The sequence below is a fragment of the Symsagittifera roscoffensis genome, chromosome 4 (assembly GCF_963678635.1).
Source record: "Symsagittifera roscoffensis chromosome 4, txSymRosc1.1, whole genome shotgun sequence".
Taxonomy (NCBI): domain Eukaryota; kingdom Metazoa; phylum Xenacoelomorpha; order Acoela; family Convolutidae; genus Symsagittifera; species Symsagittifera roscoffensis.
The window spans coordinates 67,527,084-67,599,172 of record NC_087065.1 but is presented as its reverse complement, the minus strand read 5'-3'; the positions used below and the strand labels follow the sequence as shown (position 1 = coordinate 67,599,172).

At 33.9% G+C, this 72,089-nt stretch overlaps 1 protein-coding gene across 1 annotated transcript; it reads right to left on the bottom strand.

Annotated features, from left to right (window-relative positions):
- Positions 1-27,687: 27,687 nt before the first annotated feature.
- LOC134843910 (uncharacterized) lies at positions 27,688-66,241 on the bottom strand (the record flags this gene model as incomplete). The annotated part of the gene is given in 3 exon segments (XM_063860250.1): positions 27,688-29,778; positions 56,318-56,752; positions 66,199-66,241. Coding segments are annotated over 2 exon segments (2,028 nt in total). The 3' UTR covers positions 27,688-28,060.
- Between the last annotated feature and the right edge of the window lie 5,848 nt (positions 66,242-72,089).

Below are 72,089 nucleotides of genomic sequence, written 5' to 3'. Positions count from 1 at the left end.
GGTCGACCAAATTGATTTTTGGAGCTTTTCCAAAGCACTGTTTTGCCCCTATTTTGGCTAAATTTTCTGGGCCTCAGGCAAATTTTTGAAAAAAACAGTCAAAAAAGCCGTTTTTGTGCACTTTTTGAAAAATTTTGACAAAAAATTGCGTTTTTTTTTGGCACGCGCTCCCCCTCAAATTTAGTATATATTGGCGCCAAAGACGCCTTCAGAAAAATTTTAGGGTCGGTCGGCCAAAAATGGATTTCTGAAAAAGTATCAAAGGGGGGACCCTTTGGGTCGCCAGGGGGTCGAATCCCTGAGGGGAGGGTGTCCGCCCCCCTTAAAACCGCCCCTGATATAAGTAGAAGGAGTGCTTCTCTCTCAGAAAAATTACAGATGCTGACTTTCTGCAACAAATAGACGAATTACCTGTAGTTGAAAAAGGGATTAAATTGATTTTAAATTGAGTCATTTTTTTGTGGGAGGTTAAATATGTCAAATTGATTTAAACAATGGTTAAGGGAAGGTTTTATGCAATCAAAATCTCTTAAACTAATTTTTACATAATTTTAGTGCTTTTATGGACCTCCGGCTGCAAAATTGATCATCTTCCAAAAACCATATTTGGAATACAGGACAATAAAAAAGCAAAAAACGGTATTGAAGATGGTATATAAATCTACAACTGAGGGTCTATTAACAATATTTCAACAGAAAAATTTTTAGAGCTTAATTCAGCTTTCTGTCTTTTGTTTTATTTGGCCTTCTCCATACAGTAGAAACCCGGACGCAAGTCCAGAAAAAAATTATGGGCTAATCTTTGAACAAAACTAACTCCACACTTGCAAAACTAACTGCCGAAGTTCCAAGGTTAAAAATTGATTCTGAAGACAAGGTTTTCTCATTATATTTGATGGTTGGTTACTTCGAGAAAAGACCGCAAACTCGAACATATTTTCATTATAAATCTAAGTCGTTTTTCAAAATTTCAAAGAAAAGGACGTAACGTTTGTGTGGGGTGGTTTGTATCATTTTTATATCATCCGAAAGGTATTGATGTCACCTGAGTTCATTTTTCGTAAGTTTTGGGGGTTCAAAGGTAGCTAATTTCGGTAATTGGGAACGCGCGGTATACTGGGCTATTATAGCGTCAGCGGCAGATTAGTCCGTCATATAAATTTCTTCTAAATCGATACTATTTGGTCAAGGCATACTATTTGGTCAATTTGAGAATGGTCATATTCCAAATATATCAGTTTATACTTTACATTGCATGTGTGATGATGCTTTTCAAAAAAGTTCGGAAAAACAACCCTTTGATCAATTTTTCCAAACCAAACACTACTTCATAGACATTAAATGGCAGTCGAAACAGTCAGTATCGCCCGATGCCAAAAGTAGTATTTTAACTTAAAAAATCATTCAATTAAGAAATATTGAAAACGAAAAGTTAAATAAATTGTATGCAACAATAAGTTCCCGAGTAATACACAAAAAGTGCAATAATTGAAATAGGTTGAAAACTAATACCAGACAACTCTTTCTTAGGTAAAGATCATTTGTATTGTGCAGAGGTGTCAGTTTTGAGCTCGTAATATTTTAAGTCAGTAACTTGAAAACTTTGAGCTCTTCTAATGTAAAATTAACTAAGCCGTTCTTTCTGACTTTGGAATATTTATGCTTAAGATGATTTTTTATTCAGTGAAGATTTGACAATTCTACCGATTTGCTTTGACAACTTTTTTTATTAATTGAAAAAAATTTTGTCTGGATTACAAATTTGCAAAAAATAATCACTATTTTAAAAATGAGGGTTTGCAATTTTTTATTTTGACCAATATGGGCTTAATGAGTTCCAAACTGAATTGAGACAAGTCACATTTGGTCTCATTATTAGAAAGCGAGACGCTAAATGCATCTCCTTGTAGTTCAAAATGAAAAAAAAAAACAATTGTTTGTCTTGTTTTTGATTCACTTGTTAATTTCTCAATCTAATTAAAAAACTTTTGATTGGCGTTACAATGCAGTCCGAATAATAAGGGCAATGCCTTGATTTACAAGCAGCATTGTTAAAGAATTAGGAGATGTTATGCTAAAGATAAGTACTCCGTTTTTCCACTCAATCGAGTGATTTTAACATAATAATTTGTCAACGTTCAAAAGTTTTATGACAAAAAAACTTAGTGAACTTCAAGCTTAAATTTTATATAAAAGGTGATCCAATAAATGAACCAGACATTTAAACTGTCTTACTATTTTTTAATAAAAGCGCTTCTCTTCTGTACTTTGCATAATTAGGTAATTTGCGTTCTCTAACTTCGATAATTTCTCAAATCTCATCCACTCCACTCGCACGTTTGCCAACAAAACTACGCTCAAACCATAACCTTCACGTTCAAAAGTGCACCCATCTTTGAAACTAACCCATTAAAAACATCAAACTTCACCCAATTGCTTGCCTCACATCCCAATTGTTGACCGCCTTACCTCACATTTTTAGTCACGCATCCTACATCTTGAAAAAAATATGCTCAAATCAGAGGAGGGCTTTTTCAATCTTTTTCTTAGAAAACTCCACAAAGCTTGCGGGAGTCGGCACATCTTGAATAGCAACTGCTGGGTGTTGATTGTACTCACTTCTTTTGCGTCATTGTCTAGTAAAATTTGGTTGTAAGCGTCCAAGATGTCAATTTAACCGTCAAACTCGGCTCTGTACAACTTTTGGTAAATTGTCTCCTTGTCGAGAAGAGTGTAGTTTTCGTCCATTAGGACCCAAAGTTTAAAAACACCGTTATTCTTTCTGTGACTAAAGTTTAAAAACACTGTCGGCCTAAAGTTTAAAAACACTGTTTTTCTTTCTGTGCCGCAGTTCTGGAAATGATTTTGTAATTCCTCTACATTGCACTGATTCAAGCACAACCTCTCTGACTATGTCGGGTAACTATGTTTTCACTGCTTCTTTAATTGGAATTTTGCGTGCGCGCTTTGCAGAAAAATGATTGAAACCCGTGCTTAATCTTTAACAAGGGCTTCTTAACGTGACTGTCGACATCGTTCCTGGTAGGCCATGTATCACATGTTTGGTTGGCAACAGACCAAGTCCAACGAGCTCGAAATACCTGTTTGATTGTACATTTGCTACAAGTAGATAAGCGTAAACTCGACTATTTGATTTCAAATCAGAAAACCCGACTGTTTGGAGTAGATTTTGTCTTTGTCGGATGCTTCTTAGGTGTGAGCAGAGTTTTTTGTTTTTATTCTAGTTGCTGAAGTAAGATGGCATTGGAGTCTGCTAATTTTTATCCCATGACAATTTTTTTTGTTTTACTTCTTCTCCCCATCAGCGATGTTTTCAAATTTTGAAACATTACGGTATCCAGCAGCTTCCGAAGTTTTTCGAAAAAATCGTTATCAGATTCGCCTTGATTCTGAAATGTTGATCAAAGTTTAATTTGTTCTGCGAAAACCACACTCTTGCTGGGTCTGCAGTAGCTGGCTCCACTGTGTAGATGTCCATGAGTTCACCTAACTGAGAATGATTAGGGAAACAGACTCGCGTCGTCAGGGTTGCTTGAACTTCAAACTGACCGAGGAAGAAATTTGTTGTTTAAAGGTCTGCTGGATTCATTCCGTATGCAGCCTGTTCTTGATTTCTTGCCTTATCTCTCGAAAAAAGCAGTCATCCCTTCCACGGCCTCCTCAGCTTTCGAAATTGAACTGGTCTGGTTCGGAAACCACTGTTATGGATCGGTGAGAAGCAAGAGAATTATTATGATGAATTATATTGAGATCGATGAGATTGATAACTTGCCTCAAGTTTGGCCAGCATCGTTTCTCCTGTATCTTTTTCATGAAAAAAAGTTGTTCACATATTCTCGATTTTGTTATTTTTTTTGTCTAAAATGCGTTTAACATCGACTTCAAATACATACATTCGACTTCATGGGTATGATTGATTAAATCATGTTATACTGTATTGGTTGACAAATTTTGACGTTGGTTAAAATCTAACTGAAAATAGAGAGACAGCAATAAAAAAAAAATTAGGTCATACTAAGTTGAGCTTTATAGATCAGGTAAGTTCGGCTCTTTTTCCTCCCCCCCCCCCCCCCCCACATTTTATATTGCAAAGAGTGGTTTTACAAGGTTAAGTATGAAGAGGTCATACAAGGTTAAGTATGAAGACCAAATTTGTTTGCCATAGCCTAATTAGTCCGCATGTCAGTTTTTGTAGCAATCCGATAATTTGAACAAAATTTTACTAAAAAAATTTTGCTGCTGGGGGGAAAACAAAAAAGAGCCGTAAGTTCATATTTTTATGCTCGCAAAGTTTCAAATAAGAGTTGCAACTTGGACGATTTATCATCTCATCACACTGCACCTTGTAAAACCATTCCTTGTCCGAGAAACTAGATGATTGAACGAGGCTAGGTAAAAAAAAATCCGTTTTGTTAAGTACTTGGGAAATTACCGTCATTAGTTGTCGTCTAACTTGAATAGTCGCCTGGAATGAGAAGAATAGTTAGAAATAGAACCATGCCATATGTGATACCAAAAAGTGCCCCACAATGAAACGCGCTCTGACACTAAGCAAAACTAATCAGCAACATATATTTCAAAAAAATAATCAAAACCAGAGGAAAAAGCGTTTTTAGGTAGAAAATTATGTCAAAAATTGTCTCGTTCATTGTTTCAAAGCGTCAACAATTTTTTTGCTGCAAAACATGAACATTTTTCAGCACAAATAAAACAAACATTTTCATATCAAGACGATGCCCTGAATGTTCCAATGTTTACTTTTTAAGGTCAATGGAGCATTGCTCCCTTAAAAAAAACGATAAACATTTCAAAAAAATAAGTTTAAAAAATATTTTTTTCTTGCTGAAAAGAATTTCCGCCCACGCTATGAAAAGAACAATATGGTACATATCGCACAAGTATGTTTTGCGTATCGCAAAAATTTAATTACACTAAATCGCATACCTCAAATCAGTATCAAATCAGTACCATGAAAATGTTAACTGCCCTTTTGTAGTTTAGCAAAAAAATTTACAAAAATGGGAAAAATAACAGAAGAGTTATAAATTTGATAACCTCAAACTCAGTTGGTTGCAGAGTGATATTTTTCTCATATAGAAGCAGAGGCGGATCTAGGATTTTTTTAAGGTTGACCGAATTGATTTTCGAGCTCTCCCTAAGCTCGGTTTAGTCCCTGTTTTGGCCAAAGTTTCTGCGCCGCAGGCAAAATTTTGTTAAAACAGTCAACAACAATTCCGAGTTATAGAGAAAAGGAGGGAAATAAATCCTTGTGCGTGGGAAAGATTATTTATCCAAACCATTTTCCGCCCAAATCAAACCGCCAATAAATTAACAGAATGATCACAAATCATTTTTTGATTTTTACTGATTTAATTTGATTTACTCGCAATTTTTCAATAATTAAGTCGCGCTTTGATTCAGTTTTCTATTAACGCGTGGTGTAAAGCTAAATCAAAGCTAAATCAGAAATTGTGAATTAACGCAAATGGACTGTTCCAAATAATATACTTCTATTATAGAAGTATAATATTTGGAACAGTCCGTTTGCGTTAATTCGCAATTTCTGATTTAACTTGATTGGCACTTACACCAGTCGTTAATAGAAAACTGATTCAAAGCGCGAATTAACTATTGAAAAATTTTTGATTGCTCCTTACACCACGCGTTAACAGACAACTGGTTCAAAGCGCGATTTAATTTTTGAAAGAATGCCACTAAATCAAATCAAATCACTAATACTCAAAAAAATGATTTTGTGGTCATTCTGTTAATTTATTTGCGGTTTGATTTGGACGCCAAAATTGTTTGGATAAATAATCTTTCCCACACAAAAGGATTCCGTCGTTTTTTCTATAACTGAAAGTTTGTCATTTATCTTATTTTTTTTCTAATTGATCAATCCCGATAGTTTGTTGGTCCAGAATCAAAGTGACCCACATATCTCAGTCATTAGATCAGCAAGAATTATAATTGAAGATGATGACAAGTTGGGTAACGTTGAAAACGTGAATGAGATATCTCTTTTCCGCATGACTCACTTGATAAATGCTGAAACTCTTGCAAAATTTTGCACGACGCGCAAAACCAAAATGAAATCAAAAAAAATCCATTTTAATGTGATTTCCTACTTATTATAAAATCCATCATAATGGATTCCAAACTTGTTATAATGCACTTTTTTTGGCGAAAAAAAGGGATTTAAACCCATTTTAGTCCAATTTTGTTGTCTGCACGTAACATGGGAATCGATTATATTTACAACATTATAGACCACGAAAATCCATTAAAGTCGATTTGTTTTCACTTTTCTCAATGCGTGCGGGATGCGTTTGCCTTGAAATCATTTTTGAGTGTTTCATGTTTCAAGTGTTTATCCAGGCATAATATTTCAATTATATATAGGGTGAATCATTTGTTGAAAATCTTTTAGCTGATCAAACATTTTTTTTTTTCAAAAATGTGATATCACTTTCACGCGCTTGTGCTTATATCGTTTTGAATTATTTATCAAAAGAAATAATTTTGTTCGACAAACACTGATGGCGGGGACCGATCGTTTAGCAGACCAATCTTTAAGCATAAAAAGTGGAAAATGAGTCTTTTAGCAGACCAACGTGAAAAAGTGATGGATGATTTATTGACAGATTCAAAAAGGTGCTCAGTCTGGGGCCAAGTTTCCCCAATTAAGTCAATTATCTCATGAGTTGTCAACAAAACTATCAACTTCAAAAACACAACAGTCTGAATTTGCGGCAAAACAAATAGTTAGACGCACAATAACACTCGTGTTGAATTGAAACATAACGGAGCAAGCGGTCGTTAATCACCAATGCTGCGTTTGAAGTTAGCTATCACACTTTTTAATTGTTCTGAGTCTGCTAAAAAAAAACCGTTCTGCTCAAAAAACGGTCTGCTAAAATCCCTAGCACCACTGATGGCGTACGCTGATTTACTCGCTAACACCCTTCTGTCGATTTTAACCACTGCTGAGCGATGCAAAGCAAGTTTTTGCTACACCTACCGGTCAACTTCCAAAACAAATTCCATTGTACTCGACTTTTTGTGGCTGTTAAGCATTTATTTCTCATGACGCTTTTGAGTTAGGTTTGGGGTTCTAACTCTTAGAGTAATTTTGGATAGGGTACATCGTCTGCTCGTCACGCTATCTTATTTTCGGCAGGATAGATTCGTGCAACTTCTTAGTCTAAAACCGATCCTAATCTTACTCTTATATCTACTAGTCTCAGGTTGTTTAACTAGTCTCTGCTAGGCTCAATAGATCTAGAGTAGACTGGTTTATTGCGGCTGTTGAATATCTCGAGGAGAGGCAACTAATTTCAAAGTTAAATTCAAATCTCTCTTCAAATACCACGTATACAAATAAGTGGGTTGTTAGTTGGATGGATTGTGATTGGTTAATATTGAATATTTTACAGTGGTTAAATGTCTAAATTATAAATAATAAAATGTAGTTTAGATCAGGTTCCACCCATCCGAGGTTTACAGAGTTTTTGAGTTTTATCTCTTTTATTCTGCAATTGAAGGATGGATGATGAACGTTGGTATTTGGTGAACATCATTTTCTTAATCTTGTTACTTGGAGAAGAGAGGTCCAGGAAACTAGAATTATCGACAAAATTTATCTTCGAGAGAAACGTTCCAAAACGCTGGATTGATTGACAGGAAGTTATCTTCTTGTCCTTCGACAACGAATGCGATCCCCAATGAAATCGTTCAGATTCCAAAATCCAAAATGCTTTGCTATGTCAGTTTGGTTTGCATTTGTGGAGAACTGTTTGTGTTCAGCCTCGTTTGGGAATGGCGTGAAGTCCGTGTTTGGAAAGAATGCCTTGTAACTCGGATCTGTGCGTATACTTGAGCATCGAGGTGGTCATTGGTCAGGTTCAATGAAGTCCTTTTCTGCGAAGTCAAGTCGTACCTCAAATCCTTTGAGTCGCGATTGTGGGCGGCATGTCGGTTGTGTTTTAGCCATTCTTTCGTTCAAATTGTGATGGGATCGTCTAGTCTTTGGATATTCGTCTTTGTTGTGGATGATCTATGTGATGCATATTATGATTTATATTTATAATTTTTTGTTAATTTGGTTTTTAGTTATGATCTTAGTTAGTTGTTTTCACAAAAGCTTTTTATTTTAGTTCAGTTATTTTGAAGAATTACTCACCGTTGAGTACCTCTTATTAAAAATAGTACTGTGGTCACAAAGCGTGGGTGTAGCGCGGTGGGTTAGGCCGGCTATAAGCATGCTCAGGACGTCCTCTCTGGTGGGTTAGGCCAGGAAAGGGAGTATGTTTTCGTGCTGTTCCTTTGAGGGGTCCTGTTTTGTGATAACCATTTATGTTGGTTTTTTTCTGGTGTTTCTTATGTTACTTTTGGTTGTGTCCTTTTTTCAAAAATCAAATTGTTTTTGGTTTGGGTTTGTCTTTCGACTTTTTTGTGTTTTATTATTTCTTTCTTAGACTTTGTAATAGTCTTCAAAAGAATATATTATCCAGTTTTTAACTGGGTTATTCCGGTTTGCGTACCGTTGGTTTTCTTTTCTTAGTCATGCTGTTATTTTATGATTTGTGGTGTTTAGTAAAGCTGCGTTAGTTAGTTTGAATTAGTGTATAACTCCATTCTAACCGGGTTAAAGGAAAGTTGGAAACTTGTTATCGTTAGTTTGAGTTGTTGTTATTGAAAACTTGAAACATAAAATAATTATTTTAAATAATTGTTCGTGGGCGAGCTGTGCGAGTGTGCATAGAATTCTTGTGCGAATGAGTTGAAACACAGAAAAGGTTAGTACTGCTTTCTCATTTTATTGAATTTGTTGCTTGAGAATTTGAAATTTACTGCATTTGGGGAAATTTTAAGTTATAAATTTTCAGCGTATTTAATTTTACTGCTTCTTGAGGAAATAATTTATAGATTAAATTACTACATTTGCTGTTAATTTTACTACATTATTCATTGCGAAAGCTTTAGTAAGGTAAAATAGTTGTAGCAATTGAGTTTTAGCAAAAGAGATTACTAAAATTATTTTATAAATTAACAAGTTTGGATTTTTATTTTTCTTTTTCTGTATTTTGTAGGTGATGATGGTGAGAAGACTAAAAGAAAATTTTAAACATTTATATAAAAAATGATTAGTACAATTTGAATTTATTAATTGAATATATTGTAATTATACCTACCGTAGTCGTCGGGGAAAAATCCATGGGGGAAGATTTCTTGAATTAATTCGGATGTTGTTAATAAATTAGCTAGTATGCGAAAGAAATTTTTAGTTTGTAGCAGTGGCCAAAGCAATTGAAATGCGTGGTTAGTGTTTAGTTCTTCGGTGCCTACTGCGAACTCTTGAGGTGTGTTTTGGATTAGGTTGTAAAGTTTGTGATTATATTTAGTATTGTGAATAAATTCTAATATGGGGATTTCAATAGGTTTGATGAATTCATGCGGGATGATGAAGGGTCTTGATTCTTTGTCTTGGAAGATCTTTGTGATGGGACAGAATATATACATTTGTGTAATGAGATCGTAGTTACGGAGGATGCCGTGGAGGTTAGTATTTTTATGCAATATTAGAAATTGAGAAAAAATGGTGATGTGTATTTTGAGTTAATAAACTGATAGCGATGATAGGGTTTTCGTGATGGTGTGTGTAAATCAAAATGATTTTGTATAAAACGATAATAAGTGTATATATGGGTTTGTTTAGTGCGTAACATGATGTCATGTGAACAGTGCAAATCTCGTTCCTGTGGTGAAAGAAAGTGAAAGGTTAGTGAAAATAACTGAATTTTTTCATAGAAACTTTCGTATGCTTGGGTGTCATTGAGTGCTTCAGAAATTATATGATCATGCTTTTTATCAAATATGCTAAGTGTGAAAATGTATGGTGTTAGGATAAAAAAACTTTCTATTAGTTGCGGGTTTGCAAAGCGATCGTCATCTAAAATTGATCTTTGTTAGGGCGTATGATGTTGTTATCGTATTATTCGATTGTAAAATCGTAAGCTCGGGGTGCAGTGAATGTTTTTAGTAGCTTTTTAAATCCTACATACGTAAATTGTCGAGGTGTTAGTGGTGTTGTGAGTTTGTACACTAGATTTTTGCTTTTTCATTATCCATGTGTTTTGTTAAGTTGTATAGAAAGAGGGTTAGTGTAGTGATAATACGTGGTCCAAGGGAGTGTTGGCATTAAAACGTGCTCATCAAAAAAATTTCTTGTGTCATTAGTAGTGATGGTAGATGTATTTAAGGTGTATTGTGGAAATGAGGGTAAGGTGATATTACGGTAGTTCCTTGTATTCGTGTGATCTGGGTGATTTATATATTCTTTAGCTGTTCCGGTTTGACTGTAAAGGGGTGGTTTGGGATTTTTCGTTTGAAAGTGCGGTATTTTCGGTTAGCACTAGTGGATGTTTCAGGTGATGTGGATGATTGGGCTAATGATGGGGTATAATCTGATAGCGGTGTAGGCGTTGGCGGATTTGATGATGTTGCTGTGGATGACAAGTGGTGAATGTTAAGAGGGTGTGGGTATGTTAATTGTTGTTGTAGTGTAATGAAATTATGTAGCTCTTCGGAGATTTGGATAGTATCTGGGGAGTTATTATTGGATCTTTCAGAAGTGAATGGGGAATAGGTTGGGGTTACTTGGGAAGCATAAGAGGAAGGAGTTGAAAGGGATGGGAGTGGTTGACTGGTTTGGATAGGTTGAAAGGGGGTTTGTGAAAAAACTGAGGAAGAGGTCTGGGTATGGGTAGAGTTAGTTGGTTCGGAGTTGGCGAATTCGTCGGAAGTTTCGATGTCGGGGTTGTTAAACTGTGAGATAGTATGAAAAACTGAAATATCTGAGTTAGTGTTTGAATTCGTGCTTGATGGTATATTAATGACTGGGGAATCGGTTGGCGGGAAAGCGAAAAGTGGAATAACTGGGATGGGGTTTTGGAGGTTGGCTGGGTGGGAATTTGAGCGATGGAGGGCTCCAATTTGTCGGCTCATCGTGGACTAAAAAAATGATTATGTTGAGACTGAAAAGTGGTGGTATGGGGCTGTTCAATAATTTGTTCATATGTATTATTATCTTGTGAATGATTTGTCGTTATGTGTTGAATGGGGCTTTGTGTTAAATTTTGTCTGAAATTCGGGTTATTTGTGATTGCTAAGTTTCGAAAATTTCGGGGAACTAATGATAGTGGGTGATTATGTGGTAGGGTTGTTAATTGTGGTGCTGTAGGTGCTGTGCCTACATTATTATGTTCTTCGTCGTATGTATTTGGTGATGTGGCTAATATTGTGTTATATTTTTTGATTTGTGCATCTAAAAGTGTTTTACTTATTGATGATGAAAATATTCCAAGAAATCCTGCAAATAATATGCGTGCTACGCGTGCTTGGCGGTTTACTTGAGTGTGTATAGCACATGTATTATAGATTCCTTTTAGTAGTGAGAAAAGAAATCCAATAAAATTAAACATAGCGTATAAAATAGTCAATTTTTCTAAGATGTAATAGAGCCATCCTAGAAAGGCGAGAATTTCATTTTTTAGTGTTACAAAGCTAAAAATATTTATTGGTGAAATATCTTGGGGTCTGTATTTTTCACCGTTCAAGTATATGTAATCTTTAATATCCTTAAAATATCCACTGTAATCTTGTGTGTAGATGTCTGCAAATCCTGCGGCTTCGGCAAGTTTTCTTAAATTTTAGTCTATTGATTGTCGTTGTATTATGTCCATTTGTGTTAATAATTCCTGAAATTGTTGTGTTCTAATGTGATGTTGTATATCAGATTTGGAGTATATTCCAATTGATTGTAAACCAATGTTTGGGTTACGAGCGATAGCTCGAATATTTTCTGGTGAACATTTTTTCAGTGGTTGCATTAGTGTAGGGTATGGTGTGAGTAGATAGTATTTATCTTCGTCAGGGTTTAATTGTACGACATTGTAGCTATTTTCTGATCCACATGGGACTGCGGTATCCCAAAAATATGTACGTCTTGAAAGTGTATCGACAAAATGTAATTTATTTTTGTAGAATATGGGGATTCTTTTATAACAACGTTTATCTTCAAAAACATATAAAGGTGATACTTTTTTAGTACAAGTATAAAACCATAATATGTTTCCTTCGTAAAAAAGAAAATTTGATCTATTTCCTGATAATAAATATCCTGCATAGGGCATTTTTAAAACTGCTAGTGCTAGTGATTGTAAAATTTGTGTTCTTTCTAGTTCGTATAGTTGATGAAGTGTTTCTAATTCGGAGAGTGACATTTCTTGAAACATTGTAACTTGAGACATTTCTTGAAACTTTAGACATTCTACTAATGTGTAGTCTAATTTCATGTCTAAGTGAATATCGTAATGTATGTTTCCAAAATATGTATTATTCATAAGTGTTAATTCCTGTAAACGTGTGCTTTTACTATCGGATGGTTGTAGTTTTCCACCAGGTTGACCATTATACTTATAGAAGTTGACTGGGACGTAGGGTGTGCCGTCGTTTTTATGATGACCGGTTGCACACGGGTCAAACTTAACTTTTCCAGTGATCATGTCGAAACCTTGTCGTATTCGACAAGTATTTCTGAATATTGCGTTTTGTGGAGTGGGTTTGCATATTTACAAGCGAATTCTGTTTCTTGATATATTTGAAAACGTGTTAATTTATTTTCTATATCGTGTGAATTTTTGAAATTATTGCTTTATTTGTGAGATGGGTTGCTTTATTCGTATGGGATTGATTCGATGGAATATTTTTCATGAAATTTTATCATTCGAGCGTGTATTTTTGCTACTTGAAATGTTGTGCATGTATCTTCGAGAAACCAAACTATTGTTGCTTGGGTTCTAGTTTTCGGGTCACAATATCCTTGATCGTTTTTACAAGGTAATCTAATTCCTTGATAAATCATTGTGTTATCAGATAACTCTCGTGTGAGTTGTTGTTTTTCAAGTTGTATTTTCCAATCAAAAAACATTATTTCTTGATATCCTTTATTTTTTGTGTCTGCTTTGCAGTTTGAAGGATTATTTATTCCAATGTGTGGTATCCAATGTTTATCGTGTATGTCATAAGTTAAACGTCCATGTGCGCCATTATATGGGTATTTTTCGTCTAATTGAATATGTCCTTGATATCTTTCAAGTTCTGCCTGGTGTACAGAATCGGCAAAGACTTGAAAATTTATATTTTTCTGTCTGAGTGTTTGTTTTTTGTTAGGTTCAATCTGAGTAACTCGTTTTTACAATCATCGGGATTGAGATGTAAAAGTCTTTCTATATTGCTTTGGTATAATGATTCGTGATCAAGTCTCTTTTTTTTCCGTTTGAAACTTGTGAACAATGTACTTTCTTTTCGGAAAATGTTGCTGTAAATTTATATCCTGTAATTGTCGTTGCTCCGGCTTTTGAGTACAATGTACAATGTTGTTCGAGTAGGGGTAGGGGTGTTGTACAATATTATCAAGTTTTACTGTGATTTCAAACTTTAATTGAAGGCTGTTTTGTTGAAATATTTGAACGTTGTGTTCTCGGATATCTTCGTGGATATCTTGTCTATATTGGAATCTGTTAAGTGCCCAACTGTGTAGTCGGTGGCTTTTGTTATGTTGTCCAAATAAAGGAGGAGGTGCTACAAATGTGTTCCAATCTAATCTTAGAGGTATATTTGTAGATTGTTCACTGTATCGAGTATCAATATCGTTTTAAATCGTCTGATTCGGTTTAAATCTTGTTGTAATGTAGGGTACAAGTTATATGTTGGTTCACTTAGTGATGCTTGTCGCTGAACTGGCTCTAGTGGTTCAGATAAGCGGGCTAGTCGCTCAAAGGTATATGGATTGTCTTGAAATGAATTACGTGTGGATGTTTGAGGGTTTTGGGTAGTTGTAGGTGTTGTTGGGTTTTCTTGGGGAGGTGTCGGTGAAGACTGTGTTGGTGTTGGTTAGCAATTTTGTAAAGAGTTTGATGTATAGATTCTTTTTAGTGGGAAGATTTATGTTTATTGTAAAAATCTTCGATGAAAAGGATTAAAAGGATTGTTGCTAGGGCGAATGTGACTATTGCCTTTTTCATACATTTGAATGTTGTCATAATTAGGGATATTAAAAATGTGGTGAAAATTAAAAATAGTAAATAAATATCTGTTCTAATAAAAAAAATTGTTCGTATCATTTAGATAGATTTTAAATTATCGTACCTGTAGACGTGGTCAAAGATTTGGGAAAGATGGGAATATATTGCGAATAGGGTGTACAAAAATAAAAATAAATTGCAAGGAATTATTAAAATGACTATACGAGCTTCAAAAAACTCAGTAAAAAATGTTATCAAAAGTTTAAGTACCAAGAAAAGATTTAAGAAAATAGTTTAAGATTAAGTTTGTAAGAGTGGCGACTGTTGAGGAGAAAAGCATTTAAGAAATGATTCGTTCGTCGAATTTTTGTTGTTTTTCTGGGACGAAATTCAAGTGTGGACGGATTATTTATTGATTTTTTGACAAGTGGGTTGAGCTACTTGAAAAATTGTTGGGGGTTTATTTTATCGTGCTCGGGGGTCTTCTTTGCTTTAGTTTTTATTGTGGGTAATCTGGGATATTTTTGAAATATTTGTAGTTTAGGCTAAATGTTCATGGTCTTTTTCTTCTTTAGGCTAATTTGCCATTTTTGGTTGGAGGGTTTTTGAGGTCTAAGTTGGGAAAATATTGTTGATCTTTACTTAATTAGATAGGGGAGGGTTGTAATATTACCGTGATTTTTATTTTAGTTGTCAAATTTTAGAGAGTTGCCTATTTTGGACCTGGAGGTTGTAAAGTTATAGTTATAGATATGCCTGGAGATTAATATCGGTCGGCTAGTAGGTTGGTGTTAGAGATACTAAAGATGTCTGTCTTAAGCGAATTCTATTGGCTGAATTTGAACTAAATTTTTTGCGTATGTTTCAGCATGTTATTTTGAAAATGTGAAAAGTATTCTTTCGGGTAATAGGGTAATAAGTTGTTACGAGGTTGAACAATTCTTTTTTAATTGAATCTGTAAGTTTATATGTGACTTCAGTGGGTTGAGAAATTATTTGGTATGGTCCTTTTCGAAGTGGTTGTAATTTTTTAGAGATTCCTTTTTGGATTTGGAAATTTGGTGTAAACAAATGTTCCGATTTTTAAGTCTGTGGCTGGCATAAAAACGTGAATTGATTTGATTGTTAATGTTTTGACTTTGTAACAATTTCTTTGTTACTTTTTGGTAGATTTCGTTATGTTTTTTTATCTCTAATCAAAATCCATTCGGTATGTGTACCGGAGGCTAGTTTGAGAATTTGTGGGTGATGAAAATGATCTTCATCATGTGTGTGTAATGGCAAGTTATAGCATATTGAATGTTTATTTGGTTTGCAATGTCCTTGTGCATTTTTGTGTGCATTTGCTGTAAACATAATTGGTTTTCTTGGTTTTTGATTAAAAACCATTTCAGATTCTGACATTCTTAAGGTTGTCGTTATTTGCGAATTATACGATAAGAGAAATAATTTTACATCCGCTGACCATTCTGTGTATGGTGTATCATTTCCATTTTTGATACATCTAAGGTGTTCTTGTAATGAACGGTTCATCGTTCGACTAATCCATTTGTCCAAGGTGCATGAGATGTACGTGGTTTGTGCTTTATGTTGTATAAATGACATAGTGTGGCGATTTCGTTATTAATGAAATCTGTACCATTGTCTGTTACTAAAATTTCGGGTAGTACAAATTTAGCTTTCCAGTGTTCGTAAAGTGTTGTGTAAGCGTAATAAGCATTGCAGTGTGGTACTGGGTTGAGTGCTAGATAGTGCGTGAATGCATCAACAATAACCATAATGTATGAATTTCCTTCAGAGGATGGTGAAATTGGTCCTTTTGTGTCGAATGAAATTCTATGGTTGAAGTATAAACTTTGTCCTTTAAAATCTTGTTTTTGTAATATTTGTTTTTGATTTGGATAAGGTTTATTTAATTGGCATATTATACAATCATTGCATAATACTTTTATCCAAATTGGGATGTTTGGAGAATAAAAATTTGGTGTGAAGTTTGAGTATGTTTGTTCTGAACCGGAGTGTCCTTTTGTATTTTGTGTATGAGAAAAGTTGAATGCTATTAATATCATACTTAGGGGGAGACAGGGGACTTTAGAATCATCGAATTGATACTCTAAAAGTTCTGTATTTTCATTTATTCATGTATTATTAAATTTGCGAAAATATATGAGGAGTGTTTTGTTTCCTAAAATTGTTGTATCGGCTTTTACTGGTTTTGTTCTGTAATTGTGCCATGATTTTAGTTGTCTAATTGCTGGGTCAAGATTTTGGTATCGTTTTAAAAGTTCAAGTGTGTAATTTATTCTGTTGGTGGGAGAAAAATGTTGTCAATTTCTAGTTTTGATAGTGGGATTGTATCAAGAGGGTCATGGAGATTAAATACTTGACTATCGTGTATTTTGAATCATTTGTTTGTGGTCTTGATAAATTTATTTTATCGGTTAAGTTTCTTTTTCAATTAAAGGGAAAAGGTCTTTTTTATGTGGTTGTTGTTTTACTTTCTTTTGTTGGGTGTTATTTTTGATCCAATGTGAGTATGGAATTGGTTTAAACGTAGATGTACCTAATAAATCTACTTCATAGTGGTTATTTTGGCAATCGAGATAAAGTGGGAAATGTTGTAGATTATTTATTTGTGACTGATCTATATCAGTTTTTACTGCGTATTTGCATTCTAATCGGGGTGATGTTTCGTCTTTTGCGAGATAGAATTTAATATTCTTTGGTATTTCAACTGTAGTTTTTCGTGTAAGTAGTTCGGTGGTGTGTTTCTACTTAAGGTATCTGGTAATGCAAGGTTTTTTCCTGCTGTTCAAACTATTTGTAAGTTTGACAATTTCATTAAAATTAGTTGAAATCCATCAACTCTATGATTTGGGTTTGATTTTTGTGTAAAAATAAAGACAATTGGTTTATGATCTGTAAATAAAAATGTTGGGTGTTTTGATCCAAGTATCAGAAATTCATATTCTATAAGAGTGTATATTATAGCGGTACATTCTCTCATTAGGGTGGATAGTCTTAACTCAGCTTGTGTAAATAATCGTGAATTTGCTGATATAAGATTCATTTTGTTTGTTCCACTATGTGATTGTAATAATGCTGCGCCGATGCCAAAATTTGAAGCATCGCACATTGCATAGAATGGTTGATTTGGATCTGGAATGGTGTTTGAAATTTGTTCTGTTAAATGTTTTTTAATTTCGTCAAATCGTGTTTGGTGTTCAGTGGTCCATTCAAAATTTTTTTTTTGTTGTCTAAGGATGTTTTAGAAAGGTCTTAAGTATAGTTGCATTTTGTAAACATATTTACTTAAGAAGTTCAACATTCCAAGGAATTCATGGATTTTCTTTTTATTCGTTGGTGGTTGGAGTTTTTGAATTGCATCAATGCGTGATTTTAATGGAGTGATAGTATTTTGTTCAATGTTATGTCCTAAAAATTTTACGCGTGTTAAGAAAAAATGTGATTTATCTGGGGCTGCTTTTAGATTTTCGTTGTGGAGTATTTTGTGGTATTGTTCTAAAACTTTAAACATTTCGTCTTTAGTTTGTGATTGCATGAAAACGTCATCTAAGTATGTGATTGCATTTTTCTTGAGTATTAGTGTTCGAAAAATTTTACTCATGAATGCTGAAAAAGCTGCTGGTCCTATGGAAATTCCATAGAATAACCGATTGAATTCATAGTGTTGATTTCCAATTACAAATTGTGTTAATCATCTTGATTAGCCATTTAGTGGTATTTGGTTGTAAGCACTATGTTGTGAAGTATTTACCGTTTATCTTTGTTAAGATAACCTGTATTGGTTCAATGGGCCAATTAAATTTTGATTCATCAATTAGTGAATTAAGATATCTAGCGTCTAAAACTATTTTTAGTGATTCACCTTATGCTAGAACATTGACAGGGTTGATGAAGGTGTTACTTTTTGGTTGTTCTTCCTTGTTTACTGTTGATATGATTTCGTATTGTACTAAAATACTTAGTAATCTATTGACTTTATCGTGTAAGAGGATTGGTACTTTACTTGCTCTTTGTTTTTTGAAAACTGCGTCAGGTTTTAATTGAAGATTTAGGGATGAACTAACTTTTACAACGTCAAATTTGATGTTGCATAAACTGATGATTATTTTATTAATTGTTTAGCTAATTTATCAAATTCATCTTGTGTTAGTTGTGAATGTTGAAAATTAAACATTGTTAAAAACTTTTGTTGTTCATTAGTATACTTTGTTATTTTGAATGTTGGTTTGAAATATGGAGTTTTTGTGAAATAATCTGTATTTCTTTTTTTATTGCTTATTATATTATTTATGGACAATTCTTCATCAAGAATTGTTGATTGACAAATGTCTAATAACTGTAATATAGTATTCACTCTGTATGCTATTTCTTTGATAGGTGAGGTTGTGGCGTTTGTTTCACAATATCCTAAAAGTCCTAAGTGTAGTGTAATTCTATTCGGTATATTATTATACACGTGTAGTGAAATAATATCAGAATTTTTTTTTTTTTTCATATTTTATTGATGATATTGTTATTTTAAAGAATTTGTGAATTGGTCGAAATTCGAATTGTGACATAAAAAAAATTGTTGTTTGTTTTGACCTTTGTCATATTGATGAACTTGTTTTATTGAAAAGTTATATATGGTTCCTGATAGTGGTTTCAAGTGTTTTCGTTCTTGGTTATAAATAGGGTAGAATTTTGAAAAGATTGATGGTTGTTTGTTCAATCTTTGAAAAAATGTTAAGGCTGTGTTTTTCATTCTTGTACATTTGACTTTTATATGGAGTTTACTGTTTAAGATATTTATTGTGGGGATAAATATAGTGATAAATGGTATTCCAATAATATTGTGTTTAGTATCAGTAATGTGGAATGTTTGTTTGAATGTTTTATTTAAAATTTTGTTTTGTTCCATTGTTCTTGTGGGAACAAGGGATAGTTGAATTTTTCCCTAATTTACTAATGTTGATCCTTGTGCTGTTGCTAGTTTACTAGATGTTTCGAGAGGTTATAAATTTGGATGTAGTGTTCTAATTTCCTTCTATGTAGGGATGTTAATGATATTTGATTCTGCTACTGAGTCGATTAAAAAATCAATTTCAAGATCTGGTGGTTGAAATTCTTTACTTTTTGGGCTCTCTAAGAGAAATGGGATTGTCCATATTTTTTCTCTTGGTTGTTCTTTTTTTGATGTTTTGATAAATATGATTTGTATTTGAGCATTGTGTTTTATCTTTTTTATCAGGTTTAGTTACAGTGTTTATTTTGTTTACTTCATGATTGACTCGTGAATTATTATTAGTTGGTTCTTTATAATAATTATTTAAAAGTTCTATTTGATTTTCATATATATGTGAGCTGAAGGGTTGTTCATATATGATAGGTTCATAGTCATTTTTAATTGTTATCATATTTACTGATATAGTGTTGTCTGTATCACTTTCAGTATCTGTGGATTCACAATTAATGTGATTTAATTGTATTTCATTAGTTTCTGTGTTATCAATACCTGGAGGGTCTGAAAATGTTTCTTCATTTGCCTGTACTTGATTTATTTGTCTTTGATGCTTCGGTGTATTACTTCTATATCGATATTGAGAATCGGGGTAACGGTTATTATTCCTATGAGGTGAGTGGGAAAAATTTCTATATCTATTGTTATAAATAAAGTTTTGGTTTCTTGAATTCTTTCGTGATCGATTTTGGTAGTTTTCATTTGATCTCTGATAGTTTGATCTATTGTATGAAATATTTCGTGATCTATTGTTTGGATAATTCTGATTTCGATTATTTGAGTAACTTCTATTTCTATTGTCTGATTAGTTTTTATTTTGTTGTATGATGATTTTCGTGATATGTTATCGGAATAGTGTCTATTCCTTGAGTTTGATTGGGAACTTGATCGAATAGATTGTGTTGTGTTTGAATTTGATCGTGGATAGTTATTTTGACTATTCGATCGGCTTTATCTGTTTTGTGAGAAATTTCGTGAATTTCTCTGTTCAGGTGATTTACCTCTATAACTAGAGTTATATGGTGATTGATCTCTAGAATAATTTGGATTGCTTGGAAGTGGTTTTCCAGAGCTATTATTACTGTGTATATTTTTCTTTGGTAGCTTTTGATCTTTTTTCATATATTGATAGAATGACTTATATGGTTCTTTGTGCTTTTGTGGTTTATTCTGATTGTCTTGTTGTTTTTGTCTAAATGCGGAAATACTGTGTCCGTATCGTCGGCAAAAATTAAACCATTTTTTGAAAGATGGTTTACCTTTAAAATTTGGGTTACTTTCATAGATGTTTAGAATTTCAGTGATCTTTTCAAATAAGTCTATATCTGGTTAGAGTACATTATTTATATGTGCAGTATTTGTTTCAATGTGATTAACATATTGTAGTTTTAGATTTTCTGTTTCTTCAAGTTTCATTGTGATTTCTGCTTGTTCTAGTTTATCTACTAGTTTTCTCAAATCTAAATCTGGTTCTCGAAATGAGGAAAGATGAGATGCTCTTTTCTTTATTGCTATTTTTCTTAGTTGAGGTGTTAAGGTCATCATTAAACTTTCTGTCATTTTTGTGTTTTTGTAATCATATGTATTAAGTGAATATGCTTTTCGAACTAGTGTTTCGATTCTAACTGCTAATTGTTTAATTGTTTCATTTGGTAATCTGCGAATTTCATTACATAAAACTCTTTGATGTTGTTTGTTTCTTTCAGAATCAAACAGTTTTGAAAATTCTTGTGTGAATCTTTTCCAATCTGATTTTATATTTATAGGTAGTACTGAAAACCATTTTTGGGCTGCGCCATCTAGTGTTGTTTGTATTGACGCGGTGCTTCTGTGTATCCAATTTTGATGAAGTGGTGTATGAATTGGTTCAGGTCCTATATTCAAGATTAAATTAGCTGTGACTGCATTTAGATAATCTTCTACTGAGTATTCAGTGTCTGTTCCTGTGAAAACCATTAATGGCTTACTGGATGTTATTGATGATCCTCCCATAAGATATGGGTTCATCGTCATTTGTAGTGATTCTGCGGCATTTGGTATTTGTTAGAAGTTTGTAAGTTGATTTTTTGTAATTTCATGTTATTGTAAGTAACATGGTAATGGTATTTCATTTTGCATTTGATTTGGTTGGTAGGAATGCATTGTCATTGGTTTTGGTGATTGTATAGCTTGAAAAGATTGTGTGTTAATTGAGTTTGGTATATGCATTGGTTGTTGATTCTGTATATCTGCTTGATTTTGTGGATAAACTTTTTTTTTTCGGAATGGCTGAGATTGTCGTGGTCTTTGTGTGCGATATCCTTGTGTATACGGTGCAAAAATATTGGGTTGAAAATAGTCATCATCATCTGATGATAAAATATTCGAATAATAGGGTGTTTGTTGCTTATTTTTATTTTGTTGAAAAAATGGATAATTTCCATTGTGATCTTGTGGCGGGTGTGAAATATTTTGAAAATTTACCGAATTGGTTGATGTATTTGGAACATTCCAATTGCGAGAATATTCATGATTATTATTTTTTCGTAGGGGTTGATTTGTTCTTGACGGATTTACGTAATTATAATTACGTTCTGCAAAGTTGCTTCTTGTGAATGTTTTTGGTAGTTTTGGCTGTTTTGTCCTTGGTCTAAATGTTTGGTAATCCATATGTGAATACTTAGGAGCAACCGAGGGTTTAACGGTTGATTGTAGGGTTACTTGTGGTAGTGTTGTATTTGTATTTCTTGGTGTTGTAAGATTCCGATGTTTTGCTGAAATACTTTGTGGTGTAGTTGTTGCTGTTGTATTTACTATTTCTTCATTTATGAAGTGTGATGGTGTTTGAATATCTTGCGGTGTAAGATTTCTAGTTCCATTGAGGTTTTCATGATGTATGACTGTTGAGTTTAAACTGTTGTTTTGTGTGTAAGGTGAAAATGTATTATAATTTAAAGGTGTTGCATCAATTGTTAATGGTATTCTTTTTACGTAATCTGGGTGAATAGATATTGTATTTATTGCTTGACTGGAGATGTCAACTGGGATGTTTAGGAATAGTGGGTGAGACCATTCAGGGTCCCAAATGTAATCTGATTGTTCTGCAATGACAGTGTCGTCATTGGTGCTTTGAGGTCTAAAGTTTTTTCTTGCTTGTTCAATTATATCGATGTTATGTGTAAAATAATAAATTATGAACCATGCTAGTATTTTTCTGTAAATCATGTTTAGTGTTTTGTGAAACATCATTATTGGTAAAGTTTTAGCGAATTGCATTTAAATATGTTGAAAATGCGGCGATTTCGATTCTTACTTTTGTGTGTTTTGACGTTTGGGGTGGTGATGTGCTTTGAGTTTCTGTTCGTTCTAGTATAGATAAATAAGTATATATTATTGCAAAAACTTCGTTGGTGAATATCAAAATTGCTCTCTGTGAGTTATGATATTGTATACTTTTGATGTATTCTGTGAATACAATAGAAAATTCTAAATCAATATCGTCTGTTTGAATAATATATTTATTATATGGTCTTGGTGTGCTGATTTCTATGGTGTAGATTCCGTATTGTTGTGTTAGATTACATATTTCTTTTAAATAATTTTCTATAATTTGTCTTTTGATTTTTACATCTGGTAATTTTGTTTTACATGGACTGATTCCTGGTTCAAACAAATTTATAAGTAAATTTTTGCAAAATCGTGTCTGTCCTCTATCATTTAGTGAATTTATAATAAAGGAAAAAACTGTTTCTTCATCTGGACTTTCGTCACTTTGGGTTTTGCTCATTTTTTTGTTTGAATACTGTCAGTATATATTTGTTAATATGTCTGATTGGTTGATTCCAATTGTATAGATGTACTGGTTTGTGTTTATATTTCTTTTTTATTCTGTTTTTTCCTTTTTTCGATGAAATTGATGTTGTTACTGAATCGGAAAAATATACTGGATCCTGGATTGGGTAAGTTTTTTTTATTGTATCTTCTTTTTTGTATAGTTCATCTAGACTACTGACTTCTGATTCGGAGAATGCATTTCTGTGTTTTGAAAATCTTTTTCGTGTTTTATGTCTTTGTTTACTTATAATTGTTATTTTTAGTGTTTGTCTTTTTGTGTGAATATATTCAACTTTTTGTGTATGTGGGGTTATTACAAGATCGTAATTTTGGTTTTCTATTTCACAGTTCTGTATTACGATTGTCTGTTTATTTCCTAGGTATTTCAATGACATAAGGTTTAGGATGATGGGTGCAAAATTGTTTTTAGTGGTTTTTATTTCCTAGACTGTTAGTCCTTCCGATTTTTTGGTTAGCTTAACCTGGGTCTTTTTAGTCAGGGTTGCAGAGAAAAGTATATCAATTCCGAAGAATGATTTTAATTTCTCATGGCTAGTATAAGCTAAGGTGTTAACTTGCTTAATCTTACTTAGGGGTAGTGATTGTGTTCAAGGGTTGGAGAATAGTAAATCGATCCACAAGTTTCAGGTATAATTAGAACGCGAGTAGTTCGTTAGATACTATTTTAAACTTACTAAGTTTAAGATTTATCCTGGGTCGTATAAGAGGAGGGGTCAAGTGAAGAATGAATAACCGAAGTTCTTCACTGTTTAGCTTAATTTGAATGGTTAGTATTTTAAAAATTTCTATTAGTCCTGGGTCTATTGAAAAGATTGGGTAGTGAATCGACGTTTGAGGTCGTTAGACACTTGATAAGTGTGTGGGGAGAACAAAATTGTTCTTTTTGATCCAAGGATAAGCCTTGATGATCAGAATTAAAAGTATAAAATAGAAAATTAAATGAGATCTAAGGAAGGCCTTGATGACCTGATTTTAAGATTGAATAAAGTTAAGTTTAAGTGATTTAAGATTTAAGATAAACTTTTGTGAAAAATCTAAAATTAATGAAGTCTTAGTGTTGATGAAATTAATTTATTTATGATTGCTCTTATGTTTTAGGTGATGAAGCTGAAACACAGGATGATTTTATATTTACTAACAATTTATTGTCATGCTACTATTTTTTGTTTTTCTTTTCAATAAATATATTTTTTTCAAATATATTTTATAATGTACTGCAGAAGAAACGACTTGAGATGTTTTTATCAATCGTTATTGAACAATAATAAATTGATTTAGCGCCTGTAATTTTCATTGTAGGTTTTCTTCAAGGAATTTGTGTTTGCAAATGAAAATCTAAATTCATTGCTAATAAGATTCTAAATAAAAAAGTTTGTGTTGGCTTTTGCCGTACGACCATGAAACTAAATGGTAAGTTTCTATGTAGTCGTATGTCGTCTCTTGTCCGAGGTCTTTTTCCAATACCGGGAAGTTCTCGTTTTGTACGGAATAGCGGCTCTGATCTATTGAGTCGTAGAGACCATTCAATTAAATTATTGTCGTGTAACATTTTGAAAATGTGTTGTCTGTTTTGCAATCTATTTTTGGTTAATTCTAAGCTAATTTGTTTTTTAAGGTCTTGTTTCGAGGTTTATGGTCGCACCAGATGAGTTAGGTTTGGGGTTCTAACTCATAGAGTAATTTCGGATAGGGTACACCGTCTGCTCGTCACGCTATCTTATTTTCGGCCGGATAGATTCGTGCAAATTCTTTGTCTAATAACGATCCTAATCTTACTCTTATATCTACTAGTCTCAGGTTGTTTAACTAGTCTCTGCTAGGCTCAATAGATCTAGAGTATACTGGTTTTTTGCGGCTGTTGAATATCTCGAGGAGAGGCAATTAATTTCTTTGTTAAATTCAAATCTCTCTGGTGCTGAAATTACAAGTAATTTCAGCACTTACAAATAAGTGGGTTGTTAGTTGGATGGGTTGTGATTGGTTTATATAAAACATTTTACAGTGGTAAAATATCTAATTTATAAATAATAAAATGTAGTCTAGATCAGGTTCCATTTTTGACTCCTTCACAATCATAAAATTTTGCCTGGCAACGATCTCTGTAAACTTTTATGCTTCGTTGATTACTGAAAAAAAATTATTAGATTAATTTGAATTCTCTTTTTCAATTTACAAAGTCTGTCATCAAGCTAATAAAATTACTGTCAAACTCTTATAACGTACTCTGTACATATTCTGTCCCTGAAGGAACTGTGACTGACTTGCTAGCTAATATAAAAATACAGTAAGTGAATACCTCCAAAAACAAAGAGAGGCGAAATCAGATGGAAAGAATTAAGGATTATTAGTCTCTTTGAGTTGAGAGCAATTTCAAACATGTTAAAAGTACAGACCGTTTTTCTTATTTGGCCCAAATAACTCGAATCTGATTTGATAATCATATGATTAACCAACATTCAGTAATCGAATTTCTCCTTTTATTGTTATAATAACATATCTATTGTAAATTTGGACCAAAATTTTCTGGAGACACACATTCTTCCGCCGGTAGCCAAGCTAATGAAAATAAATATTTCTCGCCAGAGAGGTCAATATACTTGATGGATTTCGGCCGCAGTTGATGAGATGAGTTTGAAGTTGAAGTTGACGATTGTGCAGATGTTGTTGCTCTTAATTCTGTATTTGCTGTAGTTTGTTGTTGAGGCAGAGACACCACTGCTAATTTAATTTCTCTCAAATCACAGTTTAGAAGCAGTGTGTTCTCATTCACAAACACAAATGTCTTGAAAACTACCGGTAAAATTGATCTGATATTAAGTAGAACAGTTTGTTGTCGGATGAGACTGCGATACAAAGTCACATTGTTGATTTCCCACTCCTAGGGTTCTTCTTTTCTCCCATCATACACTACCACAGCCACAATCTCGCCGACAGAACACAAACTCCAATATACATCTTCTCCATTGAGGAGTCCTTCAGTGTCGAGTAGTTTTCTATCCTTGATCATTTCATTGTCCGTTATGTCCAGAAGTGCCACTCTGTTTATTTTGCTTTCCCTATTTGCAATCACATCATAGAGACAGTTATTGCTGTCTAGTGCAATATCCCACAAATATTCTTTATTTGATTCTTTCAACTTCATCTGCTTTCTCTTTTCAAACTTCCCATTTGGCACGCTTGGACTAAACACTGTTATTTCACAGGAAAAGTGCAAAATAATATTTTCTTTTGTAGCAGTGTTGCCCTCGTTATAAATTCAATCTTCTCATCTCCAATCGCACTCTGCGTAACTCGCACCAATTCTCTCTTTTGTCGTTTCTTCATCCACTTGATTAAATTGAACTATCCTGTCATTCGCTAACTCTATTTTTGGCGGTTTGATTTGTGCAAAAAATTGTCTGGATAAATAATTTTTCCCACGCACAAGGATTCGGTCGCTTTCTCTATAACTCGGAACAAAACTGAATGTTTGTGTCAGTTATCTTATCTTTTTTCTAATTGATCAATCCCTATAACTTGTTGGTCCAGAATCAAAGTAACTCATATATCTGAATAAATAAGAGCAGCAGGAAAATGAAGATGAAGACAAGTTGGATAACGTTGAAAAGGCGAATGAGATGCGTTTGCCTTGAAATCATTTTTGAACAATTTCAAATGTTTTATCCAGGCAGCTTATTTCAATTTTATAGGGTGAATCATTTGTTGACAATCAATTAACTGAACAACCATTTTTTCTCAAAAATGTGATATCACTTTCATGCGCTTGTGCTTATTTTGTTTTGAATTATTAATCAAAAGAAATAATTTTGTTCGATAAACACTGATGACGGGGACCGATCGTTTAGCACACCAATCTCTTAGCATAAAAAGTGGAAAATGAGTCTTTTAGCAGACCAACGTAATAAGAAGATGAATGATTGATTGACAGACTCAAAAAGACGCTCAGTCTGGAGCCAAGTTTCCCCAATTAAGTCAATTATCTCATGATTTGTCAACAAAACTATCAGCTTCAAAAACACAACAGTCCAAATTTGCGGCAAAACAAAGAGTTAGACGCACAATAACACTCGTGTTGAATTGAAACCAAACGGAGCAAGCGGTCGTTAATCGCCAATGCTGCGTTTGAAGTTAGCTATCACACTTTATAATTGTTCTGAGTCTGCTAAAAAAACTGTTCTGCTCAAAAACCGGTCTGCTAAAATCCCTACCACCACTGATGGCGCACGCGTATTTACTCGCCAAACCCCTTCTGGCAATTTTAACCACTGCTGAGCGATGCAAAGCAAGTTTTTGCTACACGTACCATTCAACTTCCAAAACAAATTCCATTGTACTCGATTTTTTGTGGCTGTTAAGCATTTATTTCTAATGACACTTTTGAGTCCTTCTCAATCATAAGAGCATTTAGAAATTCTGACCATTTCTAGAACCTTTTAAGTTCTACGCTTTTAATAGCCATAGATTCTCTCCAAAGTATAAACGCACTTAGAAATCCTTACCATTTCTAAAATCGATTTGAGCTTTTTGTTAAAGTTTAAGTTTAAAACTTGCCAAATTTTAAGCTTTTTGCCAAGCTTAATTTTACTGAACTTGGGAAAAAGCGAGTAAATAATTCATTTGAGTGTGATTAAAATGTTGCTTGGCAACGATCTCTGTAAACTTTTATGCTTCGTTGATTAGTGAAAAAAAAATGTTATTAGAATAATTTGAATTCTCTTTTTTAATTTACAAAGTCTGTCATCAAGCTAATAAAACTACAGTCAAACTCTTATAACATAATCTGTACATATTCTGTCCCTGAAGGAACTGTGACTGACTTGCTAGCTAATCTAAAAAAAAAACAGTAAATGAATAGCTCCGAAAATAAAGAGAGGCGAAATCAGATGAAAAGGATTAAGGATTAATAGTCTCTTTGATTTGAGAGCAATTTCAAACAGGTTAAAAGCACAAACATATTTTCTTATTTAGCTCAAATATCTCGAAACTGATTTGATAATCATATGATAAACCAACATTCAGTTATCGAAATTCTCCTTTGATTGTTATATAACAACATTGTTATTGTAAATTATGATCAAATAATAGAAAAAACTCAATGTGTCTTGTACTCTAAATGTAGAAGCTTTGGCTTTCCGTCTAGTTTAGTAGATGCGAATAGTGTTGAGCTATCAATGGAACACCATATTACTGTATCATAAACTTTACCTTTTTCTTCGATTGGGTCAATTCTTTTCTTCTCTCCTTCAGCCACCTCCGACATATCTTTTTCAAAATTCATTTTGTAAACAAAAGAGTGTAGGCTATTTGAAGCAAACAAGTAGCCTTCTGCAGTTTCTGGAGACACGCATTCTCCCGACGGTAGCCAAACTAATGGAATTAAACAATCCATGCCAAAGAGGTCAATATACTTGATGGATTTCGGCCGTAGTTGATGAGATGAGTTTGAAGTTGAAGTTGACGATTGTGCAGATGTTTTTGCTCTTAATTCTGTATTTGCTGTAGTTTGTTGTTGAGGCAGAGACACCACTGCTATTTTACTTTCACTCAAAGCACAGTTTAGAAGCAGTGTGTTCTCATTCACAAACACAAATGTCTTGAAAACTACCGGTAAAATTGATCTGATATTAAGTAGAACAGTTTGTTGTCGGATGAGACTGCGATACAAAGTCACATTGTTGATTTCCCACTCCTCGGGTTCTTCTTTTCTCCCATCATACACTACCACAGCCACAATCTCGCCGACAGAACACAAACTCCAATGTACACGTTGTCCATTGAGGAGTCCTTCAGTGTCGAGTAGTTCGTTTCTCTCCTTGATCATTTCATTGTCCGTTATGTCCAGAAGTGCCACTCTGCTCATTTGGCGTTTCCTATTCTTAATCACACCATAGAGACAGTTATTGCTGTCTAGTGCAATATCCCACAAATATTCTTTATTTGATTCTTTCAACTTCATCTGCTTTTTCTTTTCAAACTTCCCATTTGGCACGCTTGGACTAAACACTGTTATTTCACCGGAATGGTGAAAAATAATCACTTCTTTTGTAGCACTGTTGTACACAGCCCTCAATATATAACCAAACTTCTCATCTCCAATCGCACTCTGTGTAACTCGTACCAACTCTCTCTTTTGTCCTCTCTTCGAAGCCACTTTTTCATTCCCTTGAACTGGACTAACCTGTCCATCGCTACCTCCTCCAACTGCGCCCTCTGAACTATCCTCTGAGACTGGACTCTTGCCTCTGCTGAAGTCTCCGCCGTCAAGCGTCGAGGAACTACAAATCGATAATCTATCGATATCGTAGTCAACAGCATCCCCAAATATCCCTCTTTGTTGTCTTTCAAGTTCTTCCAACTCATTCAAAATATTTTCTTTGAACTTGCGCACATCCGTGATGTGATTTTGAACAAAACTGCGGACCTTGCTTGATTTCTGCTCAAGTTGGTTTGCAGTGGTCGCTTTCAAAACATCCTTTTGCATATTTTCGGCCTCCTGTGCTTGTCGAACTATCGCTGTCCAATCTTCTAAAATCCGAGCCAATTTTTGACAGTCTTTCCTGTTTTCAACAACTCTCGTCTGAATCTCTTTCTGCGGCTGAATATTGACTTTGATGTGCCCGACATCATGTTGTTTCCGATTGTCATCTTCGTCGTGTTCGGTCAGCCAGCACTTGTCACATAGCTCCACTTTACAGATGTGGCAATAGTAGCGAATAGTTGAAGTTGGGTGTTTTTCACAGTAAACGATTGAGGCGAATTCATAATGCGACCGGATCGAAGAAGCCACTGTTGAAGCTGTGTTCGGCCTTTCTAAAAGAGAAATAAATTCTAAGAGACTGAGATTATTCAAACTTTTGCCGACTTTCTTAAGGTCAGTCATATCAAAGTTTGTAAGCTCTTGATCGGTACTAAATTGGCGTTTATGAGAGCTTTTCTCAACTTTATGACCAAATTCCCATGTATCTGGAGTGCGCTCCTGGTTTCATCAATAGTTCAAATTCTGAAGGCATTCTTTTCGCTATAGCAATAAATGTTTGCCGAATTCTGATAATACATATGATTCATATGGGTTAGTTCTTTTTTTTGCGTTTTTTTTGCAATTGATCAAACTTTACTGCATGTTGAGATAAAAAAAAGCTAATGCAGTCTCGATTTAAAATAACACAAAACAAAAAAGAATAAAACTCAAAGTACAAACTCGTTTCTCGTACAATGGGTTAACTTTTAACAAAAAAGGAATAAGAAAAAAATGCTTTTCATGATTTATTTTAGATCGAAACTTGATTCCAAAAGTGGTTACAGGAATTGAGTTCCAGAACTAACGCAATTTTAAGAAAATCGGGCTAATTTTTTTTTTCTATGTAGATTTCTTTGAAAACTAATGATTAGTAGTGTTTAACAAATTCCAGTTTTTTTCTTTCAATTAGGATCTAATATCAGGAATTGGTCAGCTGGAATTAGCTGGCCTAGACATAGTGTTTGAGGCTCCCGCTGTCCTAGAGAATTGAAATTCAAGAAACTCATAAAAAATGTCAAAAAATTGTTCCCTTCCCATCACACTCCCCTCACACAGCACCGCCTTGGTACCAAGGGTCCCAATTTAATTGAAATTTTAATTCTCCTTTTAATTTTTTAAGCTTTAGACTATTAATCATTTCTATTCTGAACAAGCGGTTTCATTGTTGCTTTTTGTTTCGACTTTCGAATATTTGTGCTCGGGGTAGGTTTTTTTTTCTTCAGACAAATTTCGGCTTTTTAACTAGCCATTTTTGACGGAATTTTTTATACCATTCGAAAGCTATTGTTGTCGTGAGCCTAAATTGGAAAAGATATTTCACCTGTGATCATTTTTCGTAAAGTTATGAGGGTTTAAAGATTGGCATTTTGGCCATTTTGACCAATTTGGGACAATTAACGCGCGATATAATTCGCGCTATAAACGCGTAAGCGGAGAGTTAATCCGTTTTAGAAGTCGTTTTAAATTGGTTGAAAGAGGCTTATTTGACATAATTGATTTGTTACAAGGAGCAAAATCTATTCTTTTGTACTTTATATGCCGTGTGGGGGGATTGTTTTTATTTAAAAAAATTCAAATTTGAAAAAAAAATTTTTTTTTTCATTTTGTTTTATTTCATTTATTTTTTTATGCTACTACTGCTCCATAAACCTTAAAAGGCAGTCGGAACATTCAGGGCTTCGCCCAGATACGAGCAGTCTTGTATAGTTTTGAACACATACAGCAACTATACTTTGATAAGTTTTTTGTAGAGTAAGCGTAGGGTAAGTGTAATGTAATGGAATAATACCAAAAGACTGACTCTTCATTGAAACTTGGCAAACAAGTTTAAGGGGTATAAAATTTTTCTCACCAAATGATCGATAAATTATAACATGTAGAAGTTTATTGTTCCGACTTTCGATACGATAGTAACGGAATATTTGTGCTCGGGGTGGGTTTTTTTTCTTCAGACAAGTTTCAACGTTTTAACTAGCCATTTTTGACCAAATTTTTAAATATCATTCGAAAGGTATTGTTGTCTTGAGCTCAAATTTGAAAAATTATTTTACCTGTGATCATTTTTCGTAAAGTTACGGTGGTTTAAAGACTGCCATTTTGGCGAACTTGGGACAATTGACGCGCGATATATTTCCCGCAATTAACGCGTAAGCGGAGAGTTAATCCTTCTTAGAAATCGTTCCAAGTTAGTTAAAAGAAGCTTATTTGCCTCAATTGGTTTGTTACAAGGAACGAAATTTATCCTTTTGTACTTTATATGGCGTGTGGGGGATTATTTCAAAAACAATTCAAATTTTAGAAAAAAAAATTCATTTTGTTTTATTTCATTGAATTTTTTAATGTTATTACTGCTCCATAACCCTTAAAAGGCAGTCGGAACATTCAGGGCTTCGCTCTGATACGAGCAGTCTTGTTGTCGTTTTGCTCACCCTTGATGTGAAACTACTTTGGACTAGAGTGAGTTTTTTTAAAGCCAGTCAAGTAACAGAAACAAACTTCATGATTCGTTTATCTGATTTTTTTTAATTTTGATTTGGCTGCCAAAAAGACGCTTTTCAATGTCGAAAAAGTCTGGTATCAATATTAATGTTTCAGATTCTTTTTCAACGAATTTTCCGTATGTCATTCATTTAAAAGTTTTCAAAAGAAATTTTTTGCGCTATATGTAGGCCTTTTTTAACCGCCCACACTAGAGTTTCACGGATAATAAGCGATTGTCATGGATTATATCGGCAAGAAACGTAACCCATCTAATCACTTTTCATGACCAATCTAATCATTAAAATGAAGTTTTAGGGGACTATAAGGTGTTATTTGCAACATCAAAAAATTCATTATAATCCATTAAAATCGATTATTTTGCTTTCAATCGATCGCTTGTTTTTTCATAAAATCCCTGAAAATCGATAATATTTTGCAAATGGGAAGTGCTTGATCTTTTTTTTGCCGCTTTCACCGACGGTCGACATCAGGCCCCTTTATTTTCGGGCCCCTTTATTTTCAGGCCCCTCGCCGATTGGGAGTGTAAGAGTGTGCATGGGGGAAGGGTGTGGTAGCAGTTAGAAGTGTATGTGTGTGTATGTGTAGCTGTGTGAACTACTTGCACTTTCAGCACCAGGACAATTTGAATAATTCTTCGAGTACAGTTATTCTCATTCTGGAGAAAACTCGAGAACTAATACGCAAAAACCAGTAAACACTAGATCTATTGAGACTAGGAGATATAAGACTAAGATTAAGATTGGTATTAGACTAAGAAGTTGCACGAATCTATCCGGCCGAAAATAAAATAGCGTGACAAGCAGACGGTTTATCTCTTCTGAAATTACTCTATGAGTATAACCAAAATGTCATAACTCATCTGGTGCGAGCATAAGTGTTGAAAAAGACCTTAACTAACATAGAATTAGAAAATTAAAAGAAGAATTAGACAATTGCAAAATTGTACAAGTGTTAGATGGAATGGAGAATTTAACAGAGATGTCTCTAATGCTCAAAAAATCTAGCGCCAATATTCCGAACAAAATGAGAATTACCAGGTATTGCGAGAAGATCAAGAACAAGGCGCGAACAAGGAACAAGGCGCGAACAATGAACAAAACTTCACAGCGGGCCAACTTGCACCAAACAACAATTCAAAACTACTAACATAAAAACTTGATTATACTTGACAAAAAAATGAAAGTAAACTTTTTGTCTGAAGTTTTTTTATAACGTCCTCGTTTTTGAAGTGATTTCCCTAGTTGAACCAGTTTGCGGTAAATGCACACCCACCCTTCCCTTTTTTTTCGTCATAATTGATTGTTGGTTTTTTGATGCAATTTGGAGTTTTTCGACACTGCGCGATCAGAAAAGGTGTAATTTATACTACAGTTGTTCTATTTTGTTGCTAATTTAAATTTTAATTTTTAAATTGATGGTTTTTAACTCAAGAGTTGCAGAACAGTTCCATCATTTGTTTGATTGACTTTGTGAGACTTTAGAGTTTTTTTAAAAAATACACAAAACTGTTCAGCGTCAAAAGTATCTGTAGAGCTAGTGAGTATTTCTTACCAAGTGTAGTTTATGAAGGATTTTTTCCCATTTTCTGTGCTTTTTAACCATTTTTGGTAAAAGTGGTTTCTAGATAAACGAAATATAGGTTAAAATAATCTTTACAAAATATTTCTACTAACCAATCATATTCAATCTCTGACATTGACACTTATTCGTAAGTGGTGAAACTACTTGTACTTTCAGCACCAGAACAACTTGAATAAATCTTCGAGTACAGTTATTCTCATTCTGGAGAAAACTCAAGAACTAATACGCAAAAACCAGTAAACACTAGATCTATTGAGACTAGGAGATATAAGAGTAAGATTAGGATTGGTATTAGACTAAGAAGTTGCACGAATCTATCCGGCCGAAAATAAAATAGCGTGACAAACAGACGGTTTATTTCTTCTGAAATTACTCTATGAGTATAACCAAAATGTCATAACTCATCGGGTGCGACCATAAGTGTTGAAAAAGACCTTGACTAACATAGAATTAGAAAATTAAAAGAAGAATTAGACAACTGCAAAATTGTACAAGTGTTAGATGGAATGGAGAATTTAACAGAGATGTCTCTAATACTCAATAAATCTACGCCAATATTCCGAACAATATGAGAATTACCAGGTATTGCGAGAAGATCAAGAACAAGGCGCGAACAAGGAACAGACCAATTCACCATATGCTAGTAAAACGGAGACCGGCGAAGAAGTTTTTAAATTTAGAATCCTTTAGGCACTAAATTTAAATTTTCATTTATTGACATAAAAACAATCTACAGATTAAGCCTTCAACTGAAATGGTGCTAAAATATTATTTAAACAATAACGACTGAAAAAAAGAGCACAAATCGTTCCCCCGAAAATCGGCAGTAAATTAAAACTTCTGAATAAAAATACTTTTTGAATAGAAAATATAAAAATTAGTTAGTATAAAGAATTATTGCTAGTTTCCTTAGTTTGAACACATCATCTTTTCTTCATATAAGCTTCATAATCTAAAACATAACAGCATCAATTAAGAAACTAATATCATTCAAATCCTAAATTAAATCTTCTCTAAACTTGAACTTTTTAATAAATTTTACCAAGGCTTATCCTTGTTTTCTCTTAAATTACCTTTTTTTAAAAAACAGATCATCAAGGCTTTCCTTGTTTCTTTAATTTCAAATAAATCAAAATAATTTCCCTAAATTCTGATCATCAAGGCCTCCCTTGGATCAAGCAGAACAATTTTGTTCTCACAACTTTATTATTTTAAGTGTCTAAAGACCAAAAACGTCGATTCACTCTCCAATCCTTACAAACGACCCATAGAAATTCTTGAAAAAACTAACCATTTTAATTAAGATAGACAGCGAAGAACACCGATTACTCATCCTTCACTTGAACCCATCCTCCTAGATGACCCAGGCTAAAACACTTGAAACCTAATCAGTCATAAAATAGTACCTAACAACCTACTTGCGTTCTATTTCTACCTGAACCTTGTGTGGATTGATTTACATGATCTAAAAGAAAAACAGTCCTAACTTGGTTCATAATTGATTATTTTGTCCATAACATCGATTTCAAAGCACAATCAAGAAAAAGTTTCCGGCCACAAAGCTCAGACGACGAAAATGTATCAGCAGACGAAACAGACTATGTTTGGGACTCTGATTGGTCTCACCCATAATTTATTAATATAACCACAAAATATCAAGTGCAGCAAATACAATTATCTCCGTAAATAGGGAATTTGTTAAAATAACTCCACTTACTATCGATTGAACACGTTTAAACTATAATGCAATGTTCACTGATAGAACAGGGAATAATAGTCTAAACTCCACATTCATTAAAACACAACTAAATATAAATGGAACAAGAAATCTTACGCAACAATAAAGTCAAACTCCATCACATTTTGTTAATGAAGAAATAGTCGAGACAGTGCCAACAACAACACCACCAAGACCAGAAACAAAATCACGTAAAACACAACAAAAAACATTTTACGAGAAGCCCACATTATTCAGAAGATGAATATTATTTTAATCAAAACGAACAACGATTTACAACAAATCAACAAAACAATAACTGGAATATTGATCAACCAGATCCTATTTATCAACCAAATCTTTTTGAACCATATATAAGATATGAACAAACATGACATTCAAGTGAAAATTTTCATCCAAGACAAAACTCAGCATCATACAACAACAATATTTTTTTCAATCACAAAATCCAATAAATACACAAAGTTATCAACCAACACAAATGCAAAATGAAATACCATTGCCATATTTTTTACAACAACACGAAATTACAAAAACACAACTTACAATCTTTTCGCAAAGGCCAAATGCCGCAGAATCATCTCGAATGACTATGAATCCATGCCTTTTGAGTCGTTCTTCCATATCTTCCAATAAACCACTGATGATATTCACAGGAAGTAGAAGATTTTTTAAATGCAGTTACAGCTAACTTAATTTCATAATTAGGACTTGAACAGGTAAACATGCGACTTCATCAAAATTGGATACATAGACGCACAGCTCTAATTCAAACCACACTTGATGGCGCAGCACAAAAATGGTTTTCAGTTCTACCAATAGACATTAAATCAGATTGGAAAAAATTCAAACAAAAGTTTTCAAAATGTTCGACTCTGAACAAGATAAACAACATGAAAGAGTTTTATGTTATGAAATCCGTAGACTCCCTAACGAAACAATTAAACAACTTGCAGTAAGAATCGAAACATTGGTGAGAAAAGCTTGAAATCAAAATATGAAATCTACTGCAATCTTAATGATGACTTTAACACCACAACTACGAAAAATAGCAAAAAAAGAGAGCCTCACATCCAACCCCATTTCGAGAACCCGACATAGACTTCCGAAAACTAGTAGAGAAAAACTAGAACAAGCTAAATTCACAATGAAATTGGAAGAAACAAAAAACATTAAATTACAATTTGTAAACAACATCCATACAAGCACTTCACAAATATATAACATACACGATTTCGACGCTGAACTAGCTGAAAAAAATAAGCAGATTTCAAACATCTGTGAGAAAAATCCAAATTTTTGAAGGTAAACCATCATTCAAAAAATGGTATAACTATTGCCGTAGATAGGAACATAGCATTGCTGAATGTAGACAAGAACAGCAAGACAATCAGAATAGACCTTAAAAATACAGAAAACCAAATATATTTTTTATCAATACATGATAAAAAGATCAAAACCTACCAAACAAGATTTTTCACGGTAATAAGAGTTCAAGGAAACCACTCCCAGATAATTAGAATAACTATAGACGACAATCGCTTGATCGAAATAACTATCGCGGAAGATCTCCAGATTCAAGAAATTCACAAAAATTTTCATAAAACAGACACGGCAGATCAAATAGCCAAAATAGCCAGTATCGAATTAATTACTCAAGGTCAAACTCAAACAGAAGTAATTGCTTGAACTACAACAGAAATCGTTCCAATTCAAACTCTCGAAATAGATATTATTCAAACGACCGATCCAGAAATTCTGCCTTTAAACGAAACAGGAATAACTTAAAACATAGAAATAGACAATAATTAGACAATAGATCACGAAAACACGAAACTATTCAAAAAACAGATCAAACTATAACAACAATTACAATAGATCACGAGATAACCCTAGAAACTATAATTAACCAAATAGACAAAAAAAAATTTCTCAGTCACCACACAGAAAAAATACACAATCCAATACCATCTTCATCATGGATCAAAAACAATTCACCACGAAATCCAATAAAACAAAAAGTATATAAAACAAAGTTATTTCCCTTAAAACAAAGTAGAAAAGGAAAACTTAACCGATAATATAAATTTATCAAGACTTCCAGACTTAGACTCGAAATACACAATAAGTAAAGTTTTCAATCTATATGACCCTCTAGATAATATACCTCTGAGAAAAACAGAAATAAAAAACATATTTCTACCAGCCAGAGAAAGTGACCCAAGATTCATTTTAAAAATAACAAAATTTCGACCCAATTATTCGACACATTAAATCTGGGCACAAATACAAAGCAAAACCTGTAAAAGCAGATATTACAATTTTAGGAAATACAACCATAAATGAAAACACCGAAATCCTGGAATACCAAACACCCGAAGCAAAAGTACCCTGTGTTCCTTCAAGTATGATACTCAAAGCATTTCAAAATTCATAAACATACTTTAATTACAAAAAAAACATACAGGAGGAGAAAAAACATACTCAAATTTTATACCGAATTTTTATTTTCCAAATACACCAATTTGAATTAAAGTATTATGTTACGTGTGTATAACGTGTCAATTAAACAAACCATATCCACATCAGAAACAAATAGCAGAAAAAAAGACAGGAATACAGGAAAATGTTTATATTTCAACCAAAGAATATTATTTGATACAAAAGGACCTATATCATCATCGTCAGAAGGAAACTCATATACAATGGTTATAGTCGACGCATTTACACACTATGTAGCTCTCAACCATGTACCTCATTGCAATGCTTATCATGCATATACGACACTCTACGAACATCTCATGCCCCATGGACTAATGGTTTAGTCGAAGGTATGAATCGATCATTACAAGAATATCTTAGATGTATAATTAATGGAAATGATTCAAAATACACAGAATGGTCACTAGACGTAAACTTGTTTCCCTTGGCCTACAACTCACAAATAACAACAACACTAGGATTATCACCGTTTGAAATGGTTTTCAACCAAAAACCACGGAAACCAATAATGTTTACAGCAAATTCTCCAAAAAATACAAAAGGTTTTTGTCAACGTACCAAGGAATCAGTTTGTTGCAATTTACCACTAGCTAAGCATTATGGAGATATTTTTCATCATCGACAAATCATAAAACTACCCTCCGCAATACATGCCAAATGGATTTTTAACAGAAAAAAAAACATTGAAATTTACCAGAAAGTAGCTAAAAAACTATTACGAAAACAAAATGGTCAATCACAAATAAGTTCATAATTTACACCAGCCACAAAATTAAAAATTGGAACATAAGTAATAATACCAATATATAAGACACAAAAAGTAATATCTAAAAAACTGCAGCCAATCCAAAAAGGACCATTTCAAATTATTGATAAGCTCACTGAAGTAACATATAAGCTTATCAATTCAAATACTAAAGAAATATTTCAACACCGCAATAATTTTTTGCCATATTACCCAAAAAAACACGCATTTTGCAAGTTAACACATTTTTATTCCTTCACAGTACTAAAAATGTCCATGACAACTCAAATGCACAACATCATTAAAAACATGACCTAAATTTTTCAACACAATTATTAGATTTTAAAAAAATAACACACCGATTTCATCCGATAAAATCAAAAAACAAAAACTTCAAAATAAAGAATTAATAGAAATTAGAAGAAAAGTTATACCACAAGAACCAAAAAAAATCACAACGTCAATCATCACGACTCCGAAATCAACCACGAAAAGATTACAAGACTTTCATTCCACAATCTAAAATATTAAAGAAAGTTGAATTTCAAAAGCGCCTCTCCAATCAATTAAAAATTTTAGACATTTTAGAACATGAAAAGATTCTCTACTTTTCATATTTCATGCAACCACCCTTAAATGTCTAGTTCAAATTCAGCCAATGAGAAACTAGCTCAACATCACCCCATTCTGACATCACTTCCTTATCCGACACATTATTTACTTAGAACATATCTGGAACTATAACTAAGAGACCTCCAGGTCAAAACTGAGCAACATGTTCATATTTGACAACTGAAATAAACCAAATCCAAATGTTATAACCCTCCCCTATCAACCAGTACAAAAATTTCGAAAAATTGTCTCATTTTATACTCCAAATTTCCCCCAAAGAGAAATATTGAATAAGCCTTAAGCAAAAATCAGACATGACCATTTAGCCGTAAGTTCATTTAATCCCTAAGTAAACGCAATCATCTCAGAAAAAAATTAAAACTAGAAAACTCATTCCTAGACCTCCACCATTGCCTATATCAAAAATTGCTCATGCCCAGCGCACTTGTCAAAAAATTAACAAACAATCAAACCACACTCAATTTCCAACTCGAAAAATAAAAAAAAAATTGACGAACCGAATCATTTTTTAAATGCTTCTTTCTCAATCAGTTCGACTTTTAATGACAAAAATTTGAAAAAAAATTCATTCTTTTCATTCTTTTTTCAATTTAGTATATTTTTTCTGGTAGACGCCCTCGAAATGTTCCTCCTCCTCTTCATAATTGTTTGCAGCTTTTTCGTAATTTTCCATTCCCTAACCAAAGCCAGCGTCAACTTCTCAAAAATCCTTGACCACCTCCTCAGGTACGATATTTCAACAACTATCTAAACAATAGATCAATTAATTAACAAGAAAGACATACTTCTCCTTTTAGTAATACTTTTAACCTTCTTAGTCCCCTTAAGTCTCACAATATGTAAATGCATTTAAAATGGCAATACTTACCTTTGCATGAGCAACAGTTTTTTTATTCGTTTTCATAGAAAAACATTATAAACAACACACATTTTACACCTAAAAGAAAAAATACAGAGAAATTTTCAAAATTGCTAATCAACAACCATTACAACAATCCCAATCGACTAGGACATCCCAAGAACTCCCAACAGCACCAACGTCTAGTCAACTAAGTCAACCCCAGTCATCAACACGCATTTCATTTCAAGAATTCAAGAAAGTCCATACACTTTTGAAGAAAGACATGCATTATTATCAGAATTTTTGATACCCGTAGTTTGCCATGCACCTCTAAGCGAACCAGAGAAAGGTAAAATATACCCTTCTCTGCAACAAGATCTTGGTAGAACAAGATATCCTAGTCAAAACCAAAATCAGATATCTACCATAGATAGACCAAGAATTCATCCCAGACGAATTAGAAATTTCGCAACACCCAGAGTTGTTTTTATTATACCCTCATCACCATCCACAAATCCTCTAGATCTCTCAAGTAGTATAATTCAAAGTTCTCATCCACCATTAAAAACATTTTCACAATAAACACTCCATCGGATTATATAGGATCAACCCTCACATCCGAACAAGTTCGTGAAAATCCATTTAATCCTCCAACTTCAACACAACGTCTCACCCATTGGATGACACAATCTCTTGCACAAGGTGAACGAAACTTGGTAAGGGACCCCATAAATATCTTATCAGATACATCTTTGTCACTACCAGAAACCCCATCACTACTCTCAACACCTTCAACAATAAGCCAAACTCCAACCACACAAACACTCCAACCAACATTATAAATTAAGACAACAGACACAGAGAATTTTTAAATCATAAAATGCCTCCACGATTAGATTGGAACACATTCGTAGCACCCCCACCCTTATTTGGACAACATCTTGATAGCCACAGATTACACAATTGGGCACTCAACAGCTTACAATACAGAAACGAAATTCACAAAGATATACAAGAACATAACATACAAATTCTAACACAAGACAATTTGACACTCGAATATGAATTTACAGTAAAATTTAAAAAATTATTTTATCACCCTCTATCCTTAGCCTCACCAAATATAACAGCTTAATCTTTACCTCCCCCATTTATAAAAACAGAACTTATCTACAAATACGACAGATAAACAAAAAACAGTTGGATACATAACATTCTACAACCTATATTCCTGACTATCTTACACAAGTATCTTTATTTAGCTTTCTTCGGCAAAACCATCTCCCCGTGTACTTTTAAAGCCTACATCTCATCAAAATCCTTCCCCCGAACAGGACCACGAGACCTCGTTGTTACACCTCGTAGATTGCGAAGAAAATGACCAAAAAAAACTACACATGTACGCAATAAATCAAGTAACTCAATGCGAATCACAACCACAGAAAATAGAAACAACAAACATAAGGTATAAATTCAAAGCAATAATCTCAGCTAAAAAAGTACATTGTTTCCAAGTCTCAAATGGAAACAAAAACCGACTTGATTATGAATTTCTTTCCCCAAAGTTTTATTGAAAGACTCCTACATCTAAACCCTGACTATTGTGAAAATGAATTAATACGATTGAATAATACCGCAAATAAAGGCACAAATCAAACTTAAGTCAATTTTCAAGTACATCCAGTACATCAAGCCGAACTAGAAAGATATCAAGGACATATGAAATAAGACGACAAAGACCCATTCCACGGCGGACACCCATTCCACGGCGTTTACAAAAACTATCACTAATAAAAAATACTTATTTTGGCCCAATTCATTGTGACATCCATTTTAGACATGAAATTAGATTATACAATAAGCATAATTTTTCAAGAAAAGTCACTATCAAAACTAGAAACACTACATCATTTATGCGAACTAGGACGAACACAAATCCTCCAATCACTTACATTAGCAGTACCAAAAGAACCTTATGCAGGATATCTATTATCAAGAAACAGATTAAATTTTTTTGACTTTGTGGGAAATATATTATGGTACCAGACATGCACTAAAAAGTTTTACCGTTAGATGTTTTTGAAGACAAAATGTTTCAAAAGAATTCCTATATTCTACAAAAATAGTACTTTTTGTTGATAAACTTTCCAGACGCACAAACTTTTGGGACACAGCCGTACCCTGGTGATCTGAAAATAGCCACAATGTTGTACAGCTAAATCCAGATGAAGATAAATACTACCTTCTCACCCCATATCCTAGTCTTATGCCACTATTAAAACAATTTTCACCAGAACTCATCAGAGCTTTTGCCCGTAACCCAAATATAGATCTACAATCCATAGGTATATATTCAAGATCACATATACAACATCACATTCGTACACAATAATTTCAGGAACTCCTAATGAAAATGGACACAATCCAAAGACAACCAATGGATCAAAATTTAAGAAAACTTGCCGAAACCGCAGGCTTTTTGACATCCACGCACAAGGAATCTACGCACAAGATAGTCGACAAGGTATTTCCCCCATAAAAATTTTTAGTTTTGTTAACCTAAAAAACAATTTTCTCGCCTTTTCCAGGATGACCCTATTACATCTTAGAAAAATTTACTATTTTTATCCAATTTTCATTTTTTTGGGATTTCTTTTTTCCATGGCTAAAAAGAATATATAACACATGCGCTTTACACACACAAGTAAACAAACGAGCAAGCGTAGCACGCATCTTATTTGCAAGACTTTTTTCAATATTTTCAACCTCGATTAATGAAATATTTTTAGACGCTCAAATAAGTGAATATAACAAAAATTTATCAATCACATCAAATACATATGACAACTCACAAAGCGAATACAACACCCACTGCACCACAATTACAAAACCTCCAAAAAAGCCACTCACTATTTTTAGTATCACGACGAAACTATAGACATACACCGATATCAGGGCACAACTCCTCAAGTCATAGCTACCCAAGAAGCCCAGTTTCTCATATAGTAGTCCCATAACCAAACATAGACGACACATATAAACAGATCGTCGAACAGGCACATACCACTATTTTCCGTTCTCAGAACAACCATTTTTTTAGCCCACGATGAGCCGCCAAGTTGAATCCCTGAACCGCACCCTAACCTAGCCGTCAAACCTTCAACGCCAATATTCCCGTATTTCCCTTTCTGACCTCACCTCTTCCCCCTCGCCATCATTCATCATTAATTCACCACGCATGTATTCTGATGATTCCACAAACACTCTTTTTAACATCATTTCACAATTTAAAAAAAATCAAACATTGAAATCCCGGATGAATTCCAGAACTCTGAGCCCAGCCCGCCCACTTTTTCACAACTCCCCTTCCAACCTCTCCAGACTCAAACTCCCGAAGAAAACTCCCCAGCCCCTTCTCCTACACAAATGTCACTCCTATCTACTCCGCTCTGACGGAAGACCAACCCAACCCTTCTAGCCCTGTCACTGAAGAACTAGAGCACGAGCTTGATAATTTCATAAACTTACAACAGCAGCTTCTAACAAATAACACACTAACAAATCATAATTTAGCACACTCCATATCCTCTTCCGAATCCTCCAACTCAGTCTCCGCAGTAAAAGAAACCGAGCCCAGTGAGTATTTAAAAGAAAACATCCAAATCCCAAACACTTCCTCAGACCCGACCACCCCGATTGTTTGCTCTTCACCGGCAGCACACTAATACGAAAGAATTTCTCTGATATCAATTACGCTTTTTCCCACATTACACAAATACTAGCACTAACGACCACCAACTGAATTACGTAGATGAATATTGCCTGTTCCCATTGCTATCATGGACATCTCACTATCACTACACAAACCCCTTAGCACTCCCTTTGTATAATAATCCAGAAGACAATGGATTCTGTCAATCCCGATTACATCAATTAACTATTGCACGGCATGAAAAGCAATTTACCACCATTGGACTAACACAAACAATGAATAGACTTGTTGCACAAAAAGCTATTAGGTTTTCCATTAACCACTACGATCACGCAATTGCACAATACATGGAAGATACGATTGTTGAAGAAGACAAAGATACTGGCGCTCAATTGACTGAGAATTTTTTTTAAATAATCCGAATATGTATTTGTAATTAATAGCATGAATAAAAATTATGATAATATTATTTCTACAGCACTATAAGACACAAAAGCTTAAGATTCCTATTTCAATGAGTTTAATCATTTCTCACTCACTTTTCATTTCCTAACACCAACAAAAGGTGACTTGCACTTTTCACACGAGATAATGTTACGCACTAAATTAACCCACACATAAAGTTATTATAAATTTATTCAACACCACTAAATAACTAACACACCAGTACGAAACCCACAAAAAAGATTCAGTTTTTTCTAAATTCAAAATAACATCAACTTATTTTCTATATTTCACCTATTGTTTTAACAACACCAACATCCACGGCATCCTCCAAAATTACGACCCCATAAGACAAACGTATATATTCTGCCCACTAACCAAATCCTCTGAGGATGAAAATATTTGCCCACTAATCATTCCCAGTGAATATTTACAGCTCACCGAAGTCCACATTTTAGAATAATTTCACAAAACTAAGTACAATCATAAATTAGATATCCTCATACAAATCACATCATAATAATTCTCACTTTCTAAAGAAGAACTTATTATCATCCGAGCACTCGAGCTTCTATGGCCCCTCCTCCAGAATAAAAACGTCATCCGCATGCTTGCTAAACTCCACAAATCATCACACACAATTAACACTAAACTCCCAACTGGACTTTTTTGCCGACGACGATCCCTTGTGAGTATAATTAAATAGTTCAGTACCAAATTTGAAACACACTAATCATTTTATAAAAATGTTTCACCTTTATATTTTAGTTTTCAACATTCATCTATCTAAAGAAAAAACAAAATTAAAATCAAAACTTATTTGTATAAACATTTCAAATTCATGTTACCAAATTGCAGTATATATTTCAAACAGTAAATTTTTCATTTTCAAATGCAATATGTTCATAAAATTCAAATTCCACTGCAGTAAATTAATGAAAATTTTGTAAATTCATCAAAAAGCGCAAATAAATTGACAGTACTAATTTTTTTCTTGACGCTTCTTTTGTAATTTTGAATTTTTCAATTGCCCATAAATCACACACTCTCTCCAAATCGCACAACTTGCTCCGCTCAGGAAAAATTGTTTAATTGAATAAATTTCAAGTTTTAAACTTTCACTGATAACAACTCTAACTTGTTTTAACTTTCCTGTAACCCGGTTGGGAAGGAATTATAATCTAACCAACGCAGCGATCTAACGCCACAAAATCACAAGCTAACAGCATGACTGAGAAAGAAAATCCAACGGTTCCCGAACCGGAATAAAACCAGATTGAAACTGGATAAAATTTTCGTTCGAAAGCCCCTCTCAAATTTTATTGAAACCAAAGTCAGACGAGTGATAACCACATATAAACCCTATACTTAGAAAGCACAAAGTACATGTAATTTGGGTAGCATAGATTGAGATTTTGAGTCCGATACAGAACAATCTTGTTCAGTCTGGATTGTTTTCTAACAAATTTCTAAATTTTCATAATAATGATATATCGCAATTTAAAAATCCCTTTTTCTACCAAAACTTTTTAAATTTTTCCCTTTGAGTCTTCAGACAAGTTTTCATAAATTGAATATGAAAGAGCGAGCTAAAACTATTTTTTAGTAAAAAATGAACTATCTGATTTTCCATTGTTAGACAACTCCAGTTAATGTTCTAGTACAAACTTTCTCGATATAATTTCGATACCAAAATTAAATTTTATTTCCCAAAAATAATGTTGAGTTAAAGGTTTACTTTTAGAAAAATATTTATATTCGTTGAAAGAGATGGATGAACATGGTGTATGAGAAGGAAATGCAGACAATGAGAAGCTGTGACAATCATCTCACGCTCACAAAAACTATGTATTTTATCTTCTTGATAGTTAACTGTTTTGATCAGAACATCATATCAACATGATCGAGAAAAAAGATGAAACTCCATTCGGATATAAGCAATTAAACACAAAAAAGTTTTCGCTTGAATTTTGCAAGAAAATTTTAATTTTTGTGAAAATTGTTGATTTTTTGTTGAAATCAGATAAAAGTTTGTGACGTTAACATTTAAAAAAAAAGAAACCAAATTCTTAGAATCATCTTCTGTTTCTAAAACGAAAGATAACGTTAAAACCATCATTTTTTGATAGGAACGAGTTAAAAAGTTTTCCAAATCAAAATAAACATTATTATTAAAAAAAAATTTTGATAAAAAATCTGAAAAACTATATTTTTAAAAAGCTAAAAAGAATTCAAAAAAACTTTGATATGAATTTTTCAATTTTTTAGGAAAGTTTTCTAAACTATTTTAACAATAATCTATCTTTTTTTGATGAACATTTTTCATAAAGCTGAAAAAAAACTGATTTTTTTTTAATTTTTCTCGAAAATTTTTGAATCGAAACTATCGATAAAAATTTCAAATCAATCGATAAAAACAAACCAAAAAAATTGTCTTTTTCAATGACTTTTTCCATCAACTTAATATGAAAAGCAAGTTTGAAATGTTTTCGGATAACACTTTATCGTTTTTTTAAAATAGTTTTCTGGCGGAACAAATCAGTTTGACCGGCGACTGGGAACTAGCGCTAACAAAACTCACCTAACCTATTTAATTTGAAATTGACTTAATTGGAATACTTGTGTTTAGTATGTTTGAATCAAAACAAAACAAAGATAAGAAGTTTAATAATCAGTTAACTCGTTTATTTCAAAATAGATAATGAAAAATTGTTGTTATTCTAATTTTGAAAAAAAAAATTGTTATCGCAATAAACAAGACAATAGAAAAAGAATCTATTTTAAATGAGCAAACTTTAACTAGAAACAGAAATATATCCAAACGAAAAACTTTGGAGAGAAGATGTGCAGATAGTTTTCTCAACAGATTCGTCCGATTAATATCAAATGAAATTTTATGGAGAATGTTTTTGTTTGTAGTATAAAATCAAAAATACTACGATCTTTCACAATTATGCAGCGTATCGAAAATAATGCTTTGAGCTCAATACTGATTTTTGAATGAAGAGTTTTGTTATTTCAATTCAAAATTTCAGATTAATGTGTCTGAATCATTTTTAAAATTCTAATTGTTAATTTTATTGAAAAGAAATGTAGAATTTCTTAATAAATCTACTTCATTAAGGTTGTTTTGCCATTCTAGATATAGTGGGAAATGTTGTAAGTTATTTAGTTGTACATTTTTAAGGTCGGTATTTACTGCATGTTTGCATTCTAATCGTGGTGACGTTTCGTCTTTTGCAAGGAAAAAATTTTATATTTAGCGGTAGTTCTGCTGTTGTTTTTCTTGTTATTAACTCGGGCGGTGTTTTTCGACTGAGTGTATCTGGTAAAATAAGATTTTTTCTGCAGTTCAGACTATAAGTAAGTTTGGAAATTTCATAAGGATTTAATGAAATTTGTAAAAGCTGTGGTTTGGATTTGATTTTTGTGTAAATAAGAAAACTATAGGTTGATGGTCTGTAAATAAAAGTGTTGGATGTTTTGATCCAGGGATTAAAAACTCATATTGTGTGAAAGTATATATTATAGCTGTACATTCTCTCATAAGTATAGAGAGTATAAGTTCTGCTTGTGTAAATTGCCTTGAATTTGCTGAGATAAGATTCATTTTTTTGTTCCGTTATGTGACTGCAATAATGCTGAGCCGATGCCAAAGTATGAAGCGTCGCACATAACAGAAAAAAGTTGATCTGGATCGGGAATCGTATTTGATATATAACCAGTAAAAATTCTTTTTATTTCTCCTAATCGTTTTTGGTGTTCTGTTGTCCATTCAAACTTATTTTGTTGTCTTAGGCTAGTATAAAATGGTTTTAAGTATAATTGCTTTTTACTTACGTTTTTGCTTAAAAAAATAGCACTCCAAGAAATTCTTGGATTTTCTTTTTAATTGATGGAGGTTGATGTCTTACGATTGCGTCTATGCGAGATTTTAATGGAGTGATCATGTTTCCTTTGATAATATCCGGGGCTGCTTTCATGTTTTCTTTAAGTAGTATTTGGTGACAATTATTCAATACTTGAAATATTTGCTTTTTATTATTGCTTAAAACATCGTCTAAATAGGTTATAACGTTTTTGCTAAGAATGAGTGGTCGAAAAATTTTACTCTATGCAGAAAAAGCTGCCTTAGAATAATCTATTGAATTCGTATTGCTGATTTCCAATAACGAATTGTGTTAAGCGTGGTGATTGCTCATCTAGTGGCATTTGACCATATGGGCTGTTCATTTCAACTGTTGTAAAGTTAATTCCGTAAAATTTTGTGACGTTTACTTGAATTGGTTATATATGCCAATTGCATTTGGATTCGTCGATGATTGAATTTAAGTATGTAGCATCTAAAAAAATTTTTTATTGATTCTCCTTTAGCGAGATTAATAACGGGGTATATGAATGTATTTCCTTTTGGCTGTTCTTCTTTATTAAATGGGGAAATGATTTAATTTTGTTCCAAGATATCTAGTAGTCTTTTAAGTTTAACCTGTAAATGAATTGAAACTTTAATTGGACATTGCTTTTTGAAACCATTTGGTATTAAAGTAGTAGTTCTGCTAATTTTTCAAATTCTTGCTGTGTGATTTGCGAATGTTGAAAATTGAACATCGTGAGAAATTTCTGCTGTTTTGTGGTATATGTTAAAGTTTGCATTGTTGGTTTGAAATAAAGTGTTTTTGTGAAACAGTTTGTGTTTCGTTTTGAATCACTAGTTATGTTATTATTTGATAATTCTTCATTAAGAATTGTTGATCGACATATGTCCAATATTTTCAAAACATAGTATACTCTATATGCTGTTTCTATTGTGGGAGAAATTGTTGCATTTGTTTCACAATATCCTAATAGACCTAAGGGTAGTGTTATTTTATATGGGGAATTGTTGTAGACAGGTAGAGAGATTATATCTGAACTTTTGTTTTTTCTGTATTTAATAAAAAAAACTGCTACTCGAAAAATTTATGAATCGGTTTAAAATCAAAGCCTGACATATATAGTCGTTGTTTTTTTTTATTAGTAATGTATTGATGTAATTGACCTATTGAGTAAATGTATACATATCCTGATAATGATTTCAGGTGTTCTCGTTCTTGGTTATATATGGAGTAGAATTTAGAGAAAAAGGAGGTTGTTTTTTTTAATCTTTGAAAGAATGTTAGTGATGTATCATTTGTTCTTGTATTAAACTTTCATATGTAATTTACTATTTAGAATATTTGTAGGGCGTATATTTTTAGTAATAAATGGAAATTCAACATTGTTGTGTTTTGTGTCTGTGATATAAAATGTTTGCTTAAAATGTTTATTTAATAGCTTGTTTTGTTCGATTGTTCGAGTGGGAACGAGGAATCATTGGATTTTTCCATAGTTTGTTAAACTAGATCATTTTGCTGTAGCTAGTGTGCTTGAGGTTTTTAATGGCGATAAATTTGTATGTAAAGTTTGTGTGTCCAAATGTTTTCTTTAGGTGGTTGTACTTTATTTGTTGCATTTTGATATATGTTATTCGAATTTGAACTACCGTCGAATCCTTGTTTAGTATAGTCTGTCTTATTTTGTGTAATTTGTTGTTCATCAGAATTATTAAAATCTAGTAATTCGATTCAATTGGTGTTTCGTATTCTTCTTCAATGTGAAGCATGTTCATTGCAAGCGTATTTTTTGTTTCGCTCTCGTCATCTGTGAATTCACAACTTATGTGGTTTCACTGTAATTCTGAACTTTTTGTCCTGTCAATACCGGGAAGGTCTGGTTGAGTTTGTTGACTTGATTGTACCTGATTTTTCTGCCTTTAGTGTTTAGGCTTACTGCTTCTTCCGGCAAAATGAAAATAAAACTTCCACGAGTTTTTCAATTTTGCTGAGTCGCCTGGTTACCTATAGGTTTTCATTGACTAGCTGCCAGATGTGATTGAACATTTGGATACAAACAAAACTGGTTTCGATACAAAGGGCCATGAAAAAACTTGTTATTCTCTCTTGCAATCTTTATCTAAGGTCAACCTGGAGCATGTTTGATTGTGTTGACTATTCGAGACTTGTTTGCATAAGAAAACAATATGTTTGCATTTATTTGAGTTTCATTTGAGAAAACATGCCAATGACTTTTCCAGAGAATAGTTATCCATGTTTGAAAACGTTGCCGTTTTGATCAAATGAAACTGTTAACAGTCGCTCTTCTATAGCCAACACTTCAATACGTTCTTCTGTCTCTCGAGAAATTGCAAGTTCAAGTCTTAGAGGTGCACCAAAACATTCGGGAAAGTACATTTTTCCTGCCTTATCTTGTAGATTATATGCTGGTGGTGAAATTGAAAAATTTTGACATTTTTATAAATCTCGTCACTGAGTTGCTGATGGTAGCATTTACGAAAATATTTGTTCATTGATGCAATACTTACTTGGTCTATCAGCTGGAATTTTGGGTTGGTGTGGGGATTTTTCATTTTTGTTTGGTTATCAAACTCAAAATATGCTGCTTTGTCACCTCTGAAGGTGCCATCCCAATGCCTCTGTTGACTCAATCATTAATTGTCTGAACGAGATCTTTAACGAGAAAACTTTAACACACCAAATTATTTTCCAAAAAAAATGATTTCAAGGATCATCTGATAGCTCTTTCTGCCAAATGTGCTTTGTATCTCCACTGAAAAGGTGATACTTTTTAATTTTCATAGCTCTGCCAAAAATTTTGGATCTGTCCACACTTTGTCAGGTGGGTTGGGTGATTCAATAATAATTCCAGCCAAAGTTTTTTTGCCTGCTTTTGAGTTTTGTGTTTGAGTTTATAGTCTGTACACGACCAAAGCGAGATAAAACGTCTACGCAAACTAAAAGCAATTTTGTTCCATTATTTGAGAGAGCAATTTTATTACGTCTTTACACCAAACTTCAAATATATGAAGAGCAAGCACAAATAATTGATAATTTGCATGTCTTTTTGGGCATGATATTTTATGTAAGCCACTTTACTTATTAAAAACCTTTCTACATTACGCTCGTTCAATTTTTTTTTAGCTTGTCTTAAGTTTTTTTGGATCCATAATCTGCTGGGCCAGTAGTCCAATGCTTCTTCAATATGTTTCCTCTAGTTTCTTAAAAATTTTTATTTGAGGAGTCAGAACTTCGTCCGCGAATGACTCCGCCCTAAGGACTCTTCAGAATTTTCGACACCACCACTAATATTATTACTTTTTAAAAAATCTAATTTCTGTTTCAATTTCTTCTTCTGATGGCATATCGGGATCATCAAAGGCTTCTCTGGTTTTGTGAAGTGGCTTTCAGTTTTGCTGAGCACTGTTTTGGATTTTGCATACAAAAATTTTCAACACGAAACGAAAGTTTTGAGCGTTTTTGAAAAAAGCGTTAAGAAAAACAATAGAATAATCCAAGTTTTTTGTATGCTGGACTACTTTGTGCACACAAAAAAAAAGTTTGCATGCATATTTTTGAAAATGATTGTTTGAGTACAAAACTTGTTTTGCGCATGACAAAAAAAAACAGCCAAAAGTTTTGAAACGGGCATTCTATTTTCTTTTGATGGTGGCAGTGAGCGTTTTTGGGCAATAGAAAAAGTATGATTAAAAATTTTTATGACGACACAACGCATTTGTAGGACAAAACAAGAAAATCAAAGAACCATTAGATTCGATGGCAGCAAAACTGTATGAAGTTCGTGTGATTGGCAGTTTCTTCATGCACGTTAATTATGGAATTGCAAACTATGGAAGTCAACCGGGTACAATGAGATCCTGCTCCATAATACTTGGAGTTGATTCACTGTCTTTGCGTGTACCAAGTTTCCTGAACTTAAAAGAAGTATGATTAAGATTGCAGATGGGACTGCTTGAAGTATAAGTTATAAGGATTGATACTATTCTGGATCATCGATTATGTAATGTACACTTTTCGTGTCCGTCGTCAGTGCTGTATAACGTTTTCATCATAGTGCTTATCTTACACTCAGTCGAAACGTATTTTAACGGTCAACTACGCTCGCAATATTTATTTGATCTAAAAGTTTCTTGGGAAAAGAAAGAAAGTTCAAAAAAAGGGGAAGCAAAAGTTTGCATCCTTAAGATAAAGAAAAAATCGAAGCGACTAAAATTGATCAGAGCTACACAAACTGATCATTGCACAACCTGATTTCCTGCTTTTTCCAAAATATTGTATTGTGTAGTGTTCAAAAAGCTCGTTTCCACCGTCTGCTATAATTAAACTTCACTCAACTTAGGTAAAGTTTCACCCTGATCAATTGTCCCGTTGAGATTTTTCACTACGCTTGTTTGAGAAAACCTTCACTCCGATGAAAAACTCAAGGCAAGTGGCAAAAACTGGAACTATCGGTCCTTAAAAGCAAAATTTTTGTTTTAATACACGTTATCTGTAAATTTTTTCCCAAAATCAGAACTAAATTTTTTCAAAAATAAACTTTAAAAACAAGTACTTTGGAGGGTATCAACCTAAAATTGCGGTTACTTTTGACCGTTATTGTAATTTTTGTAATGGTGACCAATTATTAATTCCGTAAGAATCTATTTTTTAAACCGCACTGTTCAATAATTCAAGATGAAATAAATCAAACATATATCGTTTAGTTTATTTCTGTAAAAACTTTTTTTTCCAGGGACCTTTTCTAAAACCTGTGAACATCAAATTGCTGGTCTTAGTTATACGAAAAGATTTGTGTTTTCTTGACAAACTTGCTCCAAAAAGTCGCTGTTGATATATCATATTTTGTTTACTGGAATGCATTTGTATAATTTTATTAATGTTCCGACTTTTGAAAAAAACAGGAACAATTATTTTGGGAGTTTTTTATTCGGACCAGTTTCTTAAAAACTTCTTAAAAATCTTTCGAGGGATCAATCCCTGGATGTATGTTGTTTCAACATATTTACATCGTAAAGAATACTCTTCGCCTTCTCGAATGCATCTTTTGCCATTTCAGCCATATCCACGCCGGGTACGCACATCTCTGTTTTCACCTGCCTCGATACTATCTAATTTTCACGCTTCATAATTTGATGCTGTAAATATACTCCGAAATATTTACGCGGGGCAAAAACAATTTTTTTTCGGCAATCTTTTTTCTTGTTAATTCAATGCGCTACTAAACTTTGATATTTTCAGCCTTAAATTCAGCCTTTTTTTCAAAAGTTTAATTGTCAAAATTTTTTTGCACAGTTTAGTATTTGCAGGTCACTGGTATCCAGAGACAAGTTATTGATAATGATCCAAATTGTAGATGGATTCAACTAACAAGAATTCCTTGAGTTATGCGCACAAATAATTGTAAAAGAAGTTTTGTCAGCACATTAGTTTTATTGCGGATTCCGCTATGAGCGAACATCGCTGGTTGTTCCGGATTCCGCAAAGGTAAGTAGATTCCGCAAATTCAAATGGGATCATCATTTTTCTGTAGACTTCACCTACAACTTGCCGGTAGTGCTTACAGCTTGCAGATTTCGCTTACAGTTGCCGATTCCGCAACAGCTCACTTTAACTATATACACGTCTTATTGTTTGTTTGCTGCTTCCATAAACTGGTCCGGATTCCGCATATACTGTTGCGGATTCCGCAAAATTGCCTTTTTTGTGGAGCGATTTTGAGCGCTACAGTGTTTTATCTCTTTGTGTCTGGAAACCAAAAAAAAATAGAAAATCAAAGAAAACAGCAATGTTACGGATTCCGCGACAAATTTGATTTTGGCTTGTTGCGGAATCCACTCAAAATGCACAGAATGCACAGTTTGGTCTCGTAATTGGTCGCGCAATTGCTTCACGCAACTCCTTCACTCTGTAGTCTAGCCCGTGTGGTGTCTGGATCTTCTTGATTTGATGTTAATGAGGTGGTTAGTTTTATACCGACAAGACTCTAGCGGAAAATCAAAAGTTGATGCAGTATGCAATCTGTGAGTATGTAACAAAATTTTTTCACTCTTATCATCGGATATTTCAAAAACAAAATGGTTTTGGACGAAAACTCTCAGTTTTGACTATGCTTTCAGTTTTGCTGAGCTATGTTTTGGATTTGGAGGGACTCCAATGATGTTGAACTACTAAATGGGGTTTTTCCTCAATTGTTACAAACCATAATTTTAGGACACCCCGTACAACCGAGAACCCTTTCTATCATTTTTAGTGCATCAGTTGTCAGTCAATTGAATTTCTCCAAAACACGAGTAGCTTCTTCAAGTGGGAGGAGCCGATAATCCAGGGACAAATGAATTGAGTGTCAGCGAACACCTCAGCGATAACACTCACGAGTTGAAATTAACTCAGCTCAGTTTCTCCGAAACAAAATTACGGAGAATGTACAATGCTAGGGTGACGGTCGTCTAAGAAACGCATGCGCTCGAGAAACGTTAACGAGCACTGAGAACTATAGAGTAAAAAGACCGGATTGTAATGACAATGAGTTTTATGACTTTAGCTTCAAACAGCCCTTGTAAAACTGTTGATGTGAGTTACGCTTTCCGAGGCAAAAACGCCACTCGGGAAGCAAATTCGAATTTAAGACATAATTGAGTTAGATCCTTTGTCTGTAACTCATAGAGTAATTTCGGATAGGGTACACCGTCTGCTTGTCACGCTATCTTATTTTCGGCCGGATAGATTCGTGCAACTTCTTAGTCTAATACCGATCCTAATCTTACTCTTATATCTACTAGTCTCAGGGTGTTTAACTAGTCTCTGCTATGCTCAATAGATCTAGAGTGTACTGGCTTATTGCGATTGCTGAAGTTCTCTTGGAGAGGTAACTAATTTCTAAGTTAAATTCAAATCTCTCTGGTGCTGAAACTACAAGTAATTTCAGCACTTACAAATAAGTGGGTTGTTAGTTAGATGGATCATGATTGGTTAATATTAAACATTTTATAGTGATAAAATATCTAAATTATGTCCAATAATAAAATGTAGTTTAGATCAGGTTCCACCATTGCGAAAACAAACCTTTAAATTTGCTTTTAATGATAAAAATTTGACCCTACTGGAAAATGCGATTTGAAGATACAGTCAGACATTTGTAAGTTATTTCTCAAAACTCTAACAAGGGTTTTGAGCTTATAAGTTTTTTTTGGTGCTTTGAGGGATTCATTTATTTAGTCTCGTTTAAATCTTCAATATGGAACAAAAAAATTCTTTACGGCCAAACAACGTAATCTGTTGTTGGAAGTTTTGGTTGGAACTTTAAAACTGATGAACAATTTTCGGACAGCTTTCTTGTCCGAAATCTAACTTTCAATAATTTTTAAAACTCAAAAAGTTTCAGCTGCAAAACGAAATATTGTAAAAACTTTGGTATTCTTACGATGAGATTTCAGAAAATGGATAGCTATTTCCTAAAATTTTGTCATTGTTTTTGAAAACTGAGCTTGTTGTTTTTCAAGTCCCTCTTTGACCTGATCATTGACCCCTTTTGATCTGATGAAAAACATCATCCGATTAATGGAACGTTTTGGCTCAACTCGGAGGTACGGAGGTAATTCTTTTCTATCTTCGACTTACAATTTTTTTGTAAAATAAATAAACACCATGTCCATGATCCACAAAAATTATGTCCCTAATTTTTTAAGAATTCATTCCCCAAAGGCCATGCTCGATGGTTAGACGAAGCTGATGCTTTTTTTTATCAGAAGCTATTTTAGTCAGAACGTGATTCTTCCGAATTTTGCAATTAAATTTAATTTTTCGATCAATTTTAGAATTCAAGAATCACCTAACAAAAAAACGTAGAATGATAGCAAAAAAAGGATGTAAAACCAAAAAAATTGGAATAATTATTGAGTCGTAATACGTGAGTATTCTTTATTTAAAAGCAACTTCTTTTTTTTAATAAAAAAAAGACCCAAAACATTGATTATCTAATGCAGTTCAAAAGAATCGCGCTACCGGATCTTTTGTAGAGAAACAAGCTTAGTTTAATTGTATCGCGGCTAAAATGGGTTAATTGATTACAATGAATTGAAATCGTTTTATTGTGCAGCAATGATGGATCATTATGAAAATATATAAGACATCAATTTTCCGTTAGAATGAATTTTATCAGTAAAACTCCGGTGCATGATTGCATGAAAAAATATAAAATGAGGGAAAGCAAAAAAAATGCTCAAACTTTAAAAAAGAACTAACCTTGTTCTGGAGGTGGCAAAACCATTGCGTTGTTGTCCAGAGCAAATCCGGGTCTGATTGGGTAGTCCGTGAATTTGAGTTTAATTGCAGCACGTTGACTTGGCCGCAACTTACGACTTAAGCAATGCTCGTCTGGGCATTGCTGATTCGTCTTTGAAGCGAGCTGTATTGCACATTTCCTACAAAGACAATGCCCACATGGAATCTCAAATGTGTCCTCCGTGTAATGGAAAGTATTAGTGCACCCGCGACACTCAACTGAAGTGTCATCGTCCACACCACATAGAGGTATGCGTCTAAGTGTCTCCATAGTAGTTAAACGACAGCAGTGACACTAATTCTCTTCTGGTATGGGGACTTTGCGAGCAGAAGATTCAATTTGGTCCAGCTTCTGACAGATGCTTTGGCCTTATGGGCTGGGATTTGGAAAAGGACCTAAACAAAACATCACGACGAGTTAAGAGTTAAAGCATGCATTTCATTAAAAAAATAGCTGCTGGAATTGAACGTAAACTTATCATTCTACCCTTTACGAGTCGCGTTGCAAAAAATTTTAGGAAAAAACAAAAAAAATTGGGTAGGATTGCGCGCGACAAAAATTACTGTTCATAAATTATAAATCTTTTGTTAAGCCAGTAAAAAATGTACATTCATACAACTCATTCCACAACCCTATCATTCTACCCTTTACGAGTCGCGCTGCAAAAAATTTTAGGAAAAAACAAAAAAAATTGGGTAGGATTGCGCGCGACAAAAATTACTGTTCATAAATTATAAATCTTTTGTTAAGCCAGTAAAAAATGTACATTCATACAACTCATTCCACAACCCTGTTCAAATATCTTTCAAAATCTGAAATTTAACTAGTTAATTTCTTTTAGATTCTCATCATTTAATTTTCCTATTATAGAATTTATCATATACTTCAAACAAACTAGATTATATTAGGACTTGTTTGTATATCAGAGTAAAACCTTGAATGCTCCTCTTGTCTTTAGTATTGAGTAGTTCTTGATAAGAAAATGAGTAGTAATAAATCAACCTAAGTATAAATCATTAACGTTAGATGAATGAAAACTGCATGACTTACGTAACTGTTAAATGTTACTTAATTGTTATATAAAAATTAAGGATTTTTGGCCGGCTGATATGGTAGCTGGCTTTTACTTCGGTTGGCTTATGTACTAACCAGACTGCTCATATCAGGGAAAAGCACTGAATGTTCGGACTGCCCTTTTAAGAAGTGTTCCAAAATCATTTTAAAAAGTTTTTTTGATTTTTTTTTTGCGAAAATCATAATCCGATACACAATGTAAAGTACAAAGTAATGTTTACTCTGATTGAAGTATGAATGTAAGTTAGAACTATAAAAGCATATAAATTAGCTATAAAAGCTATAAATTAAAAAGAGCTATAAATTAAAAAGAGCTTTAAATTAAAAACAGAGAGGAGCGTTGGCCGAAAGGATAGCGCAACTGCGCATAGTGCGCATAGATAGGTTTTAATTGACTATAAAAAGTCCTTCGGCGCGGGTATGAGGATCTCGCGGCGGAAAGTGTTTTACAATTTTTATAAAATGATTAAGCAATAAAAAACTTATACATTGTAAAACCAATTGGTGTTGACCATTTCTCACCTCTGAAAGAAAAAACGTTGACTCCAAACTGATGTATTTGCTGTCAATCATTGATGCTAAATTTACGTACCATTACAGCAATTTATAGAGTGTTCGTTGAGGATCTGACCCCAAACGAATAGAGGTAGAAACATAGTCGAATGCTAAGTTATTTAGACAAAAATCAGTAAAAGTTTGACAGCAACCCGATAATTCTTGACAAATGTATCGAGGCAAAGTTGCAACTGCGCGAAAACCAATCGTAATCCGTCAAACCTATTAACTCATCGAGTAGGACAACGAGTCACATTGGCTTAATTCTGATCACAAACTGAAGACATGTCAGCTTTTACGTCAGGTTTTGAGTTAGCTTCAAACAGAGGCATGTTCAGGTGTTTTGGGACTGGGAGAGGCCTATTCAATATTTGTGCCGAAGTGGCAAAAAATACCATTTTACAGGTATCGCGTAAGACCTAATACAGTTATTGCGATAGTGGAAGCAGACAGTCGGAGGTGTCCCCAGCAAGAAGTGTAACAGCTTTGGTAAGAATTATGACTGCTCATCAGAAAGAGGGACACGGTAGTTGGAGTTTACAATGGTGTCACGCCATCTACCAAAAAAGTGCAAAGTGCGGAACAAAAAAAGTTCACAGAAAAAACTCTGTATGCTACTTTCAATACTGAGCTGTACAAAAGGTATTGATTGTTGCCAACCTGCCTTGAATCATATGTGCTCAATTATCAAATTTAATGTGTTCGAGAGCTTTCACAAAATGTGACCACTAACTGAACGCAAAAAATTATCAATAAAAACCTATAAAAAAAATTCATATAATTTTTTGTAAGGTAGCAAAAAAGGGCTGCTAAAATTCGGCATAATCAAAATTTTTTCACGCAGTTTGAATATGAGTACCGGAATTCAAGCAGTCTGAATATGAGTATCGGAAGTCAACTCCAAGGATGTTTAAAAAATTAGAAAACCTTTTGGAAACATTTTGGATGATCAACGCTGAATTTTTCAAAATTTAGACGAAAAGCAGAGATAACGTAAGCGTTTCGTAACTTAACTTTCTGATAGACCCGTAGCCATATATCAATTCTATCTCTTTGAAAATTCCAACTACTCTTTTTTCCGCGCAGCGGTTGAATTCTCAAAATCTGTTCAACTTGATTTTCATCTTTTTTCAATTTCTTTGTCGAATGAATCCATAAATTTACATCCAAGCCGCTTGTTAGTAATATCTCCCACTCCGAAATCGCAATCCAAAACCGCAACCTCCTAAATCGCAAAAATCATTTTCTGGTTTTTGTCTTGCTATTCTTGTTTTGAGTTTCAATTACAAAGCAGTAAAATGAAAAAAGGCTCAATTTCACTTTATCTAAAATTTTTTATCTAAAAGGAACGATATAGTAACCTGGCAACATTTGCCTAGTATTTCTGTCAGCCAACATGCTTGTAATAAAAACAGATCTCTCTCGCAGAAAACAAATAAACATGATATAACTGCTGTTATAAACTGTCATTGTATTATTACCCCGAGCTTCTACCTTTTCCTATGTTCATCTAGTATATTGTTATTAAGTGTAACGACCGGTATAATATCAAGATGAAAAGCGAAAGATGAGCTATTATTGTGCCTATCTTGAAATTCATCAGCAAGTTCACCTTGAACTAAAAATATTTACGACAGTCAGGAGCTATTATTAAATCCTTCTCAAAATTAAAAAAGCAAAAGCTGTTGTTGAATTTATGACTATATCTTTTTTACCTATCGACAGAATCTGAAAGCTGGACTATTTTTCCCTTAAAACTAAATTAAAGTGTGACGATCATCTTGCAACTCCGTTTTTTTTTCTGTGAAAATCTGAGGAGTGACATAACACTTGACTTGAACACCCTTTTCTTCGGAAAGTCAACATTCACACATTCTGCACCTGAGTTCAGTTTGTAGTAATGTCAAACACGCCCAGTCAAGTAAAAATGGATGAGAGACGTAGTCTCTTGAGAGGCGTAGGAAAAATGAGGAGCAATTTTATCAACATCCTTTTGATTTCGGAGGCTCTCTCCCGTCAAATGAAAGGCAAGTTAAAGTTGTTAAGCTGATCAATCAATGTGAGGCAGTATAAGAAAACGCTACAAGAAAAAAAAATGATGAATTAGGCCTGCTCACTAATTATAAAGATGAGCCAATTAAAAAGCTCGCAAAATTTGAACTGTGGTTAAAAAAAAATAGCCGACGTCCACAACAAACTGCTGAAAGAAACACAGAAATACCTAAACTTGAATGAAACTGAGCGTTTGAATTTAAGAGATGAACAATCTCAAGAATCTAAACATTCTACTATCTTCAGCAGATCAAACCATTGCAGCTTAGCACAATCTAGGTTTGACACGACGTGAACTTGAAGTCAGAAAAGTGCATCGCGAGGCAATTTAAACGGTAGAAAAAGTCTGATAATTGCCTTGAATAAAAGACAAACGAGTCGCAACAAGAACAGTTTGTCCAACACAATCATAAGTAAAATTGTCGAAATTGATCTTAGAGACGACAAATCAGGGATGGATTTTAAAATTAACAAGATAATTCTGCCATCCAGCGTAACTCGAAATGTTTTTCCACGGAAGACTGGGTGGATGTCTTCATCGTTAATTAGGTACCTTATCTCAAGCAACGAATGAAATGGATGTTGCTCCTCGAGATGGCTTACAGCCATTTAACCGTTTCAATTTCTTTGACTCATCTTACTTACCGGTAGCAATTTATCCGGAGTGTATTTCCTTCGCTGTTCCAACATGTTTCAAAACAAAAACTGCTCTCTCATCAGCATCAATTAAGCCCATCAACTCTGGCAGTTAATTACGTCAACGTAATTTTCACAAACAATTGTCTAGTCGACATACCTTATATACGTCATCTCAATTGTTAAACTCAAGTTTTAGCCTCCCTCCGCTTTCGATTCTTGCTCAACCTACATGCTTTTCATCGGTACAAACGACATTTATTCATCTTCAATTGCATAATTATTCACAGATCATGCTTTTAGGAGGCTTGCAACCTCAACACGGTGGTATTATTGTTAAATTTTTTGCACTACAGTTGGGATCTTCTGCATATGTCACAAACATAATGCAACCATTTGGTTCTTATAGCTGATAATAGGCGTTTGACCTGCTTACTACAGCCCACAAATGCAAGGCTAACACAGCTAAGAAACACAGCAACATAAACATACCGAAAAAGTTTTCTGGCCGTTAAATTTTAAAGTTGTATGAAAATGCTTCGAAAAAACAGAAACACTTTAAGAGTAGTGTCCAAAAACTTTCAAGATGATTTTGACAACGTTATACTCAAGAGGCAAACCACAGAGTATCTTCCTCGCCATCCGGTGACAACAAGCCGGAAAAATTTTGGCGCGTCCTCAATGGATGATCTATATTTCACGGATCCTCCCTCAACAAATCTCTTCTGGTTGGTCCAGAAGTGCATCAAAAACTTCGGTCAGCGTCAATATGCAGTATCTGCTGATATGTCAGAAATGTTCTTACAGCTTGGCGTTCTACAGCTGCGGATTATCAACAATCATAATCACTGCGATTCAAGTGGCGAAAGAAAACCACAAACGATCTGACATTTTACCAAAACAACCGATACATATCCGAAGCTCGGGAATCCATGCATGTGCTTGCTTCGCAATTCAAGAAATCAAGCCGTGACAATAAAGCCTGTTTTTCAGAAACAGCTTCTGCAGTAGTGCAAAACTTATGTATGGGCAATTATCTTGTCTTGTCGAAACGCCTGATGAAGCTTTGAAACTAAAGAATGACCACATAGAAATTCCTAAACTAAAAACATCTAAATTGACAAAGTTTGTAGGTAATGAAATGATATACAAAACCAGTTAAGCACTTCAAACAACAAATTAAGTCACGTCAAAAACCTTAGACAGTCAAGATAAGACATCACATGTATTAGGTTTAAAGTGGGACCGCATACATGACATATTAGTTCCCAGTCGAGGTGTAAATAGAAAACTGAAAAACATAAATTTACGTACAAAACGCAAGATTCCAAGGTTTTGAGTCCTCAGTTTTTAATTTTTTCACGGTTTTCTTCAGTTTTCTATTGGGTTGGGAGCTTCATACACTTTGAAAGCAGTCTCCTCTTAAAAAAGTTTAAAATAATCAGTGGTTAACAGTGGGATGACCCCTTCCGGAAAACTCAACTGATACGTTTCCGAATGGTTTTCGGGCATACCCATCTGAGGTCAGCTAACATTTACGTGCTGCTATTTTCCATCTGCAAAAGACAAAAAATATATATGCATAAGTTTGGCAATAGCTTTCAAGAAGAATTCTATGCAGTTGGATTTCTTCGTTGAATATTCCCGAGATCTTCTTTTATTCCCGAAATTTTCTTCTATTCTGGCTAAAACCCGACTAGCGCCAGCGATTGCAATGTAAATCTCGAATTGTAAGCTTCCCTGTTGGCCACGCGCCGTAAACGGTAAACGGTGTCTTTATGTGGACAAACAGCATAACCGTTCTCCAGTGGCTCCATTCCATTCGTCATCGAAGCAACCATTTTTCGTCGCTTACCAAGTAAGCAAAATACTGGTAAGCAAAGTCACCACCGTAGACAATTGATATCATGTCGATACGGGCTCAATCCGGGTGAGTACAGGTACTCCAGTCAATGCCACCGACTTTTTAGAAATCAGCAACTGAATGCAAGATCCAAGCTTTTCAAGAACCCGTGACTGACCATTCTGTCTAATTGTTGACTTAGTAACAAAAAAAAGTTTCCAAGGTCCCGTTGATGATGTTATTGTTACCGCCTCTAATTTTGTCGCATATCGGTCGACCATCAAACCCGTTATAATTTGGCCTCAATCCAGCTCATTTATCAAGCTGTTACGCATGGTAGCGTTCATCTCCCGATTAAATCCAAAATTGCATCATTACACTGATGCAATACTTGGATATCAATTGTGACACCTTGATGGTCACCTTTTAGCGAAGTCATTTGTAGCTTATCTGCACAACCATCATGAGCATTATTCTATGGACTATCTACGTTGTTTAATCTAGTTGGTTTATGACATCTGAATATTAAAGTCCTTACTTTGCAACATTGAAATCAACTGCGTAATTTGCGCTTGAGAGTGGAAGGACCTTACCCGCCCTTCTTGTACAGGAATGTATAGAAGAGACATACAACCATTCAACAACGCCACACCATCGGGGCTAGTGAAAAAGGATTGTACATACTTGCAAAACAGTGTTCTACTCAATTCTCAAGCAATTTTCTGGCAAGAAATTTTCAAGCAAGGTGTTCACGCAACTTTCTGGCTCGAGGAACAGTCTTTAAACTCGCAGATACTAAAGACTTTAATTGAACAGAAAGTCTTTAGTATCTGCGCGTTTAAAGACTGTTCCACGAGCCAGAAAGTTGCGTGAATATTTCTTAGTGGGACATAGCATTCCGTGAGTTATCCTTCAGTCCTTACGGGCGATCAATTGATCACCGCAAGCTCTACTTGCGTGCACAATCTTATAACAACGCCATCTTGACTTGATGATTACGAGAGCACATGTTTTATCTCAAAAACACCATTAGTGGCACAAACCCGCTGAACACGACTGTTTGTAGATCTTGCTGAAGTATCGATTAAAGTTGACCCAGTGGGTACTATATCCTAGCCCATATCCTAGGTCACAACTATGGCAAAGATGCGATCAACAGCTCCGCACTCCTGAAAACTGCTGCAGAGATTTATATCATCCTCATGCAAAACTCTTGTTTGTCCTCGCTCCTTTGGGGCCGGATGATGTTTAATTGAAATACGAATATAAAGCTTGAACTTTAAAAACATTAAGTTAGACACAGTCAAGGCGCAATGGCCGAAAGCTACAGCAACTGGGCATAGGTAACAATTAACTATACGAGATGTTCTTCGACGCGAGCTCGAGACTCTCTTGGTTCAAATTATTTTTTTATTTTTTTTTCAAACTTAGTAATAACGTAAAATCAAGTTCTTAAAAGGTAAAGATAATCAATTTCGACCTTTTCGGCCCCCGAAAAGAGAAATTTTTAGCTGCAAATTTATAGTGTCACGCAATCTTAATTCATTATGTTGCTTGCTTATATCTTTTGTTGAATTAACCGAGTTTTGGCTTTTGAAATGATGACTGTGGACCATTCGAAGTTTATCAGTAAATTACGAACAACCCCCGGTTCGATCTAACCCACAAACCCCAAACTAATTGCGTTTGAAACTGTTAATTCGACAAACTGGGTGTTAACTATTTTTTCTATTCTCAAAACTTGTCTTGATAAAGACCGAAGCTTCTATATTCCGCATTTCTTCAAAATTTTGTTCATGTATTTGTTACTGTTAGTAGTCCTCGACAGCATAAAGCATCAAAACTTTCGAACAAAATTCTTAAGTTAACCATTTGTTTCGACCATGTTCCATTCAATTTATTTCATACAGCAATTTTCTGAGCTTGAGAGATAACATGGATGCAATAGAGCTTGGTATTATATTAAAAATCAACCGAAGCTGATATGCAATCTAAAATAATTCGAAAAAAATTACACTAGTATCTTGATTTTACCCCAAATTTTAAGAAGTACTCGCTTGGTTGAAAAATTCGATCGTAATTGACGGCGTTGAATAGTGCCGATCTACAACAGCATTAAAAACGAAAAAACTTCAGCAGTGCAGAAATTTGATGATTATCGGCACTGCTCAACAACATTTTCTTTTGTTAACATTGTACTCCGACACTGTTTTATTGCCTCCCGCAATCTTTGTGGGAAAATAGTTTCGCGTTATTAGAATATTTTGACATTTATTGCAAAAAAATGCGAAATTTGCTTTCGTATCCCACTTGGTCACAAGAAAAAGGCAGAAAAAAAACTTTTGATAAATTTTGCAACACGAATTCAAATTTTTTTGACTTGACTTCCAAAATGACATTCAGTTTTTGATTTTGAAGACGTATCAATTTATTCAAGATTTCCCCTTCTAGGTAGACGTAAACGACATTGTCTACCCAGCTTATGCAAGAGGACTAAAATTGAATGGCTGCCATTGGGAAACATTTTTATCAGTTTCTAATCAAAAGAAAGAGTCAGTTCATTAGCCGCCATTTTAAGAGCAGCTCGAGATAAACAGTGAAACAATCAAAAAATCTTTGCAAAATAATTTGCAACAATTTTAATTGAAACAAACAACTCACAACTTGCGCCGATGATATATGCTGACAATTTTTGTCAAGCACTTGAGCAGGGGCGGATCTGGGATTTTCTCGAGGGGAGGGGGGATTTTCAAAAAAATTTGACGACTGTTTTTAGGTTGAGCAAATTGATTTTCTGAGCTCACCTAAAGCACTACAAAGACCCTGTTTTTACCAAAATTTCTGCGCCGCAGACAAAATTTTGAAAAACCGGGCCAAAAAAGGCGTTTTCAGGCACTTTTTGGAAAATTTTAACCAAAAAATCGCGTTTTTTTGGCGCGCGCTCCCCCCTCAAAATTAATATAGATTGGCGCCCAAGGCGCCTTTAGAAAAATTTTAGGGTCCGTCACCAAAAATGGATATCTCAAAATAGTACAGAGGGGGACCCTTTGGGTCGGCAGGGGGTCGAATTCCTGAGGAGGAGGGGGAACGTCCAACCCCCCGCCCCCCCTAAATCCGCCCCTGAACTTGAGTAATCATGTAAGACACTGACTATCGGGTTTTAAAAAAGTAAATTTTTGCTTTCATGTATAGCTTGATTTCCCCCATACAAGCCACAAACTAAATACAGATGACTCCATTTCTCAAGCGTTGTTTGGATCAACAAATTGGATTATTTTTTCTTTGCGACAAACGATTTAAGAAAATAGCTATTCACTTGGTAAATAGTTAATTCAAAACATAAAAAGTGGTCATTTTCAAACACTTCAAAAAACAGGTAACAACTGAAAAATATCATTTTTTTATTTTAACCGAAACAGCACAGCGTCTTGGAAAAAAATGAAAACGGCATTGGATAAAATGGAAAACTAATTTTCAGATACGCTTCCACGACAATTTGCGAAATGAAGCCAAAATAGAATCTTTTCTAATACACGCCCAAGTTGATAACCGGTACGTCATGAAAAGTATAAATAAACTAAAACCGAAAGTTTGAAGGCTGCGATTTTTTAAAATAGAAATGTCGACAGCTCAAGTCATCCAAAATGGTTATGATTTTGAAACTGATCATGAAAACTTTACCTGGCAAAAGAAGCTTTAATATCTTGTTAATAACTAAAAGTAGTTAATAACTAAAACTTGTTGATTCGAAATTATTCTAATGACTGAAAGAAAAATCTTTGATTTTCTGCAGGTTAAAGTTAAATAAAATCGACATTTGAAAAAACTATGCGTGTTTGCGAGCTAGTGATAGTAATTTGAACAAGTTATCAAAAATGGTTTCACTTTTGTTTACGTATATTATGAAGTTAGAAACATCAAAAAAACACACTGCACATTGTTAGAAACTATTTTTGCACGTTCAACTATTTTAAATATAGAAAAAAAAACAATTGCTGCAAATAAAATCAAACTAAGTTATGCTAGCTAAAGTCTGGTGATATATTCAAGCGGTCGTTGCGTGAAAGATTGTTGTAGAACTTTCAATCAGAAATGTTTTTGTAGCATGGATTTATTTGTGGCACGGGCGTACCAACTTTCAAATATATATTTGGCATAAAGTTTAGAATCCAAAACATTATAATTCTGGTAAAAGTCCGCGTTTTATGTCCATGATGGTTCTGTTTCTTTGTTGACAGCTTTCTTCGGTGGAATTTTTTTTTCAAACCACGACCCGAACCGCATAATCTCGGTCGGATTTCATAGTGCGAAAGCCTAGATATAAAGTTGCATATAAAGCCTAAAAAGTAGATATAACGCCTTATTCCAAGATTTTAACCGAATTCGCAAAGGTCGCGACCTATTTATACACTTTCGCTACTTATGTTTAGACTCTCACCACTTTCACAGTCTGGGCAGAAAGTCGCGTACCTACAAGACTGATTTATATTAAGCTGATTTAAACTAAATATTGAATTAAGACTAGACATAAATCAAAGAGACCAAAAGTCGCTCAAAAATACCAAAATTATAGTGGTTCAAGTTAATTTGTGAAATTCGGAACCAAATTTTCACCTCAAAAAGGGAATTTATAAAAGAATTACGATAAAACTACAAAAGGTGATAAAAATTAATGAATTATATCAAATGAAGCTTCTTACACTGCCCAGCAAAGTTCTAGAGTAGTACAACCTCCATAAATCTGCATAAGAGAATAATATATTTTTGCTTGAAAGCCAAAAAGTATCATATTTACTATATGTAACGATTTGAAAGATTTCAACCTCGTTTGTTTTGTCCGGATAATTCAAATCAGTAGAAGAAGAAAAATTACGAGAAAAAAAATAAGTATCTGCGTTGCCCATACGCATCAAAGTCATGGCCTGAATGACCTGGTTGTTTACAAATAACGACAGGCCATGTTGTTTTCCAAACTTGTATTAAGCTTAATCAATACATTCCTTGTGGACGTTCTGTCAGTGAATGAGGATCGTGAAAATGAAAATGTCATCACCAGAAAGAAGCTTTGAGTTTCTTGTAGCCGTTTAGATTTTCTAAACTTTTCGGCAAGGAAGTTTAAAAACTACAGGGTCTTTCAGTTAGAATGGTTTTTTTGAAGCGTCTATAACTTTTAAATGGAACATTGGATTTAACTGATTCTTTTTACATTTATTATATAACAGATTAAGATTCTTGAACACGTACATAAGAGTTATAATAACTGCTGGAAATGTCCGCCATTTTCTTGAATACAAAGCAGTAATCGCTTCTCAAAATTTGTTGCTGCTTGCACTGCCTGCGCCAGAGTTATTGTTCCACAAGCGTTCTCCACAGTTTGCATAAGATTTGGGACTGTCTGGGGGTTGGCATCAAAAGTCAATTTACCCAAATGACCCCATAGCCAAAACTTCAATGGATACAAAATTTGGCGCGAGGATTATAAGCAGGAGGAGTGCAATTCCTTGGCCTCCCAAAGCCCGGACTTGAATCCATTGAATCTTTGGCTATGGTGTCATTTGGGTAAAATGATTTTTGATGCCAACCCTCAGACAGTCCCAAATCTTATACAAACTGTGGAGAACGCTTGTGGAACAATAACTCTGGCGCAGCCAGTGCAAGCAGCGACAAATTTTGAGAAGCGGTTACAGCTTTGTATTCAAGAAAATGGTGGACATTTCCAGCAGTTATTTTAACTCTTATGTTCGTGTTCAAAAATTTTAATCTGTTATATAATAAATGTAAAAAGAATCAGTTATATCCAATGTTCCATTTAAAAGTTATAGATGTTTCAAAAAAACCAATCTAACTGAAAGACCCTGTATCTTTCATTGAAAAAAAAAATTGGCCACATGCAATGACAGAAACTGAATTATTAGTTTACGCCATTGACGCTTTGTTTGGCTATTTTTTTACCTTCAAATAATTATATAACGACAGGGCAAACATTTAGTTTCTTCCAAATTATTTGAGGCTCATGTGACAAAGTTGAAACAGCACTCGCATTTTTAGTAGTTTTTTAACCTGCAAAAAGTTCACACCCACACTGCCCGAATATAAATATTTACAAAAATTGTTTAAAAATCAAGACTTTTGCTGAGAAATAAAAACAACTGGTTTTAGAAATTAGTAATTAGGACAAAAAATAGTTAATCATCTTCATTATAGCTACTCAGAGAAGTTTGGACTACCATAGAACTGTAGTAGGATGGAAACAAATCTCAGCAGGCTGGAAGCTACGGTAGGATAAGAAAAAAAATGCAGCTATTTTTCAGCTGATGAGTTTTGTAAAAAATGCAAAGATATGCAAACTTGGCTTCCCCTTTTGATACTTTTTGAGAAATCCGTTTTTGGCCGACTGACCCTAAAATTTTTCTGAATGTGCCTTTGGCGCCAATATATACTAACTTTGAGGGGGAGTGCGCGCCAAAACAAACGCGATTTTTTTGTAAAAATTTTCCAAAAAGTGCCCAAAAACGGCTTTTTTGACCTGTTTTTTCAAAAACTCGCCTGCGGCGCAGAAAATTTGCCCTAAACATGGTCTTTTTAGTGCTCGAGGAGTGCTCGGAAAATCAACTTGGTCCACCCAGAAAAAGGTCGTCAAAATTCTAGATCCGCCCCTGCAGTAAAATATAATGTTATTAAAGCCATTTGAATCAAAATCAATATATTATTTGTCGTCACTTATCATGTTTTGCATTAAATAATTTTATTTTGATATCTGAACCTAACCTAAGTCAATCAATCAATTTGAACTGGGCAAAACTGTAAACAAGAAATACAAAAAATTGTTTCATAAAGACGATTTTAGCGCTGATGGCAAAACGACAAGCACTGTCGCAATAAAATATCGCAAAAATTACTGCTCTATCGGCCCTTTAAAACAATTTTATCTCAGCCCAATATCTGTTTCAGGTTGGTTCTAACAATAAACAGGACTGCTCGTATCAGGGCGAAACCCTGAATGTTCCGACTGCCATTTAAGGTTTATGGGGCAATAAGAGCGTCAGAAGTTATGTGTAAAAAAATGAAAAAAACTTGTTTTTCTAAAATTTGAAATTTTCAGGAAAATCATCCCCCCATACTCCATATAAAGTACAAAAGGATAAATTTTGCTCCTTGTAACAAATCAATTATGGCAAATAAGCTTCTTTCAACCAATTAGGAACGATTTCTAAGACGGATTAAATCTCCGCTTACGCGTTAATAGCGCGAAATATATCGCATCGCGCGTTAATTTTCCCAAATTGGCCAAAATGACAATGTTTAAACCCCCAAAACTTTAAGAAAAACGGTCACAAGTGAAATATTTTTTCAAATTTGAGCTCAGGACAACAATATTTTTCGAAGGATATATAAAAAAAATTTCATCAAAAATGGCTAGTTAAAAAGTCGAAATTTGTCTGAAGAAAAAAAACCCACCCCGATCACAAACATTCCGTTACTTTCGTACCGAAAGTCGGAACAACACGCCTTTTCGAATGAGAGCAATAAATTTAACGTACAATCAAACAAATACTTAGGCAGAAAAGCTGCAATTCAAATCCTTAGCACGCTATTTCAAGAAGAGAATGATATATTTACATCAAGTAATGTACCGATGTTATAGAACCAAATTGCTTATCTAAATCAGGTCGGAAAAAGACTGTTCATTTCATGGCAAAGCCCTGACGTTTTAAACTACCACTAAAAAGCTATGAATTAGTTTTGATAATTTCTTTCGTTTTTTTGAAAACCTTTTCATTTTTTTGAAAACTTTTCCACGGCACATTATGTTTGGCATAAAATTAATCAAATATTGCTTAGCAACGCACTGTGGCGTGCCCAAAATTTTTTTTTGGAGGGGTGGTTTTTCAATCAAGGTTGAAATTTTTGTCAAGTTTTTTTTAAATCGATCAGTTTGATTTTCAGAGCTCTCTGAAGTTATTAGAATGACCCTATTTTATAAAAATTTTCTTCGCTGCACGCAATTTTTTGAAAAAAAAAAGCTAAAATTGCAATTCTTCCGCGCGCTACTCCTTCAATTTAAGTTAAATTGGCACCAACGGCGCCTTTAGAAAACTTTTGAGGTTGGTCAGCCAAAAATCGATGTCATAAAATTATACCAAAGGGGTCGCTTCGGATCCCCCTTCTCTCGTTACGTTACTGGCAACGCAAAACCTAGAAAAACTTGTTACAAATTAGAAATATTTTAAACCTTCATAAGTTCGCGGCAATTTGTCACAATCAAAAAATGAATATCTTTCTAAATTTGAGCTCAGGGCATTGTTACCTTTCAGATGACAAGCCAAAAATGATGCGAAGAAAAAAAAACACGAGCAAAAAAAACTTTTCATTTCTTATTAAACTGTGCTAATCAAAAAAATTAATCAAGGCGACAACTAATCAAAACACAGCTGGGGCAAATGAAAACAAATTTTAATTCTTTTCCTCATTTTTCTGACTTTCTATTTTTCAAAAAAGTGGCAGAGGCTATCGAATTTTATGTTTTTCTATTTTTGTCAACTTCTAAGAGAGGCAGCTCACAACTTCTAAAGAATTAACGCATAAAGTTTATATCTTCTAACCGTTAACAACAAGAAGGATGAAAACTAGCTACACTAAGGAGCGCCAGAAATGTAACTTCAAAGGTAGCTGCATCGCGCCATTGCGTGTAAGGGAAAAACTCATACGCAATATTTCATAAGTTTTTCTAGACACTAAAGGGCATTTTCTAGACAGTAACATTCTAGTCTTCGTATTGAGACAAGAATTTTGATGTCCTTCTCAATAAATTTTACTGCAAAAAAAATTTCAACATTTTTTTTTGGGTACAAGGAAAATATCAATCAAATGTTTTGCTCTCCTCGACTCAAATCCACATACCACGCTGTAGGTTTATTCTTGTAATGAAATCTATCATTCGAAGTAGTATAAATATGATTTAGCACTCCACCCAATCCAATGATTACTTGTGGAAAACAAAAAAGGAAAAAACTAAATAACAGTCGAAAAGTTTCGCCTCATTTTCAAAAGTCGGAACAAAAATGTCATTTTGATTCATTTTGAAAAGCGATATATGCTCTGATTAGTTGTTGACACGTGAATAGCAATTTTTTGACAAATTAATTTTAAAAAACTACGATGAGAAGTGTCCACAGATGCCTAATTTATTCACGCGTTCAATTTTCAAAACCTTTTTTTTGGATTTCCCGCATTTTTTATGCCACTTTGGAAACAATTGATTTTTACGCCATTTAAAGACTATGCCATTCGGAAAATTTGCAAAGAAGTATACCTTCGTGAAACTTATGATGTTTTTTATGATAAACTGAAACAATCTGGGCTTTCTCATTGAACAACCGACGGTACCCTGGTAACTAAGTGAACAATAGTTTTCATTCATATTTTCTCGAAGAGACAGTTGTTGTTTTATTGAACTTCTGGCTCTCTGAAGATTTAATTTTAGCAATTGTTAGAAACAAACTCCCATTACCGCGCGCCTAAATTTGACTGACCTTGCTCGGCTGTGACGTTTTTTAGCTTGAAGGCATTTT